This window comes from Camellia sinensis, chromosome 11 (genome assembly GCF_055761805.1).
Source record: "Camellia sinensis isolate YWXY chromosome 11, ASM5576180v1, whole genome shotgun sequence".
In the NCBI taxonomy this organism is placed as follows: domain Eukaryota; kingdom Viridiplantae; phylum Streptophyta; class Magnoliopsida; order Ericales; family Theaceae; genus Camellia; species Camellia sinensis.
Window position 1 is genome coordinate 159,686,532 of NC_138971.1, and position 72,089 is coordinate 159,758,620.

General features: G+C 37.2%; 3 protein-coding genes and 1 long non-coding RNA gene across 11 annotated transcripts; all 4 read left to right on the forward strand.

Annotated features, from left to right (window-relative positions):
• Positions 1-6,524: 6,524 nt before the first annotated feature.
• LOC145802965 (uncharacterized) lies at positions 6,525-7,749 on the forward strand. Its single transcript, XR_014344860.1, has 3 exons — positions 6,525-6,815; positions 6,938-6,990; positions 7,094-7,749. It is a non-coding gene; the product is annotated as an uncharacterized LOC145802965 (long non-coding RNA).
• Positions 7,750-12,615: 4,866 nt separating this feature from the next.
• Positions 12,616-20,945, forward strand: LOC114299579 (Tryptophan RNA-binding attenuator protein-like protein). Its single transcript, XM_028244354.2, has 10 exons — positions 12,616-12,930; positions 15,405-15,464; positions 15,598-15,637; positions 18,404-18,582; positions 18,744-18,782; positions 18,999-19,085; positions 19,210-19,270; positions 19,950-20,074; positions 20,488-20,579; positions 20,680-20,945. The coding sequence occupies exons 1-10, from the start codon at positions 12,883-12,885 to the stop codon at positions 20,792-20,794; spliced, it is 846 nt and encodes a 281-aa protein (XP_028100155.2). The 5' UTR covers positions 12,616-12,882; the 3' UTR covers positions 20,795-20,945.
• Positions 20,946-23,092: 2,147 nt separating this feature from the next.
• Positions 23,093-35,979, forward strand: LOC114299578 (E3 ubiquitin ligase PARAQUAT TOLERANCE 3). Of its 8 annotated transcripts, none has more exons than XM_082895956.1 (15): positions 23,093-24,533; positions 25,427-25,538; positions 25,743-25,827; positions 25,929-26,095; positions 26,209-26,288; positions 26,482-26,541; positions 26,683-26,839; positions 26,976-27,124; positions 27,468-27,632; positions 27,714-28,058; positions 28,814-28,855; positions 28,950-29,199; positions 30,962-31,081; positions 31,612-31,690; positions 35,189-35,979. In XM_082895956.1, the coding sequence occupies exons 1-15, from the start codon at positions 24,368-24,370 to the stop codon at positions 35,753-35,755; spliced, it is 2,544 nt and encodes an 847-aa protein (XP_082752082.1). In that variant the 5' UTR covers positions 23,093-24,367; the 3' UTR covers positions 35,756-35,979. The 8 variants fall into 8 exon arrangements, with proteins under 8 accessions (XP_082752082.1, XP_028100154.2, XP_028100153.2 ...); XM_028244353.2 differs by having other exon boundaries at positions 24,155-24,533; positions 31,609-31,690; XM_028244352.2 differs by having other exon boundaries at positions 24,161-24,533; positions 26,476-26,541; positions 31,609-31,690.
• Positions 35,980-70,865: 34,886 nt separating this feature from the next.
• On the forward strand, positions 70,866-71,486 carry LOC114299585 (uncharacterized). Its single transcript, XM_028244363.2, has one exon. The coding sequence runs from the start codon at positions 70,866-70,868 to the stop codon at positions 71,484-71,486; it is 621 nt and encodes a 206-aa protein (XP_028100164.2).
• The last annotated feature ends 603 nt before the right edge of the window (positions 71,487-72,089 follow it).

A 72,089-nucleotide genomic window follows, 5' to 3' on the forward strand; every position in this document is an offset into this window, starting at 1 on the left:
AAAATGCCTTCTCAAAAAAGCAGAGTATTTGCGACGGCACCATTTGCCGTCTCAAAAAAGCAGAGCATTTGCGACGGCACTATTTGCCGTCTCAAAAAATGAGAGTATTTGCGATGGTATTTTCTGCCGTCGCAAATACTCTCATTTTTTGAGACAACAAATAGTGCCGTCGCAAATGCTCTGCTTTTTTTAGACGGCAAATGGTGCCGTCGCAAATACTCTGCTTTTTTGAGACGACATTTTTTGCCGTCACAAAAAGTGACTTTCGTGTTTTTTTTTTAGTGAATATTTTTAAAATTTTAAATATTTTTTTTTAGATGTACCTTACTTAGATGTATCTAAAAAATAAAAAATTTATGAAAAAATATTTTAAAAATTAATAAATACATAAAAATACATAAAAAAAATATATTGAATTATGGTTTTTTTTTGTATTTTTGGTATTTAGTGAATTTTTAAAAGATTTTAGTGATTGTGGTTTTGAGATAGTTTCATATATATACAGTCACAAAATGATTTGAATAAATTCAACGGTATTTTTCTGTCACAAAAAAAATTAAAAAAAACAATGTCGTCTTACTCTTTTGATATAACATTTCTCTTTTCATTCATTTTTTCATTTTCCTGTCTCTCTGTCTCTATCTCTCTCTCTTCTCTTTATCTCTTTTCATTCATTTCTCTCTATCTCTATCTCTCTCTCTTTCTATGTCTGTCTGTTTCTCTCTTTCTCATTTTCTCTCTGTGTCTCTCGCCTATCTTTCTTCTCTCTATCTCTCTCATCTGTTTTCTCTCTCTGTCTCTCTCGCTCATCTCTCTTATCTCTATCTCTCTCATTTCTTTTTTTTTCTCTCTTTTTCTCTCTCTCTTATCTTTCTATCTCTCTCTATCTCTCTCGCTCATTTTTCTTCTCCTTTTGTCTCTCTCTTTTTCTGTGTCTCTCTCTCGCTCATCTCTTTTCGCTCTATTTCTCTCTTTTTTTGTCTATCTCTCGCTCATCTCTTGTTTCTCTCTCTTTTTCTATCTTTCCATCTCTCTCTTTCTTTCTCTCTCTATCTCTTTTTCTGTCTATCTCTTCATCCCTGTCTCTCTCTCACTCATCACTCTTTTCTCTCTCTGTATCTACTTGTCTATTTGTCTATTTCTCCCTCACTATGTTCGACTTGCTCACTCTCTTACTCCTATCTTCTCTATTTATCGAGCTCCTTCTCGATTTATCGATCCACTATAAGAAAATACACTTTTAGCAACCACTTTGTCTATCTCTCTCTCTCGCTCATCACTCTATCTCTGTGTCTCTCTCTTTCTATCTCTCTTCTTTATCTGTCTCTCACAAAATTAAAATATTTTTAAAATATTTAAATATTTAAAAAATTGATTTGAATTAAGTTTTGAATGGAGTTTTGAATTATCTGTCTTCTTTATTTATTGAGCTCCCTATCGATTTATCGATCCACTACAAGAAAATGCACTTTTAGCGACCATTTTGTCTCTTTCTCGCTCATCACTCTGTCTCTCTATCTCTTTTCTCTATTCGTCTCTCACTCATCTTTCTCTCTCACTACCCATCTTCTCTACCACATTTACCACTACTGCAAATGCCATTCAACTACCACCACTCTTCTCTTTCTCTCTTTCACTCATCACTCTTATTTCTCTGTCTGTTTGTCTATCTATCTGTTTGTCTGTTTGTCTGTGTGTCTTTCGTTCATCTTTCTTCTCTCTACCTCTCTCATTTGTCTTCTCTCTATGTCTCCTTCGCTCATCCCTCTTCTCTCTATCTCTCTCATCTCTTTTCCCTCTCTGTCTCTCTCGTTCATCTCTTTTCTCTCTATCTCTCTATTTTTCTATTCTCTCTATCGTTCATCTCTTTTCGCTCTCTTTCTATATGTCTCTCTCATCTCTTGTTTATCTCTATTTTTCTATATGTCTCTCTCTATCGATTTCTCTCTCTGCCTCTCTGTCTCTCTCTATATCTCTTTCTTTCTCTCTCGCTCATCACTCTGTCTTTCTCTCTCTTCTCTATCTGTCTCTCACTCATTTCTCTCTCTCACCACCCATCTCCTCTACCACCTTCACCACTACTACAAACACCATTCCACCACCACCATTACTTCTACTGTAGCCACTTTACCTTTATGACTACCATTACTACTACTATCGCCACCACTACCACTACTACTACCATTACCTCTCTTTCACCCCTGCCACTCCATTTACACTACCACTACCACAACTTCACCACTAATCTGTTTCGCCATCACCATCACCACCACCACCACCATCATCTCTTATCCACCACCTTCACTACTGCTGCCGCTCCTTTTCCTCTACTACAAAAAATTAGTTCATGATTTTTAGTAATAAAAAAAATAGACTGCAGAAAAATATTTTTCATTGACTACAGAAAATTAACTTTTATTTTAGTGAAAATATTTTTCATTAAAATATATATGAAACAAATCAACCTTAATAACGAAAAGAAAATAAAAATTATTATTTATTTATTTTTATTATTTAAATATTTATTTATGATGATTTTTTTTTTTCCATCTCGCCCGTTCGGTTCCTCCCATTTTTTCCATTCCCGCGCCCCAAAATCCCCAATCTCTTTAGAACCAAAAAAAACCCTAAATCTAATCGTCTCTCTTACATCACTCTCTCAGTCGCCTCTCTCTCTCTCTCTCTCTCTCTCTCTCTCTCTCACCCTCTCGTTTATCTCTGCACCGATCTCGTTCATCTCTGTGCCGATCATTCTCTTACTCTCTCGTTGCTCATCTCATCGATTCGCACCGATCATCGCACCGCCGATCTACTCACAGGTAAACTCTCTCTCTCAATCTCTGTCTCTCTCTCTCTCTCGGCCCGATAGTTGTTTTATATATATATATATATATATATCAGATATATCTCTGATCTAATCTGTCTCCCTTACTCTCTCATCTCATCAGATCAGTCTCATCTCTGTCCCTCCCTCTCTCACCCCGATAGACTCACACTGTCTCACAGGTAAGCCTCTCTCTCTCTCTCTCTCTCTCTCTCTCTCTCTCTCTCTCTCTCTCTTTCCCTGATCTCTCATCTCTGCACTGCACCGATCGAATCTGTGTGTGTAATGTCTCCCTCATTCAGTGATGTCTGTAATGTCTGTATGTTAATCTGAATCTGAAATGTTGATCTTAGTTGATCACACTGTGTAATCTAAAATCTGATCTTAGTTGTGTCTCACACTGTGTAATGTTGATCTTAGTTGTGAAATCTGAAATCTGTATGTTAATTTTATTAATTCTGAAATCTAAATCTGAATCTGAAATATGAATTTGTTTTGTTTGATCTGAAAATTGATTCTGATTGTTAATTGATAAGCATGCTATCTTTGTGATGGGTTTGAATGTTGTATGAAGAATTTTTACATTTTTTTTTGTAGACAACATGGATTCTACTTACCTGATGAAGTAGTTTTCTTTTTATTTTTCTTTAGACTGTGAACCCTGGTTTAGAATGATGTGAATTTTGAAAATTTAACTACCATCAAGCTGTAGTTTGTTTTATGGTGGGCTGAATTGTTCTTATGGTCAGTAGATGTCGCCAACAATGAAATAATCCTCCCCATCAAGTATTAGTTTTGCATGCCGTATCACTACACTTTTCATATAATAGACATATTTTTATAAGTCAAATAGTGAAATTAATATTACTAACTTTAAAAACTGTTAGCTAAAATAATGTTGTAATTATTAATGTTTAGGTTATTCTGGTAAAAGCAATAAATTATCTAAGGACAATAAAATTTGATAGAGAATGACTATTAGAGTAAAGCTTAGTAATTCTTCAATCATTACCTCAAGAAGTCAAGTTCCCATATGTTCCCTGAATATATCAAAACTTCACTTGCTAACCTGTTCTATTTTGGCTGGCAGTGTTGGTTGGGCCCCTTCTTTTTTGCTGAAGCGAGATGATCCCCATGAACCATTTATTGCTGATTCTGTAGACTTCGTTGTTTCCCAAGTTAAGTCTCAAAAACTCAAGTGAACTGTTTACTAGTAGTTTATCTGTAAGATGTGCCTAAACAATCTGCCATTACTCTTCCTTATTTGTCACCATGGAATGAGACTGTTGTGTGAAGATAGCTTGTTATATTAGAAGAAAAATGCTACTTCCATTTACTTTTGAACTATGGAGACAACATCAATTGTTTAATTGTGAAATTGATGGTAAAATGATTTTGATCTCATTCCCATTTGGAAATCTGTTTATATGGCATTGCCTTTCAGGTTTCATAGGTCTCTTGTTTTTCCATATTTTTTGAATAGCAGATTTTGAAATATGAGTCTACCTTCATAGAACAGTGTCATGCACCACTCACTTTAATTTAACATTGTCCAATAATTTCTTTTCCATTTAAATGATTTTCTTTTAAAGTTGCCACTTCTCTTTGCATTGTATGAGTAGTTATTCTCACTATTTTAAACTTACCATCAACCTCTCTTTTAGTTATACTCCACCCTCTTGTAATTCCACAAAAAAGTGTGTATTCAAATTAAAATTCTTTTATGATCCATTTGGTTCATGAATTTGGTAAAGGGAAAAGTAAAAGATAATGCTAAGGAAATTATTGTTCCTTGTTTGAAAGTATGTGAGGAATTTTTTGTTCCAAGTATAATTTCTTCTTCTCCTCATTGCACGAATTTTTATTATTACATGAAAAATGTAAATCTAACTTTGTTTTAAGTAGGAGGGAAAACACGAAGGATAAAGATTTTCCTTTCCTTTTACCTTACTAATTTCAAGTTCCAAACAATGCCTTGATAAAATTACGAAATTCCTCCGTATTTCCCTAGTAGATGGAAAGAATGTAGAGTGTCAAATAAATTAGTTGGTTTTGAGGAAGACAAACGTAGCTTCAAAAAAGAAGATCCCCAAATGAGGTGTTAGCTACATTGAGTGAATATGAATACTCCTTTCCTCGAAAGATGCTTTTAATCATTCTCATGTTTTTAATGGTTTTCAAAGGAGTTTCTTTTAGGTGTTAACTTAATGCAGTAGTATGCATAGATCAAAACTCAGTTAGCTGTCTATTTGTTCTTTAAATGCTTCTCATATTTTAATTGATTTTCATTTTTCCCCCCTTGTATAGATCAGAGCTTTCCATCTTAGAGAACACTTGACTTAGAAGAGGGCTAAATGAGCCATTGCATTTATGACTTGCCATCTTCATTTCACATCCTGTCAACTGCAGAGTCTATTCACCAAACGGAAGAAGTTGCTTTATGTTATTCTTACATTGCACTGTTCAAATATCATGCAGGTTGAAACCCTCTCAAAAGATGACTTAGCATCAAGGTTGACTTTAACAACAGATGATGCGTCAGTTGGACCTCTGCTGCTTTCAGATGCTATTATAACTATAATTGATGTATGTAACACCAACCTTCTTTTGATGACTGTTTTGATGGTTTTATTTTGGTTTTGGTGTAGACAATCTGAAAATAGTACCAAAATGATGCATATGCTATGTGGGCATGAGCAAAGCTTTGGCATCCACATGCTAGTTGGGCTGACTGAAAAATTAATTCTTACTTTTCCAAGATAAGGAAATGTAGTAGTCTCAAATGTGTCTGTCAATGCACAAATTCTGCCATGATGCTGATTGGTGAATGTTGCTGTTGCCTTATCTGATCATCCAAATTTAATAAAATTTTACCTTGTCATCATCTTCTTTAAATTGATTACTGATGGATGTGTGAAAGATAGGATTAGAAATGAATATATGCGCGAAATGGTAGGAGTACTATCAGTTGAAAATAAGTTGAGAGAGAAGATGCTAAGATGATTTAGTCATGTATAACAAAGACCTATGGATTCAATTGTAAGGAAGAGTGATGTAATCACTATAAATGTAAATGTTGTGAGGAGGGGAAGACCTAAATAGACATGGGACGTCTTAGTAAAAAAAAAAAAATCAACTAAGCATATAGTCTTTAATATGACACAGTGGTGAAAAAAGATCCATGTAGCCGACCCTACTTGACTGGGACATAAGCCTTAATTTGGTTTGGTTATCATATCCGTTAAAATGCCATGCATGTTTTTTTGAGTGGTTGAAATTTTTTTCTATTTTTTTTTGAGTGGTTTTTTTTTCTATTTAGATCTGTTCCCTGCAGTGAAAACTGTTTTGTGTAATTGCAATCATTCCATGGGGTAAAAATTACAACTGAACTCTGCCCAATTGAATCAGTTGCATATAAGACTAGTAGATGGAAACTATTTTAGTGTTTGATGATTTAGTGAAGTTACAAGAAAAGAAATTTGTTAATGATTGTTCCTAAGCTTTTTTTTTTTTTTAAATGTTATTGTTCCTTAATTGTGGTTGGGTTGAATGAATTTTGTTCGATATTGGATTGAATGTTTATAAACAAGAATTGATTGTTTTCAAAAAAAAAAGAAAAGAGATTTGGCGACTAAAAAATTGGTCGGCAAATTCTACACTTTTGCGACTGAAATCATTGGTCGGGAATTCCTTACATTTTGGCGACTAAATTGTTAGTCGGTGATTCCAAACTAAGAGGTCGCAGAATGTCACAATGTCTATATTTAGTCTGAAGTTATTGGCCACTGAATTTGGCTCGTTACACCTGATTAACTACCATATATAGAGTTAATTGTAATCACATATTAGTATTCTTCTCACAATTCTTTATGATGGACCCTCTACATGTGAGTTCCTACAAATAAATTTGTGTATTCTACAATCCAAGACAGGTAGGAACCCTTTAAGTCCAACCCTTCCCACTCCCATCAGACATGAAAAAATTCCCCAGGTATATTACAATAAGAGTTTATTACACTATTTTGGACTACATTGAATTCCATTGTTATTGTTGTTATTATTATTATTATTATTATTATTATTATTATTATTATTATTATTATTTGTGAGCAGGGAAAGCTTTGGTTTCTCCAATTGAGAGATATGCAGTTGTTCCTGATGACAACGTAAGTGTTCTTTTCACAGTTTTCATAGTCTTCATTCCTGGTGTTTAAATAGTTGGTTTCTCCAAAAGATTATAATTTGCAACTGTTATCTATTTATTTGTAGGTCAAAAGGATAAATTTTGCCGAGGGGAAGATCTGATTCTAGAAGTAAGGAATTTGCAGCTTGATTTTTGAAATAGGCTCAAAATTGAGATATTGTTGGAAATTTTTTATTTTTTGTAAGAGCATTTAAATATCCAATGTGCTGATTGGTGAATTTTAGATTTTATTTTATTATTTTATTTTTTTTTTAGGATTTGGGTGAATTTTATAATTTAAATATGCTTTTATGAACATGTACAGTTCAATTATTCTTTGTAAAATATTGAATTTGATGGTTTGATCAATTTTTATTTTTATTTTCTGTTATGATGTTTTTGTGAATGGAATGTAAATAATCAGCTCTTAGAGAGTGAGAGACGGCACCACCGTCGGAAAAAATAGAAATTTTTAATATTTTTATTAATTTTGTTATAGGTTTTACTTTTTGCGACGACATTATACTGTCGCAAAAAATAGAAATTTTATTATTTTTTAATATTTTTTGCGACGGTATTACACTGTCGCAAAAAATAGAAAATTTCATATTTTTTATACTTTCTGCGACAGCACCACACCGTCGCAAAAAATAGTGTTTTTTTTTTAAAAAAAAAGACTATTAGCGACGGTATTTTTTGCCGCCTCAAATAACATTTTTAGCGACGGTAAAATAGGGCCGTCGCAAAAAAGTCAAGAAATTTCAAACGTTATTAGCGACTGCACGGTGCCGTCGCAAAAGGTAAAAAATGCCGTCGCAAAACATTAGCGACGACACTTACCGTCGCAAAAACTCTTTTGCAACCCCTGCAGTTGCGACCCCCCTCTTGCCGTCGCAAAAAGTATTAACGACGGCATTAGGAGTATTAGCGATGGCATTAGGAGTATTAGCGACGGTATTTTACCGTCGCAAAAAGTCAATTTTTTTGTAGTGATAATTCAAATAAGTATAAATAAAACCAAAGATGTTAGGTTAAAGTATTGCCACTTTCTCTAACACTTTTTTTTTTTTTTTTAACAAATCAAAACTCTTTAACATTTTTATTATTTCAATTTAAATCTTGAATGTTTAAAATGATGTAAATTTTAACAATCTGTTTATATTCGTTAATTATAATTAATGGGGAAGTGATTATTTAGACAATTTAATTACTTTCTTCTTTGATTATTGTTGGCAGCCCTCTTCCGTCTTGACGGTCCTCTATCATTACCTCTCATTTTCTCAAATTCACTACAATCCCTTCATCTATTTTTTCTGTACATTGGTACTGCTCCCATGCTCTAACTCACTGCTACATCTCTCCTTCCTATCCCATTGCATAGCCACTGTTGACAGCCCCCTTCTATCTTTATCAAAAATGATTCGTAGCTTGAAAATTTTTCGCCTCGAATGGCCTGACTGTCCAAAATGACATCGTTTTGGACATTTTTTTTTTCTTTTCTCTAATAGATCTCTGAAGGGCAGAGGGACAAACAAAGGGACAAAGAGAGAGGAAGAGAAAGAGAGAGAAAAGAGAGGAAAAGAAAAGAAAGAGAGAGAGCTCCACCAGAGACTCCATTGAGTTTTTTTTTTTTTTTTTTTTCTTCTTTTTCTTTTTTTTTTTTCAGGGTTTGAAATCGATCGATTTCATCGAAATCGATGGATATGGATTTCACAAAATCGATGGATGTTGATGTTGATGATGATGATGATGTTGCTGATGATGTTGTGATGATGATTGTCATGACCCGCTCCCCGTACCCAATGGTTAAGTATCGTGATGGCCAGTAACTAAGGTTACCTCCGACCAATTCTTAAACAAATTAATAAACGTGAGCGAAAATAATATTTAAACGAGGGTACCTAAATAAATAATTATCGGAGTTTCTATTTTTATTACAAAATTTATTGACCAAAAAGGTCGATATTTACATATAAAAATATCATAAAATTGCTGTGTGTGTCTATTCCGCAGTTCTGCGTCTAAGACTTTCCAAAAACTATTTTTGAATTGCATTGTTTCCTGAAAATTGGTAAACAACTATAAGCATATGGCAGAACTTTCCAAAAATTATTTTTGAATTGCATTGTTTCCTGAAAATTGGTAAACAGCTATAAGCATATGGCAGAATGAGAAATATTATGCCAAGAGTATAAGAGAAACAAAATAACCATGGATAGTTATGTAACTAAAATATTTAAAATAACTTAGTCTGAACAAATAATCATTTAAGTAGTAAAACTGAAATTATGTAAATAAGTAATCATAACCACAGTATCGAACAGAACAGATGTCACAGGAGTAACAGTCAGAACAGAGGTACGGATTCAAGAGGTGACTCATACGGATTATAGAGGTGACTCCTACAATAGTGTAGCACTTATCTCCGCGTAGCACTTTGCTTCGCACAGAACAGAGCTCAATAGATCCATGACAATAGAGCGTTACAAAGTGACCAAACAGAAGCCAATAGTTATTTAAGTCTCCCAAGACGTGAGACTCTCGTGGTGGTATATAAGATCATAGTCAAATATTCTTTAAAATACAAACAAACATATTCATGGGTTTCATTTTAACAAATAGATTTCGAAAATTAATTCACGTAATTGAAATATTAATATAATTTATAAAACATAACTTGTATAACATAAATATGGTAAGTCAAAACATACGTAAAATATATCATGATAATTCAATATGTAATATAACTCACTTTAAAATTGACTCTTAACCTTTCTTTCACTATCACAACCTTCCCATTATAAATACCTACTTCAGTAATTTCCGTGCCTCTCTCTCTTTTTTATTTTCTTTAGCAACTCCATGGCTTTTAATCCATTCTTCCCCATTTATAGGGAAGCACAAGCGTCCTCTGGCCGACACGTGGCCGATCTTACTGATCTCGAATCCTTCTTCATAACCCACCTAGATTTGATTCATTATAACCATGGATTATAGCTTATCTTAATAAATATTTAAGATAATTATATTTTAATCCAATTTCTTAATATAATTATATAAACAAATTAATTTCTAATTAAATGATACTTTATCATATACTCACAAAAAATTAATTATTTATTTTATTGTCACACCCACTATTATTATTATTTATTTATTTATTTATTTATTTACTCTTACTTTTGTATTTATTTATTTACTATATTTAACTTTAATTTGGCTCAACTAGTATTATAATTTTATATTTATATTAATTTAGCCCCATATAATAATCCCTAATTAATCCCATATTTGAAAATCTAATGCCAAATTGGATTCTGTATTTATTATTATTTATTTAATAATATATGATCACATACAATCATAAAACTAGTATAAAATTTAAGGGACAACTTAAATTTTCGGATTGGTACAATGATGTTGATGAAGATGTTGTTGTTGTTGATGATGATGATGTTGATGAAGATGTTGTTGATCATGATGATGTATTGATGTTGATGAAGATATTGTTACTGATGATGATGATGTGTTGATGAAGATGATGCGTTTCCCAACTTCCTCTTCTCTCTCTGTGTTCTTCATCTTCAAAGAGAAAAAAAGAAAAAAAAAAATAATAATAATTTCAAAATGACGTCATTTTAGACTCAGGCCATTTGAATCATCCTGTTTTCGAGCTACCAATAGAAATTGTATCTTTATTCTCGTCTATCATTACCCCTAATTTTCTCCAATTAGCTGTCATTTATTCATCTCTTTTCTCGCACATTGTTACTTCTGCCATTCCCTAACCCACTACTACTCCTTACTTTTTCTTTTCACCGTTCCATAGTCACGGTTGCCATTTAACATCAATGACAAAAAGTAAGTTAATTGTCTAAACTGTCCAACTCATTGCTACCTTCTCCTTCTCTCTTTGTTCCATAGCAACCGTTGTTGTTCAACACCAACTACAAAAAAATAATTAAATTATCTAAATTATTCATGTTTGGTTAATTATAACTTATAATGATGAGAATTAATACTATTTTAAAATTAAAATAATTAAAAAATTAAGATTTAATTTATTACTGGATAAAACCCTCAAATAGTTTTGAATAATACTATATGCACGAATTAGTATATCAATTAGTATACTAACGGATGATATGATATAATTTTAGAAATTCTAAATATTTGTAATTTATATAATATGTAAAATTATAATTTTAAAATAATAATATCATGACATATAAATATACCAATTGATATATTGAGCACCACCAAATTGTTTTTATATAATTTCTCAAAAACAAAAACTTTGAATAAGGAGGAGGGATCAGGCAGCGCACACACTGTGAAGGGAAAATTTATCGGTTAGTTTTAAGGTATCATCACATGGTATCCCAACGATGTTATAATTGGTGAAAATAATAAAGTTTACGAATTTATATAAAATGATTAAAAAATATAAGAAAATATAATATAATAAATTATGATTAGTGAAACAAAAATGATTAAAACCCCCAATTTTGGAGATATTCATGATCCCAAAATAATCTGAACCATTCAAATTTTTATTTTTTATTTTTTCCCCCTATCTCACTCACATGAGTAATCCAGATCATTTTGAGAATCATAAGGGTATCTCTAATGGTTCATCAGAATTTTCATCAAATTTGAGAAAAAAAAGACAAATTCCTCTATATGATGTCGCCTACTCCAACGGAGAAATTTGACTTTTCATCAAATCACCAGTCGATTGACTGGTCGACCAGTCAATGCAAAAAAAAAAAAAAAACTTGGTTCTGAAACAATTGGTTTATTGGTAGCCTTGGTGATGTTCATTACCATTACCTCTTCCTGATCTATACCCATTGACACTCGGTTCCGAAACATTTTTCTTACTGATACAACCACCCATTTTTGCAACATATCTCTTCAACAAAACCCAGATCAGAAAGAGGGCATACGCATATGATTTTATTCTAAAAGACCAAATTGATGATTTTCTTGTAAATACATGGAAAGAAAAACGAGAAATGGTGAATGAAAACCAACAAGATTACCTATTTAAGCAAATCCCAAATCAGAAATAAGTGATTGAATCTAAATGTTTGACAGAGAGAGAGAGAATTGATCCAAATATATTTAGATCAGAGTTAGAGAACATGCTTGTTTTGGTTACAGAGAGAGTCGACCTCTCAGTGTAAAATTTTCATAAAATTTACTTGAGGTGGTCATTTGGAAGGATGTCCGACCGGTTGTTCAGTGAGTCCACACTCAATGACCATACATAATAAATTATTGAAAAGTGCAAGATATATTCAATTTGGTAAAAATTTTGAGATATTTTTAATTTGATATTATTTTAATAAAACCATTGAAACACAAAAAAATATGTACCTTTTTAATTTGATAATGTATATGATAAACCATTGAAAATGGCCCTAGAATTCCCAAAATTGAGTCTCAATCATTGTTATTAGTGGAAAATACGATTACGTGATTTTTCAAAACAACGAATAACAATATTCCACGTCATGGTTTGCTTTCGGACCACGTAAAACGACGAATTACAACGAATAACAATATTCCACGTCAAATACTTTGCTGACGTGTATTAACAAGTAGTCGACCTTATGATAAACTAACCATAAAAGCACAAATTTTTTTATGAAAACAATTCACAAAACCCCTTGCTCTCTGTGCTAATAAAGGAATCGTTCAAATATATATATATATATTTTATTGTGGATTGTGGATTTTGTCACTTGAATTCGGTGCGTTTTGCGATTTCGCGATCTGAAAATCTCTCCAGCACTCAGATCTCTGTCATGGTGTCTTGATCTCAGTGCTCTTCGATTTCTGCTCCGATCGACACCTCTCTCTCTCCGCCATGGCCGCTCCTTTCTTTTCAACGCCTTTTCAACCTTACGTTTATCAGGTACTCTTTTTTTTTTCTTCTCTTTCTCTCTATATAGTTATCTCCAAAATTAGGGTTTTTCACAATTTTATAGCTGATCCAGTTGCTATGTATGTGTATGTATATGTTTGGCTTCTGAGAAAAAAAAGGTTGGAAACATAGGGAAATTGAAAATTTTGAGCTTGAGTTTATTTTTTTGGCGGGGACTGGAGAGAGCAAAAGCTCCACTCAATTGGTTCGATGGAGATGGTGAGGATGTTTGACGGAGGTTAAAATGTGGGGAGGATCAGGACGGTTTAATTAAGAGTAGAATGGATGATGATAGACTTGCTTTGTGGAAGATAATTGCATTTCAACAGTACACTTAATTGGCACTTGTAACCTTTAAACAATGCAATTATCTCTTTTTTTGTTCTTCTTCAAGGAACTTAATTGATTTATAATTTAGTAAGATCAGAAAGGTAAACTGATGGGGTATAATTCGTTGTATTTCGTCTATTGCATGAAGAAAAGAGTAGAAATGGAGGAGCAGGAAACAGAGAGAGTATTGGGGAAGAATAAGTAGAAAATGGCTACAAGTGAAGGTTTTTTGTTTTTGTTTTTTTGTTTCATAACTCAGTATCCGGCATAAGGACCAACTTATCTGGGAACCAATCACACTGTCCACTAGCTGAGAGAGAGTATTGGGGAAGCATAAGTAGAAAAAGGCTATAAGGGAATGTATATGGCCGTATGGACCAACTAATTCGGGAGACCAATCCCACCATCCACTAGTGGGGGAAAATAAAAGTCGGGGCAAGTTCCTGTATGGATTGGCTCAAAGAAATTATTTGCACATAGGAGGTTTCAAACCTGAGACTATGAAGACAGCACACCCCAGAACTCGGGCCTTGACCACTAGGCCAATACCTATAAGAGAAATTGTAAAATGGAAAAAATAAAGATCAATTTCATGATGAGATTTTTAAAAACAATGTACTTTTCATCTTGAGATTAGTTCTTTTGTTAAAATAAATTTGAACAATAAATGAAAAAATGTTAGAACTCTATAATACTAAGAGTATCCATAATGGATGAAAATTGATGACCATATTTCATTATATGGGACGTTTAAGGTCACAATATATATCAAATAAATTTAGCATAAGATTTCATTTGATAATTACATTGAGGGGAGGAGTGCCTATATTGGAAATTGAATGTGAAACTGCAACAGAGTTAGCAAAAAGCAAATTAGCCTTTTTAGTAAGACGAGGAAAATAGTTTATTCTCTTGCCCTATGTTACCTAGAGCGTGGATCTTTGCGGTACGTGGAACGGGAACGCGAACGGGAACGGGTATGGGAATGTGGTACGCCACGTACTCTAAAATGTGGTACGATAAGGGTAGACTTGTCTATATTACACTTAAGAATTTAAGATACTTCTAAAGTAATTTTCTTTTAACTATTAGGCATCCAATGCTGCGTGGAGAAGAATGATTCATGTAACAACCCTATTTAATTGGACTTAAGGCTTGGTTTGGTTTATTAGGCATCCAATAAAATGTTTTTTTTTTTCTTCTCATTTTTTGATGATTTTGTGTCGTCAAAACCTAACTCACCTTAGATTTTAGTTAATAATATTTGATTTTTTTTCTCCTAAGGTAACATTTAAAGAAATATATTAGAAAAAACTTCTGGGATCGCTTTGGATCACTAAATTTTCCATTTTGGAACAAAAGGATACCATGTTTCAGAATGTGCATACCAATACGTAATTCAAAGGTTGAGTACTCAGTCTTGGTTCCCCGATTTTGGTGGGTAGGATGAACTTGATGCAGATGTAACATTTAGTCTTGTCTGCACAAAGTGGTTGCCCTAACTTGAATTGGTGTTCTCAGCTTCTCATACTTGGCACTGTGGCAGTTTGAGGTTTTATTCGTTGCACCAAACAATGACTCATGTATATTGATGGAGTAGAGATAGCAGATGCACCTTATACAATTTTTAAATTATTTTTATCTGGTTGATTATCTAAAAATAATGTTACTCTTGTCTCACACTTGTGTGGAAAATAAATAAATAAATAAGCAACGCCAAATTGGAAGTGAGGCATGGACATTTTTTTTTTTTATCAAAAACCTATGTTAACGTTTCTGAAGTTGGGAGTTTCTGGTGATTGCCCTTGTCTACATTGTTGGCCTGAGTTGTACGTTCACAAACTTAAGCATTTGGAGTACTATACATAGTAATCTAGTAAAGTCATCAATTCCCCCCACCCCATTTTGGGTGATTTTCTTTTTGTTCTTTCTATTTGTTAATAATTAAACAACAAACAATAAATGAAGCCCAAATCTGCCTTGGTTTCTCATTCATTGAAAGCTGCAGTAGATTTAAAAAAAAAAAGGAGCATCTTTTTTCTTCCATCTTAAATTTCAAAAGTTCTATACAGCCTACATTAATCCTTGCTTATTTTTTCTATCCTGGGTTAACTCATATGGATAATGTATTGTAGAGTCCACAAGATGCTGTGATACCTTTTCAGATTTTGGGTGGCGAAGCTCAGATAGTTCAGGTATTAATAGTGCTCATTAACCCCAACAACCTCCCCCTACCCCCAAATTAAAAAACCAAAAATTATTATTATTATTATTATTTTTTTTAAAATTTATTTAGTATTTATAATTTTGCTGTTGGTTTGTTTTCAGATTATGTTGAAGCCACAAGAAAAGGTTATTGCAAAGCCTGGTGAGTTGATTTGCCATGGGTTTGTCCATATGGCTTAATGTGATCTATTGTTACTATTCGTGACTAGGGCTGCAAACAAGCCGAGCCGAGCCGAGCCGAGCCGAGCCAAGCCGAGCCAAGCCTTGCCTTAGTATGTTCGAGCTTGTTTATTAAGATTTTAACGAACTCGAACTCGAACTCGAACTCGAGTTCAATAAAAATTTAACGAACTGAGCTCGAGTCGAGTTGGCTTTGGCTTGACTCGAGCTTGAGCCTGTTCATGAGCCTTAATGAGTCAAAAAATTTATAAATTCATACTTGCGTATTAAAGTTACAATAAAAACTTTGATTATACAATTATATATGCAATATATATAAACTTTCTGAAAAAAAAAAAGTCAATATTTTTATCAAAATAATAATATCTGTTACCACTATTATATAAATGTACTATATATAGTTAACTACTATTTACATTTATATTTTTTAAATATATAAATAACATATTTATCTTATTTTTTATACATATTTTTATATTATTTAATATATAAATAATAAATATTAAACGAACCAGCTAACAAGTCAAGTTTACGAGCCGAGTTTTAGAATGTTTGGGCTTGTTTATTAAAAATTTAACGAGCTCAAGCTCGAGCTCAAATGCAAAAAAAAAAAAAATAACAAACCGAATTTGAACGAGCTCTTACTAAGTTGAGCTCGAGCCTGAGCCTGAGCCTGAGCCTGAGCCTGTTCACGAACGGTTCTGTTCATTTTTAGCCCTGTTCGTGAACATGGGTTGCCTACCTGTTTGGAGTCACTTCTATAAAAAGTGCTTCTGAATAATCAACTTTGTTTGCATGCCTACATCCTTTTCGATATTTAGTTTACATCTATATGATAAATTTTAAATTTTGTTTCTTCTTTGTTGGGCAACAACATAACCATATGGTCATTATTACTATTCAAGATCATTGTTGTTATGCCAGAAGGCCTTGAGGACAAGAGTTTTACTATACGTAATGATACCAATTATGCTTATATACATTGTTCATTTTTGTTGTCAGTGGTGTAGAAGTTAGATGTTTTTTTTTTGGGGCAAGTTTCGTCTATCGAAGTTGTCTGGTCTTCACAACACTTTCGAGTTGTTTATTCCGTATTATCAATATAATGTGACAGTGCATTATATCCCTTGTTAGTTTATCCTATGTGAAGAAAGCTAGGAGGCCTATTTGGGTTTTCTGGCTCACACCCTTGTCCAAGGGTTAGATGTCCGACACGAGTATTTGATTCATTTTGAAATGTTCATGTAATTATTTTGAACAGTACAAAGTGAAATGCTGTGTAATTAAAGGATTGTTAGTTTTTCAATAGACATGGATAAATATATTAGTATTTGAAGACCTTGTGTTGTAATTTAAGAAGTACGGATATGTGACACGACATGGACACGTGAACACATAAATTTTCAAAAAATTCAAGGCACAACACATTGGGGACACGTTCAAAGCATATATTTTTATATTTTTAAATATTTAATATGTATTTTATGTCAAATATTTAATTTTATTAAATTTATCAACTTTCGATATGTTATTTTAGTTAAAAAAATTAAAAATTTTAATTATTTTTTGAAAAAAATAGTACTCAATGTGTCCTTAACGTGTCCCTAGAGTGTCCTTAGTTTGTCCTCAATGTGTCCTCACTGTGTCCCAACGTGTCTGTAGTGTGTCCAAAGTGTCCCTGCGTGTCTGTGTCTGACACATGTTGGACACCTGTACGCGACCTCCAGAGAGGTATCTGTGCTTCATAGGTTGTAATTATATTTCTTATTATTCTAGTAGACCAAGCAAGAGAAAACCATTGGATTAATAAGATTATAATTGATGACCAATTTTGAAGGATGTGACATGACTTGGCTATAATTCTGGGGACTTTTACCAGTAAGAGTGCTTTGACAGTACAGGACTTTAATGAAGTCACTCTTCCAAGATAGCTTTCCTCCAAAGGTTCCACTAACTCTACCTCTGGTTGTTCCAAAATGTTACGTAATAACATTGTCAGTAAGACTTGTGATTGTGTAATTGTGTAGCCATCTTTTAGGTATCTTTTATATGATCACATAGGATATTGGGATAGGAGTAGGAGTATCAGGTTGCTTATCACTCGCTATCACATTTGTGATTGATCAGCTATGATGGTTCAGCCTTCGAACCTGGTTGAGTTCAGTACATGTGATTTGAAGCTGTGGATGAAGGGTAAGCTGCTGATCATTACTCTAGTCCAAAATGTTGCGTAATAACGGCATGGAGCTACACCTTTTGTCAGCAAGACTTGTGATTGTGTAGTATTCTTTTAGGTATGTTTTATATGATCACATAGGATATTGGATGTGAGTAGGAGTATCAGGTTGCTTATCACTCGCTATCACAGTTGTGATTGATCAGCTATGATGGTTCAGCCTTTGAACCTGGTTGAGCTCAGGTCTTAGTGCATGTGATTTGAAGCTGTGGATGAAGGGTAAGCTGCTGGTCATTACGCTAGGATACATCTAGTGTGCAGGAATTGGCTGAGTTGAGAATGGTATGACTAAATTAGTATATGGTTGATACTTGGGGAGCTTTTCAAGGTTCACTATATTCTTATTAGATCTTGGTCGTGGATTGCAGTATGTCTGCATTTTAAAACTGTTTAATTTTGATATGATTTCATCCGTTTTCACATTTTAAACCATTTTTTATTTGTTATTTCCACTGACAATCATGTGTGGAATGATATATGATTGGTCTGCAGGTTCCATGTGTTACATGTCTGGGTCTATACAAATGGAAAATGTTTATGTCCCTGAAAATGAAGCAGGTATGTGGCAGTGGCTTTTTGGCAAGAGTGTGACTAGCATGGTTCTTCTCAATACTGGCTCAAGTGATGGATTTGTTGGAATTGCTGCACCATCTTTAGCCAGAATTCTACCGGTTTGTATCATGCCAGAATTTGTGTTGTTAGGCCTTTTTTCCTCCCCGCTTTTTCTTTCTTTCTAAATTTAGCTATTGATTGTGATTCTGAATTCATCAACAGAGATTACAAACGATTCCTTATAATGTGCTTTTGATTTAAATTTATTTTATTTTTGTAGATTGATTTAGCAATGTTTGGTGGTGAACTTTTGTGCCAGGTACTACTAATATATTGTTTTTTTTTCTCTTTTATTATGCTAGGAAATTGTTTGAAATTCCTTGCTCTTGTGTCTTTTCCATTGCAGCGGTCCGCTGGATATTATTTCTTTTTTGTTAACTCAATAACTAAATTCTATCCAGAATTTTTTGTTGTCTTTTCCTTAAATATCATCAGTTAGAAATTCATATCTGACTTTGATAATATTGTTCTGTAGCCAGATGCATACCTTTGCTCCATCAATGATGTGAAAGTCACTAATACAGTTGATCAGAGGGCACATAACGTCATTGCTGGTGCTGAGGTGAGATGGCGGGACAGCCTTGAACTTTATGTTGCTTAATTTCCTACTGTTGATGATTATGCATATTGCATCTTCTATTTGAATGTGTTCATTCCTTTGATGGATTTGTTTATGTCATTTGTAGGGATTCTTGAGACAGAAGCTATCTGGCCAAGGGCTTGCATTCATAGTTGCTGGTGGATCTGGTATTAAGTTTTTCAACACTGTTAGTTGAATTATAACTCTTCTCTTGTGGTTTCAATAACTTGAATCTGGCTTAGATTTGCATTATAACTCTTCTCTTGTGGTTTCAATAACCTTGCTGCCTGTTCTGGAATCTTAATGTAAGATTTTTCTGTGCATGTTGCCTTTTATGCTCCGTTTGTTTGAGCGGAAAACATTTTTTGGAAAATGTTTTTCATATTTTCTGGTGTTTAGTATAATGGAAAACAAAAGTCAACAGAAAACATTATCTATGGTCAATGGAAAACAAGCCTATTTGGCCAGAAAACGTTTTTCACTTTTAGAAGGCAGAAAACTTTTTCCGAACTAAAATTTTACCGATGTCACCACACCACCATCACCACGGTCACGGCCACCATCACTGTTACTATCACCGCCACCGTCCCCCCACCACCTCCACTTCCACCTTTGTTACACCACCACCAAACATAGAAAAAAATTTTCTCCAAAAAATATTTTCTAGGAAAAAAAATTTCTGTAAAAAATGTTTTCTGCCCAAACAAACGGAGCGTTAGATTAACATTCCTTCCTCAAGTGATTTGTACTCGTAACACTTTAAAATTATTGTTATGCTGTGATTTAAGAGTTTTTTTTTATACAATCTTCCAGAGAATAATTATGGGATGTCTTTTCCTTTTTTAGTTGTACAGAAAAATCTTGAGGTGGGTGAAATACTTGCCGTGGATGTTTCTTGCATTGTGGCTCTATCTGCAACAGTCAATGTTCAGGTCAAATATAATGGTCCAATGAGAAGGGTGGTTTTTGGGGTAAGTAACTTCTGTTTCTTTAGTAATTATTTTTTGTACATACTTCTTTCTCTCGCTTGTTATTGTGCAATCACGCTTTTATGTAGTTCTAGTCTTATTAGAAACATGCATAGGTAGTATTTTGCTTTCTTGATGGAAAATGGAATTTGAACCCTTGGGTCCTATCTCTGATGGCCTCAACGTACACCGTAGTTTGAAATGTAAATCAGATATAGTGAACCTGAACTGATTGTAATTAATTAGATATTTGTTCTTAGCATTATTTGAAACTCAAATACATCTTCACTAAAATTTGTTTGCATTTGTGTTGATCACTTCCTCTAAAGAGATGAATTCCTGATTGTGCATTATTATTTTTTTTCCCCTCCTTTCTTGAAACCATGTGTCCATTACTTGTGGTTTTGAAATTGCAGGGAGACAATCTAGTGACGGCCATTCTTACAGGACCGGGCATTGTCTTTATTCAAAGTTTGCCCTTCCACCGGCTTTCTCAACGCATTGCTAGGTAATTTCTTGTATCTGAATGAATTCCCACAAAATCTATTAAACAACTCAGATTCATTCATCTTTGAAGTTTGACCAAATGAATGGTTTCTGGTTTGCAGGGCGGTTACATCTCCAAACATGAGAGAAAATCCAAAATTCTTCATTCAGATAGCCTTTTTCTTCTTTCTAGCATATGTTGTGATTGTCTCATCTCTAATTTTGACCGATATATGATATACATCTTTTTATGTGTGTTTTTTTGGTTATAACATTATATGTGGCCCTTCTTACCTCCTCTTTTTTAGTTGTAATGCTTGCAGTTCACCTTGTAACTTAGAAATTAAATGAATTTAATAGAAACATAAGCATTTGCTTTCTTCTTTTATTTTGTGATTAATTCTGAACACCTAGTGATCTTTAGAAATTTCAATGATTTACACTTTGTATCATTTTCTTGGAGTTGAGTTTAGAAATTTACGAGAATTTTAACTTGTGAGTCTTGAGTATTTTTGTATTTTGAATTTGTTGAGGACTGTTTTTTATTCTTGGAAGAAATATTCAAAAATTGATGTTAGAAAGGGTTATTTATAAGATTCCCTCAATTATTAGTGATATCATTTTATTATTGTACTTATGAATTTGTACATTTAGATCTGTGTAGGTATAAAAGTATTACTTTCACCCATTGTTGACCCCTTTTGGACTATTTTATTTGTACAATTTTTACAGTTTAGAGGTCAATATGTAGAGTTGATACGTGATAGGGATAAAGTGATATTTGTTAAAAGTTGAGTGTCCTAGTGTAATTAGCCCTTTTATGAAAATATCTTATTTTAGTCTATAGTAATAAATTCTCTTCCAAACTGTTAGAAACAATCATAATAAAATAAAAATGGGTACCCATAAAAAATAGGGCAAATTACATATACACCCCTCGAGGTTTGGCTAAATTACAGATTATCCCCTGAGGTTTCAGAAATTACATCCCGCCCCCTGAGGTTTGTATTTTCATAACAATTTGCCCCCTGAGGTTTATATTTCATAACAAATTACCCCCTAATTTCTTATGCAAATATAGCATTCAGGGGAGAATTCGTAATTTCTCAAACCTCAGGGGGGCATCTGTAATTTAGCCAAACCTCGAGGGGTGTATATGTAATTTGCCCTAAAAAATATGTGAAAATTATGTTATTTTATTTTTCATTGTTTTTCCTTTTGAAATTGTTTCAAATACCATTGAGTAAGTTAATAAAAATAAAAATTTCAAAAGTATATATCAGAGCTGAGTTTTACTATTTCAAGCAAAAATAAATAAATTAAAGTGCCCTTGTTTTCTTTTGAATTAAAAGTCAACTTTTTAATTTTTTTAAGTTACATCGATCTTTATTTTTTTACATATTTTTTTAAAAATAAAGTAAAAATAATAATCGAAAGTTTTTAACTTACTTCTCAAAATAGGTTAAAGTTTTTTTCAAAATAGTCAATGCACATGTATTAAAAATAAATAACATATTTAACAAAACAATTGATAGCAACATAATTCATTGTTAGTTATTATAATGTATGTAACATAAATTTTAAACAATTTATAATAAATTTAAAAGCTTATAAATCCATCAAAACGAGCATTGCAGAATTGATATTAATACTCCATTTGATATTACTAACAAGTTAATTTTTTATGATTATAATTTTTAAAATTATTAACTTAAACAAGTGAGGACCTTTGGCTTACGGGTTAGGTAATAAGAAAAGCTACAAATTATAGTGTAAGAAAATCTACAATTTTTTAGTAAATTAAATTGAAAGGCCAAATAATTTATAATTTAAAATTAGGAAAAACTATTTAGAAGTCCTATTAGGGAGATTTATGCTACATATGATCCTATTAAAAAACTTATGTTCCCATAAGTCCTATGAGAAGTTTGTTGACACATTTACCTTCAATATTAGTTGTTAATATCATAAATAATAGTAAAACTATATATAAGAAATTGAATTTTATCATAGATCATATTTACATAAACGTAACGTAATGTGACACATACATAAACGTAACGTGACACCTATGATTTATGGCAACATTCAATTTCTGATATATCATAGATCATATTTATATGAAACATAACGTGACAACAACATAAACGAGCAACATTTTCACATTCAATTTAAAAAAATAAAAACTCATTAAGTTTGCGAAATGTAACGTGACAAGTTACGTTATATTTATGTAAGTGTCACGTTACGTTACGTTTATGTAAGTGTCACGTCACGTTACGTTACGTTTATGCAGGATCTTGTGGAATACATTCCTATCTAAATAGGACTTGAGACTCTATAAGAAATTACACAGAACTTAACCTACCATAAGTGTCTGAAAAAGGACTTATAAAATAAGTATCCCTTAAAATTACAACTAAACACATTCAGGAGTGCTTTGGCAAGGAGGTAAAAAAATGAGCTTTTGGCTTTTTACCCATTTTGGGTCAAATTACCTCTCACATTTTTTACCTGCTAAAAGTTAAAATAGGTTAAAAAAATCAAAAATTAACTTTTTACCAACTTTTCAAAATATCACTTAGTCAAATTTTTTTAACTAAGGTTGAGAAAAATTATTGGATCACATTGGTTGAGAAAAACATTGGATCACATTGGTTGAGAAAAACATGCATGTCATCACATTGGATCACATGCATATCACTACCCAAAAAAAAAAAAAAACACTATCATAATAATTAAATTTATAGTACTCACATATAGTAAGAAATATAAATATTAGAAAATGTCAATAAATGCGCCTAATAAAATGAAATATTGCCTTAAATTCACGTGCTGAATTTGATGAAAAAAGGATGAAATTTTTTAAAACGGAGGAGAAATTGAAAATATTTTTATAACTTCAAGTTAAAAAGTAAACTTTTGTGGCACATGCTTCTCCTAAGAATGTTTTAGAAAGATAGTTAAAATTAATTTTTTAGTTTTTTTTGACTTTTTAACTTTTTTATGTGAGAAGAGAAGTAAGTTAAAAGTTAAAAAGTGACTTTTAATCCACTTTTCAAAATAAATCATAATCTCACTATTCAAATAATTATGATTAAATGTATTTTTAGTCATACATTAAAATTATTGGGTATTAAGTTGCTAAAATACATAAAGAAAAAAAAAATTACCATTTAATGGTAGTTTTAAAAATTTTATTACACATTTTATTTTTTCTAACAATGGTGGATAAAAAATTTGAGGATCCCATGCTTATTCTCTTTAAAAAATAAAAATTAAAAACCCCCCCCCCCCCCCAAAAAAATCTTTTTTATTCTTAGGCCAAGTTTGGGGACTTTAAAAAAAGCCAAAAAGTTAAAAAGTTACTCAAAAAGTTAAAAAGTTAACACTATTCAACAAAAGTCAACAATTACGGCTGCACAACTCCCAATTCAAATTTTTCCCTACAAATTAATTTTTACAATTTTTTATTACACATTTTTCAATAAAAAGTCAAAAAGTTAACCCAAACATCCATATTTTCAACCTCAATTTTTTAGTCCAAAAAGACAAAAAAATACACTTTTTTTAATCTTCCCAAACTTCGGCTTATTTTCTTCTCTCTCTTTATTCGTGTGATCAAATTTTCATCAAATTCGGCATCTCTCTCTCTCTCCATTCATAGACGAACAAAAGGGTTCGCTTTTGGGAGAGGAAGCCGTATTTGGAGGTTTTGATCATGCATTTCTAGGGTTTTGTGTTTGTTCCTCTTGATTTGTCTGTAATTTTAGAGTACAAAAAAGAAGAGGAAGAAATTGGTATAGAAATATGGCAGTGTATTACAAATTCAAAAGTGCGAAAGATTACGACTCAATTCCCACCGATGGTCATTTCATATCACTCATCAATTTGAAAGAAAAGATATTCGAATCGAAGCATTTGGGTAAAGGTACTGATTTTGATCTCGTTGTCACCAACGCCCAGACCAACGAAGGTAAGTTTGAATCTCTACCAGTACTTTGAATTCAATTTTCAGAACTTGCTATAATTTTGAATTCAATTTTTGTGGTGTTTGGGACAGTGATGTTGTTGGAATTGATTTAGGGTTCTATTAGGGTTTGTAATATATATGTATTATTTGATGTAATCTGATTTGTATGTAGTAATAGCAAAGAACATGTTAGGGGTTAGTTGCAGTTAGTTGCTTGGGTCTTGTTGATGATTGTGAATGAAGAATAAAGAATTTTCTGGCTCAGCTTTGTTTGGTGTGGTCATGGAGGTGTTCTATTCTACTCTAATGTAGTTTTTGGTTTTGAAATGGAATGGAATGGAAATGGTGAGTATTTGTAATATGTTTTCAATTATTATTATTATTATTATTTTGGTAAACCGAACGTGAGAATAGACATTAGGATGGAATGATTATTTTCATTTCACTTCATTCTAGTGAACCGAACAGAGCTTAAGTGAATTTTAGTTTTTTTCTTTCTTAGAAGGACAAAATAGGTAAGTGTGGCAGAAAGGGTCACAATACTCAGGCTCATGAATGCACTGTTTCATGAAAAGCTTATGGGTGTTCAATGGGCTTTATGTTCCCTAACATATTTTGTTGCAGATGTAAAGTCGAAGTGGCCCATTTTTGTTGAAGAGTTGTGTTTGCTTGTTATTAGTATGAGAGTCATTTGCGTGTTTTGAGTGTGAGGGTTGAATTAGCCCTCGAGTGTAAGGTCATATTGACGAGTTTTTTGAAACAGTTTAGTTGATTTGTTTTCTTAGAATTGATGGGAAAGGCATTTGGGTGGTTTAATTTTAATGAGTTGTATGCTTGGTTATTGTGGATAGCCCTTTGAAGGGTTTTTATAGACTTTTCTCTGTTTGAGATTTCAGAGTACCTCGATGAAGCAATGTTGATTCCGAAAAATACGTCTGTTTTAATTCGTCGAGTTCCTGGACAACCTCGCATGCGCATAATTACTCAGCCAGTTATTGAACAAGACGAGTACTATCTCAATCCTTAAAATCTTTTGATCAAGTAGTTGCCTAAATTAATGTGTTCATAAACTTAAGTTTGCACTGTTTCTCTGAGCTTACTTATTCTGGCATTGCTCCTCTCTTTTTCTCAGTCATAAGCCATGAATTTGTAAAATCTTTTTGTACAACCCTTTATTGTGGGATAAATTTTGTGGTGTATATTGTTCTGCAGGCCAAAGTTGGATACTAATAAGTTTGATGATGCTCAACAAGCAAAGAGTAGTTTCCTGGGAGCTGATTCATCTGCCATGAAATATGTAAACTTAATTTGCTTTGCCTTTTTCTTTTGAAACCTGTGGATTTGTTGTATGGTAGCATCAGTTCTAGTTCTTGGCTTATTTCTTGTTGGGCTTTGCAGTCAGAAGATTCAGAATGGGATGAATTTGGAAATGATTTGTATGCAATTCCTGAGGTTTTACTAGTTCAGGCTAGCAATTCAATTCAGGATGCTCCCCATTCTAGCAAAGCTGATGAGGACAGCAAGATCAAGGCTTTTATTGATACTCCAGCCCTTGATTGGCAGCGGTGAGATGTTGTCCTGTTATTATTCCTTTATTTGACATTGGAATGATTTGGTTTATTGACGTGGGAGTGATATTTTGTAGAAACTTACATGGTTTGTTCTTTTGGTTTTGCAGTCACACTTCCGATGGCTTTGGCCATGGTAGGGGTTTTGGACGGGGTGGTGGTGGAAGAATGATGGGTGCTCGTGGTTTTGGTGATTCTTTTATATCTCTTTTGTTTTTATAATTTATGCTTTATTTTTATTAGCATCATGTTCCTTAGTAGGTTTCTTATGTTGTCTTATGTGCAAGTTTTTCTTTTTCACGGGTGTTGTGTGTCATGTAAATTGTTAGTTAATTTTTTATGTTTTTAAGACTAAAATTTACTTTTTATTTTTTGAGGTCAAGGTGGGTTAGAGCGGAAAACACCTCCACAGGGCTATATATGTCATAGGTGTAAGGTGGCTGGTATGTATATGTTATGTTTGGTTTTGACTTTTAATAAGAAAGAGGAAAAAATATAGAGAGAAAAGCAAAGTTCTTTTTTGGTTGTAATATGTAATCACATAATGGTTAAAATATATGGAATGGTCTAATTGTTTTTGTCAGGGCATTTTATTCAGCACTGCCCTACCAATGGAGATTCTAACTTTGACATCAAAAGAGTGAAACCTCCTACTGGTATTCCAAAGTCCATGTTAATGGCAACCCCAGATGGCTCATATGCATTACCAAGTGGTGCTGTTGCTGTCTTAAAGCCAAATGAGTAAGCTGGTCTCGTTCTTTTTTTAAGCAACCTTGTGTCTGATCTGTTTCTTTTTGCTAGGAATCTTGTGGCTTTGTGTTGTTTAAGGACTACCTCGTATTTGAGAATACTTATTGATTAATTGGATTTTGTACAGGACTGCTTTTGAAAAAGAGATGGATGGGCTGCCTTCCACTCGTTCTGTTGGTGATCTTCCACCTGAATTTCGCTGCTCTTTGTGCAAACAAGTTATGAAAGATGCAGTGTTGACAAGCAAGTGTTGTTTTAAGAGTTTTTGTGATAAGTGTAAGATTTCAAAGTTTCTAGCTGTTGATATTGGTCTTATACATAAAATTTATGTTATAGTTTTAATAAATTTTGCATTTTTTTGTTTCATATGGACTTCTTGTATTTGTTGAAGTTAAATGCTTTTTGTGGTTTTCATTATTACTTGATGTGGTTAGCAATACGGATGCATCTGATGTGAACTGACCTGTTGCAACACAGCCCCTCTTTTCTTCTTGTTTTTGTGTGGTGAAGTCTTGGTTGGCTGTTGTGGATAATTTCTTGCCATGCTTCTTTGATTACTCTTTTTTAAACTTTCGTTTTTCTCTAAATTTTATATATGGATTACTAAAATTACTTTCAGGTATAAGAGATTATATCATGTCTAAGTCAGTCTGTGTCTGTGGGGCCACAAACATATTAGCCGATGATCTGTTACCCAACAAGACACTCAGAGACACAATTAATAGAATATTGGAGTCCAATAACAGCAGTGCAGAAAATTCTGTCAGTGCTTTCCAAGTCCAAGGTTTGTATGTCATTGGTCTTTTTTTATGCTTTAAATTACAACTGTCTTTATGTGATAATATTTTGCTTGTTTCTATTTCAGATATGGAGTCTAAGATTCCACAAACTAAGATGGAGTCTAAGATTCGGTCTCCTACTCTTTCTGCAACCTCAAAGGGGGAGCTAGTACCCCCACCTCAAAGTTCAGCCTCAAAGGGGGAGCAAGGACCACCACCTCAAAGTGAAGAGATTTCTAAGGTAAAAGAAACTGGATATCAGTTAAGTGCTATTAATGCTCCACAAAACACCTTGGAGAAAGGGAGGATCGGAAAAGCTGCATATGCTTCTGAAGCTATGCATGATTTGATGAGTGTAAAACCTGCATCGCAACGGAGTGCTCTACTGGCTGATGAAGAAATGCAACAGAAGCCAGTTTCTGGCGAGGCAGGTAATGTCTCAAATATCCAGAATTCAGATACTTGTGTTATTTTGCTGCGAATGTTGGTCCAAATGATATATTTAAACTACCCATAGGTCCTAATTGTTAGACTTATTAATTCCCATCAAGTCCTATTGAAAATAAGTTTTAGTAAAATCGTTGCTAAAAATAATTTTGTGTATGTTGCTAAAGATTGACAATTAGTGAGTTTCTTTTTTTGTTACAGTTTTTATAAATTGTCACTAAAACTTACAATTAGTGACACTTTTCTGTAACGAATTTTTCAAATTGTTACTGAAAGTTAAAAATTAATGACTTTTTGTGACCATTTTTTTAAACTATTACTAAAACTTATAATTAGTGATATTTTTTGTGACAATTTTCAAACTGTCGTTAAAAATTAGTGACTTTTTAATAGTGTTAAATGAAAATGTCATTAATTATCATAAAACCTATTGAACAATAAGGCCACCTATTAGGTCTTATACATAAGTCCCACTTATTCTAACTCTTCTATCAGTTCCTTATTCAGTGTTATATGCTGCTTAGATTTTTTACATTTGTGTGTTTGTAATACTCCTTAGCTTCAAGTCTCTTGGTTCTGACTCAAGTGAGGAGATGCATCTTGCATTTAAAAAGAAAAAGAAAAAGTAGACCTAAATACAAAATATTGAGTCAAATGTCATTATGGAGAGACACATTAATTGTTATACATTCGAGTACGGCGTCATTTTTTCTCACAAGCATTCTTTTTTGCTTTTCAGTAAAGAAGAACAAAAAGAAGAAAACTCGATTGCCTTTGAATGGTATGTTTATAGGTTTTTTTCAATGCCCCTTGGGGCTCATTGAATAACTATATCATGCTGACTTCATTCTGTTCCATTCTTGGATGCATGGCAGCTGCAGAGATGCAGTGGAAAACTTCTCAAGACCTTGCAGCTGAGAACTATATGATGCCTCAGGGCCCTTCTACCTATAATCCATACTGGACTGGCATGCAGCCTGGCATGGAAGGATATGTAGCCCAATATGGTGGTTCCATGCCCTATATGGGTTATGGGTTTGGCCCTTTAGATGTTCCATTTGGTGTCTTACCTCATGCCCCGTTTGGAGGTCACGGTTATATGATGCCTCCAGTCCCACCTCGGAGGTATGCTTCATATTTTGGGTTCTATTAATTTAGTCTTTCTTCCTCCCTGTACCCCCCTATATATATACACATTGTTGTCAAATCGCCAATCAAATTGTGAATCATTGTGCAAAAATAATGAATCGTGAATCGTAAAATTTACTCAATTTAATATAATATATAATTTCTATATGTATATATATAAATACATAGTGTTTAAAATGAAATAAATATTAATTTAAATTATATATAATAACATATATCAATATAACTAATTGATTTGTTTTTATTTCTTGATAGAGAGGTGAAAACGATCTTATTTCATGCATTATGCAAGCAGAAACCAAAAATAAAACTGAATTGTAGTGATTCGCAATGAATTAATCATAAATCGAATCGTAAGATTAACTTAGTTTAAGATTCAATAGTACGATTTGAATCATTTTGGTTAGAACTCGTATTGAATCGTGAATCACTCTATTCTAACAACCAATATATATACATATGTATATTTGTACATATGAGTGTGAAAAGGAGGGAAAAGATGATTTGGGAAGGATGGGATGAGTTTTGTGCGAGGGAGGGTAAGATGCTCATGTATTGTCTAATATATTGTGCCATGTGATGCACAAGATATTCTGTTTCTTATAGCTTTGGACTAAGAAGAACATTTTCCTACAAGTTGCTCTTTCTAGGCTGATTTCTGATCATCTACCCATTTTGTTGACTGGTTGGCGTTGAGCAAGAGCCCCATTCCTTTCAGATTGGTTTAAAGGTTTCCTCTTTTCTTTTTTCATTTTTTTGGACTGCTGCATTAGATGCTATCTTGACTATTGACAATTTGGGTTAGACGAGAAGATGGAACCTATTTGGTATTGTGTGGGTAAGAAGGCCGAGGAGTCTGTGAATCATCATGTTTTGCATTGTGAGGTGGTTGGGGAGCTTTGGAGTTTGCCTCTTGTTGGAATTGGTTGGGTGATGCTGCGTGGGGTAGCTAATTTTTACGAAAGTTGGCTTTGGGTTGTCTGTTTTAGGAAGTGTAAGAAGCCTTGGAAAGTGGCTCTGTTGTGTGTGGTGTGAACCGAAAAGGAATAGGAGAACTTTTGAAGAAATGAACTTGGGGATGCATAGGCTTAAACTAGCTCTTTATGGAGCTTTCATTTTTGGCTTAAGGAAAATTTTACGATTCTTCATTTGCTTTCATTGATTTTATAGGAGATCTTTCCTTATTAGATATTGTATAGCGGAGTCTTTTTTATCATTTTGGTATACTAGTGTAAACATGTTGTGCTTAACGTCTTTTTCTTTATAAAAAAAGAAAAAGAAGCACGGGCATTCATGTATATTTATTTATACGGTCATGATAACAACCACCCACAGGGCTGTTTGTTAAGGTGTGTAAAATGCCAAAATAGTTAGAATCCCAGTACACTTTTCACATAGATCCAAGCACTTTAACATATATTTATACACTTTTTGCTCATTTTTATACTCTTTACATGTTCATTGAAGCTAATGACTACTACTTGGGCGTAAAAGAGGGAAAATAAATGAAGTGTCAGGGAAGGGTGGGATGTGTTGTCTAAGGGTGATGAGTGTTTATTTGTGTGCGACCATGTGACTAGCAATTGCCTTTTATGTCTTATTGAAATGCTGATTTGGATGCTTTACTTTGCTGAATGCATTAGTATCTGTAGGCCACATTGCATCTGCAATTAGCTGTGCAGTTATGTTGGGTGTTTCATATGTTACTAATTGGGACATAATTTTTGACTAATTATAGAGATGTTGCGAATTTGGGGATGGGCTTCAATCCTGGACCCCCTATGATGATGAGAGAGGAATCTGTGGCTCGGAATGCTAATCTAAGGTGGAAGCATGAAATTGAGAGACGGGGTGAAAGGTAACTCTTTGTGATTCTGTTCTCCTGAGATTAGTGCGTGGCAATTCTATAATATGACATGGTCTGCCTTGTGTTATGGTGTTTGTTTGTTAGTTTATCTTAAGAACTTCAGTTTTCATTTTCTCTTCAGTTGCTTTTGTTATACACAGGTGCGGTATGGATATTCCTTCACCTTGAGAAATAAATTCATTTGCTTTGTTTGTTGGATAAAATTTGGCTTATTTTCATCTATTGAAGTTTTTCAAAATGAACTCAATTTTTTTTAGAATCATCTAGTGAAATATTTTTTGAATACAGTTCAGAAAAGACAAAAAGTAAGTCAAAAAAAATGAGTTGGCCTTTTAGTTTTAGTCAAATGAATTGGGAAAGTCTTATACCAAGTTCAATAGTAGTAAAATGAATCAATTGTAGCCAAGGATGTATAACTCTTCTATAGTTTTTGCGTTGTATGTAGAATTGAAATTATTGATTTTATTTATTTATTTATTTTATCGATTTAAGAGTTCAACTTCTTCTTCCTCTGGTAGCAGGGAATTATCCAAAGACCGAGAATTCAGAATGGAAGTGAGCAGCAGTGGGGACATTTCTTCTTCGTTGAAATCAAATCATGTATGTATTTTGTTGTTTGAATGTTTTTGCTTCGTCATGTGTGTTCTGCAGCAGGTGCACTCGGTGGTTACAATCAACGATTTGGGAGACCACCAATTTGGGATGAAAACAATAATGTGGCTCTTGGCAAGAGAATGTTTCCAAATTTTCTTTTCCAAGATAAAGAAAATGGAAAATTGTTTTGTTTTTGTAGTTGGGATTAAACGACGAAAAGTTATTTTAATTGGAATTCAAAGTCATCTCTCTCTGTTTTCCGACTTGATGCTCCGTCTGATTGCCAACAAAACTATAGGAAAGAAATGAAAACCTGGACACTTTTTGGCAGCCACTCGAATGGTCAGCTTATTGTTACATAAACTGTCTAGTTTTCCATTTCTTTTCTTAATCCCTCTCGGCAATGAAATGGAGCTTAAGCAGGAAGTGGAACAGGTTGCACAGATGAAGATTTAGGGCACGGGATTCTTTGTTCCCCCCCAAAAAAATGAATGTCCCCTGTACTGTGCATTTTAGGATCACATTTGATTTCTGACTAATTTCTAATTTAAAGAAATTCATAATGTGCGATTGTAAGTGATAGGTCAACCGTCTACGGGGATGGGGACGGGAATAGGTGATCCCAAGATTTAGAGGACCATAAAGGGTGCAGAAGTTTTTTCTGCTTTTATTGGTAGAGGGCTGCTATTTGCCCCCACCATTTTACTTTGATCCCCCTATTTCTTTGAACCTCCACCCAACAAAATGAAAACTCTCTATTTTTCTTTGAACTCTTACCTTAATACCAATTATACCCTTAATCCCAAATCCAAACCCAAACCCTAGCCTCCACTCCCAACCACCATCTCCGGTTCGCTTCTCCGGCTACTGCAGGTGGTTCTTCGCCCACTGGTCGGGGTGTCATTTCTACAGAACAACCACCAAAATCATCAGATTATATATATGTATATATATATATAAATATGAATTTGTATATATGGATGAAATTAGAGAATTTAGAATCTGAAGGAGTACTAGAGTGAGCTTGCGAAAAGCTGTGTGAATGTCGGAAAAGGAGGTGTCCTTACGAATCCCGAGGATGGAGTAGTAACAAGATCCGTCGAATCCTCCTCGATCCAAGTTTGTCTTCGTCTTTTTCTTCAACGAATCTCACTGTAACTGTTATATATGTACCATATAGATATAGATACAGAGAGAGAAATGGACGGTTTTTTTAGAGAGAGAGAGAGAGAGAGAGGAAAGCTGATGCATGGAGGAAAGTTCGTGTGGAGGAAGCTGACCCATTTGCTTACTAGATCTGGGTGGCGACCCAGTCCTCGATCTCTGTTGTTGCAAAAAAATTAGGATTTAAAAGGGTTAGGTGTTGCTGTGGTGAAGGTGGTGGGAGGGTGGTCGGATTTGCTGAAGAAGAAGAAGAAGAAGAAGAAAAAGAAGAGAGAGAGAGAGGAGCCTCTTGGCCGGCCGACTTGAGTGGAGTTTAAGTAGATGGTTAGGGTTAGGGTTGGAAGGATGGAGATGGGTAAAAATGTAAATTGGTGTTAGGACAAAATTGTAATAAAAAAAATGTGGGGGTCCAAAGGAAAATGATAAGTGCTAATAGCAGCACTCTTATCGGTAACTTTCAAATTTTGGGTTATTTCTCGTGTCTTTTACTTCCAAGTTTTATTTAATTTTTTATTGAACTAAAATTATTTATAATAATCTAACTACATTTAATATTTTTGATTTGATTAATATTTTCCGACTCCAATGTTTTTACGTAATTTAGAAATAAAGACTAGACGTAATGCGGTTTTGGGCTTGCTGAGGCTGCACTAAATCTGTTACATCGTCTCGATGTTCTCATACCCAAAAAAATAAAAAATAATAAAAATTGTTTTCGATGCTTCTTGTTTTTTTATTTTTTTTTATTTTTTAATTTTTTTATCATTATGTTTAATTTGTGTTTGACTCATTAAAACTTGATTTAATATTGGTTCACTATGTAAAAGTCAATTATGAATATATTTTAAAATCTGTCAAGCTTTTAAATTGAAATTGAATAAATTATTACTCTGCTCAACTTGGTCATATACACTAAAAAAAGGAGAGTTATTTGTGATTAGTTCAATTGAAATTTGTTTGATATTTGAAAGCTGAATGAGTTCAAGTTCGAAAACAATTTGAGACTTGGCAAGGTTTTAATCTAGATTTGAACAATTTTGCTCGACTCGTCTAGGACCAGCGAGCCAATACTTGATCTTAGGGCATCTTCAATGATGTATCAAATTTTTTATTAAATTTGAGTAAAAATTTTATTTGATATCAAGTGTTCCAACGAAAGTTTTTAAAGTGTCATTAGAACAGTGGTCAACCGGACAGATGATCGGGCGGATATTTAGCGGGTTGACCAGTCAGTGTAAATTTTTCACAAATTTTTGTCTTGAGATGGTCATTTGGGAATATCTAGTGGTGAAAATTCAACTGTTATAAACAGTGATTTGATGAAAGACAGATCGATCCTCAATCTGATGAAGAATTTGAGAAATCTTAGATTTGATAAAAGATTTGGTGAACTATTGAAATAGTAAAATGTAAAGTTTTTTTATCAAATTTAAATTTGATGAAACATTTGGTGAACTATTAGAGATGACCTTAATAGTCACAAGGTGATTAATGATTGTGAAATATCTATTTCAATAATTTTATTTTAAATTAAAAAATGACTAAAGGAATTGTTATATGCTTACAATAACGTTGTGTGACAATGTGCTACAACTCGTAAACAGAAATAAAGATATTCATTTTATTTATGAAATAAAGAGGATCAAAACAACTATATGTTACCAGTCAAAATGTATTTAAAGTTGATTTGTTTATCTATTAAATCAGTTTTATACAAATAGTAATCAAATTGATTACACGTGATTTATAAATAATGCTATATGTATCAATTGGTGTATTAATTAATATATTAATAAATGATGTGATATAATTTTAAAGATTTTAAATCTTTGTAATTTGTATAAGGAGAGTCATAATTTTGAAATAACAATATTATAGCATATGCTGATACACTAATTGATATATTAATTAATAGATATAGCACCACCGTTGATTTATAGTGCATATAAATTTATCAAATTAAGTAATTAATTATTCAATTTTAGTACGGATTTAAGAATTTTAAAATATATTCAAGTTCAATTTATTGAATTATTTTGATTAGGATTGTAAAATGAAGCAATTATCTAACTCTATTTTTGTTTATTTTTTGAAAAGTAAAGAAATCAAAATATTAATTTAAAAAAAGGTTCAAATTGTTAAAAGAAAATAAGGTAAGAGAAGGTAAAATTATTTTTATAGTGTCTTTATTTATTGGAGAAGTGATTTTCCACTGCGTCACCGTTTTTCTTTATTTTGATTAATTAGTAATTACCCAGTAAAATTAAAAATATCTTCATTTTGTTTTTTCAATCATAATATAAATTAATTTCTTAATTAATTCTAATTGTTGCGCTGCAGATGTATCCTCCACAACCACCGAGCGCCGACCACCGCCGCCACCGATCTGGGCCGTCGGCGGCGGCGGAACGGAATGACCGCCGTGATCCCGAACTTCCTCGCCTATCTTCCAAACGAAAACCTGATTACGACTATGACTATGATCCTCGCGACCACGACGATCGTCGCAGTCACCACCGTCGCTCAGCCCTAGAACCACCACCGCACAAATCCACCGCCGCAGCGGAACAACAACACATCAGCAAGCAGAAATCAAGCGTCTTCTCTCGCATGAGCTTCCCGGACGAAGAAGCAGCAGGATCAAAGAGGCGAAAGCTCTCTTCTTCGTCTGAATCCAACAAGAAGTCGCCGATGTCGATGAAGTCAGTGTCGGTGTCGAGAAAGGACGGTGGTGGTGTAGATTGTGGTGAGTCGAGTGATGAAGATCGGCATTTCAAGAGAAGGTCCTCAAGGTACGAGTCGCCAGCAACGGCGACGGCGACGGCGACGGAGTGGGAGGAGGAGGGGAGGCGATCGAGAGACGATCGAGATCGCGGTGGTGGTGGTGGTTACAGCCACCACAGATAGAGTGTAGAAAGAAAGTCGAATTGCTGTGTTTTTCAGCCGAAGCTGCTCTCTCTCTCTCTCTCTCTCTCTCTCTCGGTGAGTTATTTGAGGAGAGAGGAGGAGGAGATGCCTAGAGTGACACATGTCATGGAGTATGAAATGAGCTCTCTCCCTGTATTTGCTTTTATTGTGTAATAATGAAAAATATATATATACACTATCAATATATTAGATAAATTTTGATATCTTGAGGTTTTTAAAACATTTTTTTGTTATTTTTATTTATTTATGGCTTTGGTTGCAAGTATTTCAATCATATTCAGTGAATTTGATTTTAATTTTTTTTAATTGAGTTTTTTTTTTATTATTTGTTTTTAATGAATATTTTTGAAATTTTAAGTAATTTTTTTACTTGTTTAAATACATATTACTTAGATGTATCTAAAATATAAAATATTTATAAAAAAAATATTTTAAAAAATCAGTAAATACACAAAAATATATTTTTTAAAAAAAGAGACTCATTTATAAGTCTTTTTTCAGACACTTATGGTAGGTTAAGTCTTAAATAAAAACTTATATTCTCATAAGTCCTATGAGAAATTACTTGACACATTTACCCTTAATAGTAGATGTTAATATCATATCCATATACATTAATTTGGAAATTCAAAAAGCATTTTGAAACCCCCAAAAAACATTTTGAAACCCCCAAAATAGGCTGATTCAGTTGTTAACATTTTGAAACTCACCACGAACAGGAGAAGGGGCGCGATTCGACGAAGACGTTCGATGGGAAGGTGATAACGGTTACCGTTTACGGTGAGAAGAAGGAATGATGACTCTGAAACGTAAGTGTAGATTTGCCCCTGTTTCGCAATGTTAATTTATTTGATTTTTATTAACAAGCCAAAACTAGGGTTTAAGTGACCTTCAGTCGTAATCTACTTTGTTATTTGTATGTTTTGTGAAAATTGTGATGAATAATTGATTTTACAGTTTCCAAATTAGAAATAGTATGTGTGTGAGTGAATTTCTAACCACACCGCCAACTTAGTATTCAGCTGGAGAGCACTGACAGAATAGATGACGCCTGATTGACCTGCAACAGAAAGAAGAGATTCCGGCGGTGGTTCGTCCACCCGGGGGCATTTCGACGATCAAGTCAGTTATCTTTCAAAGATAATCAATAGTGCTTAACTCATTGTTCTGAATATAAATTGCGTACCTTAGACCCATGGGGGCGCTTCTCTTTTATAGCCAACTCAATCCTAGTCCCAATAGAAGCCTAGCTTCAATGGACTTCAGCTTACTGCTAATCTTGGACTCTTCTATAGATAAAGATAAACTCCCTAAGAGCTTTATCCTTATCCAGGTTGAGATCCTTCCTCATTCTAGGACTCTTGTCCCTTATCCGCTTATCCCGGACTCCGATATCTTCGAAGATAACCTCGGCCTAGCTGAGATAACCTCAGCGTCACAACCAGGACACGTGGCAACCCGGCTGACACGTCGGTGTCACCTCGGCCACGTGTTGGTATTCAGAAAATATATCCCCACAACTGCCCCCTAGGTTCTATTACCTCGGCATTCTGAGGTGATGGAACCTATATCGTCATATCATATAGCATGTTGGCCGTCTCGCTATATCATCCTTTTATTGAGGTCATAATACATCGGCTTCACACAATCCAGGTCTTGCAATCTTGCCTCATTACGGTTTCAGAATTTTTAACCAAGCTTATTCGAGTTTATTTAGCCGAGATTTTCCTATCAGCCGATGTCATTGCTTCATTAAACCAAGAACTCCAAGAGTTTTATCACGCGTGTGAGCTGTTATGCAAAATACATCAACCGTTTTTGTCACGTGTCTTCTCCTCATTAGATCGTACTCGATACGCGCCTGTAAGTCGTCTCGCGCCTGCGTGCGTCGTCTGACAAATTCGTCGTTCTAGGCTCATCAATTCCATTTTGCCACCTTTTCGCGTTTTTGACAAAACCAGTGTCCTCTCTCTTCGTTTTTTCACTTTACATCGTTATTTTTGAAGTTTTTTCTCTCTCTAGCTTTTTCTTCCAAGTCCTCCATTGCTGCTTTCACGAAGCTTTCTGCGACCAGCTTGACCCTCTCCTCCGGCGAGGCTTCTGCCATATTTCTTTGCTTCCGGCTACCGCTTGATCTCAGCGAAAATTTACTTCGGCTTCATTTTTCTTGGGTAAGTCACAGTTCCCTTTTATTTCAATTTCTTGTTGCTCTTCAAGAAGTTTCGCTTTATTATTTGTTGCCATTGCTGTTTTGCTCAAGTATTCGATTTATGAATCATGTACTCGAGCATGTTTACCTTACGATTTTGTTTTTGCCCAATTTGTGTTTTGAATATGCACACACTGTTCACAAATTTGCTCACCTTTACCACTGTCCTTGGCCTCGCGCCCTTGTGTACATTTTGTCACAGTTTTCTTGATAGTTCACCACTGTTCTTGATTCTGAAACATATTCTTGTTTTTATGTTTTTTGTGACTTTGCCAGATTCGTGCCTTCAATCTTCGTTTCCATAGATCTAGGTTTGGGATTTGTTTGTAGAACCCACAAATTTTTAGGAAAAACTAAAATGATTCCTCACAGATTCTGTGTATTTTTAGGCTTTAGCCAAGATCCCTAAAACCCTCCAAAACACTCCCTTCTGAAATCCATCTCCTTCAGTTAAGCCGACATCATGGGTATGTGGAAGCATAGGTAGACACCCCGTCCAAGTTAGAGTACTTTAGGCGAGAGTTTGACATCTCGGCCGACGTTCATCTAAGGTTGGCTGGGGAGGATGACTCCATCATGCCCACAACTGATTCTATGCCCTTCCCCGTTGTAGCTTTTATTGAATGTGGACTTAGGCTCCCACTCGACATCCTCTTCCGTGAGATAATCCACTACTATAAGTTGAACCCAATACAGCTTGCCATCAATTCCTACCGAGTCATAAATGGTATAATAGCCTTAGCCAAACAAGAAAATACTAGGGTTACCTTAGTCGACATCCAATACTGCTACACCATGTGTGGCCTTAAAAACGAGAAATGCTATATTTACTACCTCAAGCCGAGGTCCACAGAGTACAAAATTGTTGCTGACCTCCCAGACTCCAACAAGGGAGCTGGGGATGATTACTTCATTATCTCGGGGAACTGAGAGTTCGCTCCAGATGAGGACCTCCACCTCTACCCTCTTCCTCGAACAGTTTTTGTAGAGGGTAATGGTAAGAGCCCAGTATTTATACTTATTTATTTTTAAAGTCTTCAATACTTCGTTTGTTTCTAATGTCTGTTTTTCTTGCAGCTCTTCCCCAACCAGAAAAAGGCTTCCGCAAGTCCTTTTTCCCCAGCAAGGGTTTGAAGAAGTTATTGGATTTACCAGTCCACAAGCGCAGAGCCCTCTTGGTACTTAATTTCATCCCAACCTACAAATCAGTACTCCCCGACGTCCCAAAAAGGAAGAAAGGCCAATCTCCCCCTTATGCCACAACTTCTCAAGCTGCCTTCTCATCTCGGTTAGATCAAGGATCGATCTTTGATCCAGCAGAGCAGCCGTCAACCTCGGCTCCATATCTGATCCCACCATCTTAAAGCCAACGCTGGCGACGAACTATTTTTTCCGCTGAGATGGGCCGCCAAAAAGCAATTGCTAAGGATCTCTTGGCCAACACCCCGGCCACTGTTAACGCTGAACCAGTACCATCTCAGCCAAAGCCGAAACAAAAAAGGATAAAGAAGGCTCAGCCAAAGGCAACGGTGACTCAGATTGATACTGAGGACACCTTGCCAATTTCCAAGAGAAAAGGCCTGCCGAGGCTCAACCATCTGAGTCCACAAGATCAAAGAGGCCGAGGTCGTCTTCTGCAACAACTTTGGGCTCCATGAAGTCTGACTCCCCCTGGGCCCCCCAAATCACTCTGGAGGACAGGCCAGTTAGAGTTGGCAATAGTGCCGACGACGTTAATGTCGGCATTGCTCTTAGCACAGCTTTGCTTCTTCCTGGAGATCTCGACCGAAACGCCGAGATGAGCGAGTATGAAAACTTTGCTTTAATGCTCCAGTGTTCTGTTCAAGTAAGTCTTCACACTTGGTATCTTTCTTTCTTTTTTATACTTAGAAAATTTTCTAATAACTTCTGCTCTGTCCATTTTTCTTCAGGCAATCCAGCACGCCCACTCCTTCTCAATGCAATCTTTTGAGACAAGGAAGGCATTGGCCGATAAGACTAGGGAGGTTACTAGTCTGCAGAAGACCAATAAAAACTTACAATAAAAAATGAAGACTTTGGCAGACCAGGTCGAGGCTGTTGTCAAAGCCAAAGACGTAGCCGAGGAAAAAGTAGATGCTGCTGATGCCATAAATAAGGTTCTTGAGGCCCAAAAAAAAGAGGCCGAGGAAAAGACGGCTGAGTCCCAAAAAGAGCTGCAGGATGCCTTGGCCATAAAAGATGCTGAGCTCAAGGCCGCCGATCAGAAGGGATATAATGAGGGGGTGGTCGATGTCACGGCGAATTACGAGAAACAGGTGAAGCAGGCATGCAACAAGGGTTTCACCCTTGGTTGGATGACTTTGCTGAAAAAGTTTGAAATCCCTGAGGACTTCCCCCTCAGGAACACCGACGTCCTCGCCCTGCCATTCCCTCCAACTCCAAGCCAATCCGACGACGATTCTGAGTCTGAGGAGGAAGCTTTGGTGAGGAAGTCAAAGGAAGCTGCTGGGGCCAAGTCCCTTACTCCAAATGAGCAAGTCCTGGACTTGACTCAAGATGAGGAGGGTGAGGAGGTTCCCAAGGATGCTACTCCTGAGAAGGCATCGTCGGACGTGCTTCTCGCCGACAAGAGCCTCGATCAAACCCTTCAAGAAATAGATGCCGAGCTCGCGGCTGAGAAGGCTACCGAGATGTCCTCCCAGCAGTATTCTGAACTTCAAACCCAACCATCTGGTGTCGCCGAAGAGTCTTAATTTTGATGTCCTTTTCCTTTGTATTTTGTACTTTTGTTTTTCTTCTTTTTAGAACAATTGTAAGCTTTGGCCGACATGTCATCTTTTGAATGTTAATACAACTTCCTTTCCTGAATGCTTGTAATTTTGTCTTCTCTTTACTGCTTTTGTATGATTCCATACTTAGAATATTTTGCATATCTTCAATGCACACTTTAACTGTGTAATTTTCTCGGGGTGAAATACCTCGGTTATACCCACCAACGGTTTATATCGTCAAGTACATAAGTACTCATTTTAATACAGCCTTGGCCTTTACTTGTAAATTTTTTCACAAATTTCAACAAGTGTTTGACATGATCTCGGTTTAACTTCAACTTGTAAATTTTTCACAAATTTCAACAAGTGTTAAACATGATCTCGGTTTAACTTCAACTTGTAAATTTTTTCACAAATTTCAACAAGTGTTAAACATGATCTCGGTTTAACTTCAACTTGTAAATTTTTCTCAAATTTCAACAAGTGTTAAATATGATCTTGGTTTAACTTCAATTTGTAAATTCTTCACAAATTTCAACAAGTGTTAAACATGATCTCGGTTTAACTTCAACTTGTAAATTTTTCTCAAATTTCAACAAGTGTTAAAACCATTTTCCAACTCTCTGCCCCCTAATGTGAACTTAAGTTCCACTTTGGTTCTCATTATGCATGTATTCCAGAAACATCATCAACTGTCCTATCAGTCACAAATGTGAAAAATCAAGCTTTATTTATTACTTCGGATAATAACAAAGAACAAGAAAATTTAATGGTAAAAAAACTTATGATTGCAAGTATTCCAAGGCCTTGGCAACTCTTTGTCCTCATTATCTTCAAGCCGATATGCCCCATTGCCCAATACCGAGATGATTCTATAGGGTCCCTCCCAATTTGGGCCAAGCTTGTCCTCTCTGGGATCCTTCTTGTTGCCGACGACTTTTCTCAAGACGAGGTCACCGATTTCAAACTCCCTTGGGTTGACCTTCTTATTATAAGCCCTAGCAAGCTGCTGCTGGTATGCCGCAAGCTGAATTGTAGCTTTCTCCCTTCTTTCTTCTAGCAGATTCAGATCTTAGGCTAATAATACATCATTAGTCCCATTCTCTACTTCCTGACTTCTGATCCCTGGGATGCCGACTTCTAGAGGGATGATTGCTTCTGTGCCATAAGCCATGGCAAGTGGGGATTCCCCAGTTGATCTTCTCGGCGTAGTCCGATATGCCCAGAGTACACTTGGCAGTTCATCCACCCACTTTTCCTTTGCTGCTTGCAGCCTCTTCTTTATCCCATCCAAGATAACTTTGTTGGATGCTTCTGCTTATGAACCTGTTCAGGGCTGCAGCCCTTCCGGTCAGCATCTGTACCTGTTTTGCCGACGTCGGGCTCTTCAACTCTAGGATGGCCTTGATCTGATCTGGGCTGGCCTCAATGCCCCTTCTGGTCACCAGGTATCTCAGGAACTTACCAGATCTAACTCCAAATGCACACTTCGATGCCTTGAGTCGGAGCTGATATGTTTTAAGGATGTCAAAGACTGCTTTTAGGCCGGCCAGATGACCTGCAGGTTCCTTGGTCTTCACGACCATGTCATCGATGTAAACTTTCACTGTTCGGCCAATCAGGTGTCTGAACATCTTGGTTACCAATCTTTGGTAAGTTGCTCTTGCGTTTTTCAACCCAAAAGGCATCACTCGGTAGCAATACAGCCTTTTTGGGGTGATAAACGCAGTCTTCTCTTCATCTGGGGGGTACATGGCTATCTGATGGTACCCCCTGTAGGCATCCAGGAAGCTCATCCTTCCATGCCCTGAAGTGGCATCCACCAGTTGGTCGATCTTGGGTAAAGGAAAACTGTCTTTGGGACAGGCCTTGTTTAGGCTGGTAAAGTCCACGCAGACCCTCCATTTACCGTTCTTTTTCTTCACTACCACTGTATTTGATAGCCATGTCGGGTAATTTACCTCTCGAATGACTCCGGCTTCCAGAAGTCTGTCTACTTCCTCTTCCACTGTTTCAATGTGCATCAATGTCGGTCTTCTTGCTTGTTGGATTACAGGTTTGGCCGACCTGTCTATGTTCAGTTTGTGGCAGGTGACCTCGGGGTCAATGCCAGGCATTTCGTAAGGCGTCCAGGTGAACACCTCAATGTTTGCTCTAAAGAAAGCCTCCAACTCTTTTTCCTCTTCTTCGAAAAGCCCGAGCCGAGAAGGAAAAAGCGTTCTTCATCCCCCTGCTGGACGAGGATTTTCTTCAGTGCTTCTTCACTTTTCTTGGCTGGCTCCTTGCCGACGTCCTCTAGGACCTCTACGTCCTCGTCTTCGACCTCTACCCTCTCTGGTTCTCGTATGCTGTAGGTGGATTTCATTGCTGCCATAGAGCAGTTTTTTGCCTGCAGCTGATCTCCTCTATCCCATGCTCTGTTAGGAACCGCAATAGTTGATGCAATGTTGAGGGAACATCCCTAATTGCATGCAACCATGGCCTTCCCATGATGGCATTGTAAGGGGAAGGTGTGTCGATTATGGTGAACTCTGTCTTTATCTTCCTGGTGCTAGCCTGCACCTCTAAGCTTGCTGCTCCCAGTGGCCCATGTCAGCGTTTCGTTGAACCCGACCATTGGGCCATTGGATTGCTCCATATCGTCTGGGTGAAGGCCAAGCTCCTTGTAACACTTGACATACATGATGTCACAAGAGCTGCCTTGGTCAATCAGGATGCGCTTCACTTAGCACTCCCCAACCTGGAGGGATACTACGAAGGCATCGTTATGTGGATGCTGTACCATCTAAAGGTCGGCTTCAGTGAAGGACACTACTGATCCCTGGCACTCCTCAGCCCGATGTCATTTCTCCCCGACCTGGTGCACGTGCTATAAGTGCTTTACCTTCTGGGTCTCCCCCTGTATTTCGTTTTCGCTTACCTTCGAGTAAATTACATTAATTACCCGAGGTCCGTCTGCCTGCGGTTGTTGTGCTGGGGTGGGTGGAGCTGCTGGTGCCTGAGGCAATCTTGCCTGCACTTCCCTTGTCCTGGCCTCATCTATACGGTCCCTCAAGTGGCCTTGCCTTACCAGGTCTTCCAGGTATGCCTTTAGGGCTTTGCAACCCTGTCACGACCCCATTCCGCCCCTAGTAGAATGGTGCCGTAATGGTCAGTAATCTGAGATTACCAAAGGCCAACTTACAAAGATTCACACACAATCAGAGTATACATATGGGGCTTACAAGTGCGGAAGCAATAAATTTAAATCTAAATAGTCCACAAAAGCTGTGCATAGATCAAATGAAATGTCATACATAATGTGGTTTTACAACTTTAGTACAAGTAAAATAAATACATATTACATTTTGATTAAAAGGCTTCTCAAGCCGACATATACAAAAGAAATAACTACAAGCCAAGAAGCATAATCTTCAAGATGCTACAAAACATGAATCCAAAAATATCTTGCAAACAATCATCTAGGCGTCACCGCCTTCCTGCTCGTCACCTACATATATATAGAAAGGGTGAGCTTGGATACTCAGTGAATGATATCAGTAATAAAGGTTTTGCATGAATGATATTCAAGATCTCTTTTTTAAACAATACATAGCATAACTTATACAAAATCAAGGGATGAACCAAGTCCATCAATCAAGTCTTTCAAATCTTCAAGAGATGCTTATTAGCATCAATATAATACAAGGGATGACATTCCGGACAAACAAACCCACGCGGAAAACCGTCAGTGGCAAAACAAGGGTGCAGTTGCATTATAGTCCCCTGGCACTAAGGACTTTCAAACAAGGGTGCATTTGCATTATAGTCCCCTGGCACTAAGGACTTTCCCAGAATGTCATCAAAACAAATATAATAGTTGATACAAAGGCTAGGGATAATCATTCATGCTTGATCCAATACTTTTCTAAAACAAAGCAAAGCTTTATCAAAGCTTTATAACATAACTTTATTAAAAATACCACTCACATAGTTCTTCGGGTGTAGGAATTACAAGCAAGGATCCAAGGCCTACAAGTACATAATAAATCCCATTGAATGCGTTTCAATAAGAAAATGTGAGATGCTCAAAGATGGATATGAAATGCACCCTTAAAACAAGCTTTACATGACAGGAAAGGATCTCGGCATTTCTTTCAAAATCAAGTCAAAACAAGGCAAAACATGCTGGGAGTTACTACATTGCCTTTTCATCTCGGGAAAACATGCTGGGTACTAACCAGGTCTAGGCCGAGGTCCCACACCTCTTGGCCGAGGTGTGTTCCTGACGACCACATTCAAGGAAATGAAGTCTGGGAAAATCTGGGTTTCCCTCTTGAAGAACATGAAGAGCATGAATGCTAAATTCATAACTTCTTTATTCGAAATCTGAGTTTTCATGAGATGAATTTGAAAACATGGACCTGGGTACCCATACTTGAAGATTTTAAGAAAACAAACACAAAAACATGGAGCTTGTTACAAACTTTCGGATCAAAACATGGTTTTATCTCAAGAACATAAGGACATCATTTTCTCTTTCTAAAGCAAGCTTTAAATCAATGCATGGTTCACGAATCATGCTAGATCATGCAATGCAATCGGATCAACATAAAGAATAACAAGAGTAAATCAAGATTCTAACCTCAAAACACGGATTAAACGGCTCAAACTATAAAGATCAAGCTTAGAATCTAGCTCTCTCACTCCAACTTCCTCTCCTCTTCCTAGAGCTTCTCTCTCTACCATGCAAGAGATATGACACAAAATGATATATTTCTAACTCTGCCGGCTGACTTAACCCTCTGCTGGGACACGTGGCGACGGCTGGTTGAATCTCCACAAAAAGGTGATAAATTGATAAGACAAGAGCATGACAAAGTGTAAGCAACAAGTAAGGTGATATGGGCACTTCGGCGGGTAATGATCTCGGCTAGGACAAAGCTTCGGCAAGTAGGGTCTCAATGATCTCGGCTAGGAAGGACAACACTTGGCCTAGTTGTGCCACACCTTGGCCTAGATGTGCCACACCTCGGTCTAGGTCGCACCAGTCCAGGGACAAGATCACTTTGGTATAACATCTCGGCCTAGATAATACACATCTCGGCCTTGGTGATGAACACCTCGGTCTAGATAATGACATCTCGGCCAACATGTCAGGGTGAGGGTGGAGGTCAGCCAAAGTGGTTCCAAGATGGTCCTACGTGTAAGAAGTTCAAAGGTGTAACCTAGGCTTAAGACGACCTCGGCTAAACTCACACCAAGCAAGGAACAAGGCATGCAAGCAACACTTATGCGAAACAAATCAAGGTTTGTAAATGCAACTTAACAAGACAAGATCATGTAAATACATGCAAGCATGACTAGAGTAAAGTGAGGGTTGTTACATCCTACTCTCCTTAAAGAAGTTTAGTCCCCAAACTTAAGTTACCTTGTCCCAAAAACAACTCCGGATGTCGGGTTTTCATTTCTTCTTCCATTTCCCATGTGGCATCCTTACTATAATGCTCTTTCCATTCAACCTATACCATCGGTATCGACTTGTTCGTCAACTGTTTCACTTGCCTATCAAGAATTCGTATCAGCTTCTCCTCATAACCTAAATCTTCGTTAATCCCAATCCCGAAATGGTCAATCACATGCAGGGGATCCCGAATATACTTCCTCAACATCGAAATATGGAACACATTGTGAACTTGACTTAGTTCTGGTGGCAAAACAAGTCTATAGGCAGCTGGGTTAACCCTCTCAAGAATTTCAAATGGCCCGATGTAACGAGGTGCTAACTTACCTTTCTTACAAAATCTTGAAACTCCTTTCATCGACGAAACCTTCAGGAATACATGATCCCCAACTTAAAATTCCAACTCTCTTCTTCTCTGGTCGGCATAGCTCTTCTGTCGTCTCTGAGCAGTTTTGATCCTTTGTCGAATGAGCTTAATCTTCTTGGTTGTAACTTGAATTAGCTCGGGACCAATCAAAGCTTTATCTCCTACTTTAGTCCAACATATTGGCGATCTGCACTTCCTCTCATACAAAGCTTCGTACGGCGCCATGCCAATGCTAGCTTGATAACTGTTGTTGTAAGCAAATTCTACTAATGGTAGATGCACTTCCCAACTTCCCTTGAAATCCAACACACATAGTCTGAGCATATCTTCGAGTGTCTGAATCGTTCTTTCTGTTTGTCTATCGGTCTGGGGGTGAAAAGTTGTGCTAAACCTCAACTCGGTTCCCAAGGCCCTTTGTAGACTCTGCCAAAATCTAGAAACAAATTTCGGATCTCGGTCTGATACAATGGACATCGGCACTCCATGAAGTCTAACAATCTCATTCATATACAGTACAGCAAGTCGGTCAGCATTGAAAGTAGTCTGAACATGCAAGAAGTGTGCTGACTTAGTTAATCTGTCAATGATAACCCGAATCGAGTCCATACCTTTCTGCGTCTTCGGCAAACTAACCACAAAATCCATGGAGACATGTTCCCATTTCCATTCAGGAACTGATAAGGGTTGAAGAAGTCCTGCTGGTCTCTGATGCTCTGCTTTCACTTGTTCACAATATAGGCACTGAGATACAAACTCGGCTATTTCCCTCTTCATATTTGGCCACCAAAAAGTCTGCTTCATATATTGATACATCTTGGTGTTCCCTGGATGTACTGCAAATCTGGAACCATGGGATTCCTGTAAAATTCTCCTTTTTAACTTCGGGACGTCGGCCACACACAACCTTCCTTCAAACTTAAGTACCTGATTCTCAATGGTGTACCCTGACCTCGGCTTGGTGACAAACTCGTCGATCACTTTCTTGAAGAATTCATCCTCCACCTGCCTGGTCTTCACTTCCTCCATAATAGTCGGCTCCACTGAAACCATCGCTAGACATGCCAAATTCCCATCTATTTTCCTGCTCAACGCGTCGGCTACGGAGTTCGCTTTACCTGGATGATACTGGATCTGCATGTCATAGTCCTTCAATAACTCAAGCCATCTTCTCTATCTCATATTCAGTTTTTTCTGGGTGAACAAGTACTTCAAACTCTTGTGATCTGTGAAAACTTAGCAAGAAGCTCCATGCAAGTAATGACGCCAAATCTTCAAAGCAAATACTACGGTTGCTAATTCTACATCGTGGGTGGGATAGTTCTTCTCATGAGGTTTCAATTGACGAGATGCATATGCTATAACTTTACCCTCTTGCATTAACATACATCCCAAACCCTTACAAGAAGCATCACTATAAATCTGGAATTCCTCATTACCCGTCGGCAGTACAAGAACTGGTACTGTGACTAACCTCGTCTTTAGCTCATGGAAGGCCGATTCCCTATCCTCGGTCCATTCATACGCCACCCTTTCTGAGTTAGTTGTGTCAAAGGTATTGCAATCTTTGAAAAGTCCTTCACAAACTTTCTGTAATAATCGGCCAAACCCAGAAAACTACAAACCTCGGACACATTTGTCGGTGTCGGCCAATTCACAACGGCTTCAATCTTACTAGGATCGACTGAAATACCTTCTTCATTAATCACATGTCCCAAAAATGAAATGCTGGAAAGCCAAAATTCGCACTTGCTAAGCTTGGCATACAACTTCCTATCTCTCAAAATTTGCAAGGCAAGTCTCAGATGCTTCTCATGCTCAACTTCACTCCTGGAATAGATTAATATATCGTCGATGAAAACAACCACAAACTCGTCTAGGTAAGGCTTAAAGACTCTGTTCATCAAGTCCATGAATGTTGCAGGAGCATTAGTTACTCCGAAGGGCATAACCAAAAATTCGTAGTGGCCATACCTTGTCCGAAAAGAAGTCTTCTCAACATCCTCGACTTTAACCTTGAGCTGGTGGTAGCCCGACCTGAGATCGATCTTAGAAAAGACTCGTGCTCCCTGTAGTTGATCAAGTAAATCATCGATCCTCGGCAATGGGTACTTGTTCTTAATGGTTACTTTGTTTAGTTCTCGGTAGTCAATACAAAGGCGAAGTGTACCATCCTTTTTCTTAACAAATAGAATTGGGGCTCTCCAGGGTGAAGTGCTCGGCCTAATAAAACCCTTGTCTAACAACTCTTGTAATTGCACCTTCAACTCCCTAAGTTCGGCTGGGGCCATTCTATAGGGTGTTTTAGAGATAGACTGGGTTCTTGACATAACGTCAACAGTAAATTCTATTTCCCTATCGACCAAGTGACTAGGCAAATCATTTGGAAAGACGTCGGGGAACTCTCTAACAATCGGGATGTTGGCTAACTCAACGCTTCCATTCGAATCACTTAGTATACTACACAGATAACCTTGACACCCCTTTTTGATCAACTTATAAGCTCTCATGGATGAGATCAAGTAAGGTGGAGATACTACCCCTTTTCCCTGAAATGTAACCTCGGCTTGGTTCGAGGGTTTCAACGTGACACTTTTGGAAACACAATTTATGGATGCATGATTCGCTACTAACCTATTTATCCCCAATATAACATCAAAATGAGTCAGGCTTAACGGCATCAAATCGACTAATAATTCTACGTCCTCTATCACAACATCACACGCCCTATAAATGGATGCAACAATCATAGTTCTCCCAGATGGAGCAGATACAGATAACACATAACCAAGGGGTTCTAGCTTCCTATTCAACTTCTCGGCAAACTTAGTAGATACAAATGAATGGGTAGAACCCAAATCAATCAATATGTATGCATCTTGAGAACAAATTGGGAGGGTACCTGACACTACTATCTCGGCGCTCTGGGTGTCTCCTGGCACTAGAGCAAAAACCCTGCCCTGCCTCATCTGTGCCTTTCCGACGTTGCTTCTCTGTGTAAAGCCCGAGGTACTCCCATTCTTCTTATCATCAACCTTTGCCTTCGGACAGTCTTTCACTCGGTGACCCATCTCGCCACATTCGAAGCAAGCCCCCGTCGCCCAACGACAGACCCCGGAATGTGGCTTCCCACAACTTGAACACATCGGCTTAGTATAATCCTCTTTATTCGAGTTACTGGAGCTGCCCACATTCGTCTTCTTCTTGGCGTTAAACGGAACTCGGCGATTATCATAATTCTGCCTCTTCCTCTGGCTCTCTCTGAAACTCTGATAGCGGTTCAAGTTAGCTTCGGCCAGGATGGCCTTGTCTAATACTCCGGCGTACGTCAGCATGTTGAGCATATTCACTCGGTCCTGTATCGGTCCACGCAACCCACTTTTGAACTTCCTAGCCTTTCGATATTCATTGTCAACCACGTGAGGCGCATATCTTGCCAATTCGCTAAAAACACGGTCGTATTCCGCCACAGTCTTGTTGCCTTGTGTCAGAGTCTGGAACTCTGTGGTCTTGCGGTCTCAAACACTAAGGGGAAAATGCTTGTTGTAAAACAACTCCAAAAATCTGACCAAGTCAAACCTGGGTTACCTTCTCGAATCATTATCCACCATCTTCGAGCATCGTCGTCCAACGTGAATGTTGCTAATGACACCTTCTGAGCATCGGTGCTGGGAAAAATCTCGAACAACTTCTCCATTTCCAAGACCCATGCTTCGGCTTTCATCGGCTCTATACCCCCTTGGAACCTTGGCGGGTTCATCTTCTTGAACTCTTTGATCAAGGTTATCGTACCGTCCCCATACAAAGCTTGCTCTGGAGGCACTTGTGGCACTGGAGGAGGTGGAGGTGGAGGCGGAGGCGGAGCTGCATGTCGGCCGTTTGTCTGCTCGGCCTGGGTAGAGGTAGTACTAGTGTCTTGTGGCCTAGGTTGTCTCAACTCACAGACCAAACCTTCGACCAACCTTTCCAATCTGTCCAATCTGTCCTCAGAATGATCTCGGCCAACGGAAGGTCTACCCCTTCTCATGATGCTAGGAGTATGCAAAATATGACTTTAAAACAAAATGAACGAATAAACATGTATGCAAGTAACAAATAGTTATGCCGAGATGATGTACACCTTGTCAAGTAGCAAGCAATTTGATGCAATCCTAACATCATCCTAAGGGAAATTCTACGCTCTTTAGGACTCAAAGTGTATGAATAACGTGCTATAAGAAACTCATGCTTTGATACCAATCTGCAAGATCCCATTCCGCCCCTAGTAGAATGGTGCCGTGATGGCCAGTAATCCGAGATTACCAAAGGCCAACTTGCAAAGATTCACACACAATCAGAGTATATATATGGGGCTTACAAGTGCGGAAGCAATAAATTTAAATCTAAATAGTCCACAAAAGCTGTGCATAGATCAAATGAAATGTCATACATAGCGTGGTTTTACAACTTGAGTACAAGTAAAATAAGTACATATTACATCTTAATCAAAAGGCTTCTCAAGCCGACATATACAAAAGAAATAACTATAAGTTAAGAAGCATAATCTTCAAGATACTACAAAACATGAATCCAAAAACATCTTGCAAACAATCATCTAGGCATCACCGCCTTCCTGCTCGTCACCTACATATATATAGAGAGGGTGAGCTTGGATACTCAGTGAATGATACCAGTAATAAAGGTTTTGCATGAATGATATTCAAGATCTCTTTTCTAAACAATACATAGCATAACTTATACAAAATTAAGGGATGAACCAAGTCCATCAATCAAGTCTTTCAAATCTTCAAGGGATGCTTACTAGCATCAATATAATACAAGGGATGACATTCCGGACAAACAAACCCACGCGGAAAATCGTCAGTGGCAAAACAAGGGTGCAGTTGCATTATAGTCCCCTGGCACTAAGAACTTTCCCAGAATGTCATCAAAACAAATATAATATTTGATACAAAAGCTAGGGATAATCATTCATGCTTGATCAAATACTTTTCTAAAACAAAGCAAAGCTTTATCAAAACTTTATAACATAGCTTTATTAAAAATACCACTCACATAGTTCTTTGGGTGTATGAATTACAAGCAAGGATTCAAGGCCTACAAGTACATAATAAATCCCATTGAATGCGTTTCAATAAGACAAGGTGAGATGCTCAAAGATGGATATGAAATGCACCCTTAAAACAAGCTTTACATGACAGGAAAGGATCTTGGTATTTCTTTCAAAATCAAGTCAAAACAAGGCAAAACATGCTGGGAGTTACTACACTGCCTTTTCATCTCGGGAAAACATGCTGGGTACTAACCAGGTCTAGGCCGAGGTCCCACACCTCTTGGCCGAGGTGTGTTCCCGACGACCACATTCAAGGAAATGAAGTCTGGGAAAATCTGGGTTTCCCTCTTGAAGAACATGAAGAGCATGAATGCTAAATTCATAACTTCTTTATTCGAAATCTGAGTTTTCATGAGATGAGTTTGAAAACATGGACCTGGGTACCCATACTTGAAGATTTTAAGAAAACAAACACAAAAACATGGAGCTTGTTACAAACTTTCGGATCAAAACATGGTTTTATCTCAAGAACATAAGGACATCATTTTCTCTTTCTAAAGCAAGCTTTAAATCAATGCATGGTTCACGAATCATGCTAGATCATGCAATGCAATCGGATCAACATAAAGAATAACAAGAGTAAATCAAGATTCTAACCTCAAAACACGGATTAAACGGCTCAAACTATAAAGATCAAGCTTAGAATCTAGCTCTCTCACTCTAACTTCCTCTCCTCTTCCTAGAGCTTCTCTCTCTACCATGCAAGAGATATGACACAAAATGATATATTTCTAACTCTGCCGGCTGACTTAACCCTCTGTTGGGACACGTGGCGACGGCTGGTTAGATCTCCTAAAAAAGGTGATAGATTGATAAGACAAGAGCATGACAAAGTGTAAGCAACAAGTAAGGTGATATGGGCACTTCGGTGGGTAATGATCTCGGCTATGACAAAGCTTCGGCAAGTAGGGTCTCAATGATCTCAGCTAGGAAGGGCAACACTTGGCCTAGATGTGCCACATCTCGGTCTAGGTCGTACCAGTCCAGGGACAAGATCACTTTGGTATAACATCTCGGCCTAGATAAGACACATCTCGGCCTTGGTGATGAACACCTCGGTCTAAATAATGACATCTCGGCCAACATGTCAGGGTGAGGGTGGAGGTCAACCAAAGTGGTTCCAAGATAGTCCTAGGTGTAAGAAGTTCAAAGATGTAACCTAGGCTTAAGACGACCTCAGCTAAACTCACACTAAGCAAGGAACAAGGCATGCAAGCAACATTTATGCGAAACAAATCAAGGTTTGTAAATGCAACTTAACAAGACAAGATCATGTAAATACATGCAAGCATGACTAGAGTAAAGTGAGGGTTGTTACAAACCCTGAGTCATATGCCTATCTTCGTTATGCTATGCACAATGTTTACCAAGGCTCCTTCCCATAAACTCTCCTGGTACCCTTGCTGGTGCTCTGAAATAGGGTTGGGTTCGGATTTTATCCAGGACTTTGTGAATTAGGATTCGGAACACAGTTGTGACTGCCTCTGCAGCCCTCAGTCCTGCCTATTGCTTGTTGGATCCATTGTTACCTCGGCCTCGCTTTGGCGAGCCGTTTCCTTTCTCTTACTTTGTCTCCTTAGTCCCCGATGTGTCTTCCTTGGCTCTCGCATATTTCTCAATTCTGGCCATGAGCTCTTCCATTCTTTTTGGCAATGTCTTTGCCAAAGACTTTCGTATTGGATAGTCATCTTTTAGGCCGTTCTTGAAAGATACGACCGCCACCTCTTGGTTGCACTTGGGTGTTCGGTTGAACACCTCATAGTACCTTTTTACGTAGGCCCTAATGCCTTCATCCTTACTGATTCTTATAGCCATCAAGGCATCTACCCTTAATCGCTGTAGTTTGTTTGTCACGAACCTGGCCATGAACATCTCGGCCAGGCCTTCCCAGGTCTTCACACTTCCCTTTGGCAACTTGTGAAACCAATCTGATGCAATCTCCCTGAAGGATGAGGGGAACACCTTGCAGAGCAATGGCTCGTTCCCAGTGTACAGTGCCATCGAGTTCAAGTATAATTCGACGTGAAAGTTGGGGTCTGACTTTTCGTCGTATATCTGAAACCTCGGCATACTGAATCTTTTTGGGGCCTCAAATTTGTCCAACTCTTCCGAGAATGGTGTTCTCGGCTTAATAGGGGAAGTTACCTCGGCATCTTGTTGCTTCCTTTTGAGGTAATCTCTCAAGTCCTCCTTGGTCCGTCCAGGAGCTCGGTTATCTCTTGATTTCAATCTTTTTGGTGCACTACTCTCAGCTTCGTTGTGAGCCCTTTTCGACCTTTCTCCATTAGTTGTGTCGAAGCACAGCTCCTGCCTTTGAACATGCCGATGTTCTTTGGTGTCTGTTTCCTTAGTGCGATGTGTCCTTCGAGACTCTTCCCTTCTCGACTCTCCTCGCCCGACCTTCCTTGAAGGCCGGTGAGAGTGTTTTTCGTTCCTGGTGTGCTGGGGATGTCACACCCCAAATCCGGGCATGATCGGCCGTGGCCCACAGGGACTTAGCACAAGGCACACGTAAGCCTAAACATGAATCCAAAACCATAAAGAATAAATGTGATGATAGCCCAGAAATAAATAAATCAAAACTCAATCCAGTGACATGCCACAATTGAAAAACAAGTCATAACTAACTTCCTAAAAATATATATATACTAAATGGGACACAAACCACCCACAAAATAAAATAATTCTAAATAAAACCCAACCACAATGTATTCACAAAACTCGACAAAGCAACCTAAAACAAATTAAATAAATTCCCTAAAGGTCCATGCAATTGAGTCCCCGCTACGCCATGAGTCGACTCTAAGTCCTTCTAACACCTGGAAATGGTAAACAACTAAGTCAGCTGATAGCTCAGTGAGTAGCAACATGGATAGTAAATACAGTTTTGAAAACAGGGTTCAATTCCAAAATAAGATATATATCACAGAAACTAGATTGGCATACAGTTTGGTAAATACAATCTGTTTAAAAAAGAAGGTTCCACAATTCAATACTTAAAATACTCATGTCTCGCAAGAACATGATAAACGACATTTTTCACTTAAAACAGATTATAGCATGAACACCAATAATTTTCTGGGTACCAAGAAAAATAAATAATATGCCACACAGTTCTCAAGGCTATAGGCCCTGTTGGATCCAATACCGAACTAAGAGTCATCCTCAAGGTGACATCTGGGCCTTTTCTCAAAGACGATCCGATTGAAGGTCACCTAGTTGTTTTTAAAGGTCTTTTCCTTACAATCGTTGAGCACTAGAGTCATCACGGCCCAACCCGGATCTATTCTCTAGTGGCCAGAGTCACCACACACAGTGGAATAATTTTTCTGGACTAAATACACATATGGTCCCAATAATCAATACACATCAGTTTCGCAAAACATGGTAATTCATCATTATAAACATGAGACCAAAACAAATAGTTTACAGTTTGCCAAGTTCACACATGTTTCATTTGATTCCATTGATAATATAATAATTTATCAAAACAGTTTAGTCTTGAAACAACAATTTAATTTTCCAACAGTTCAGGGTAGGGGAACATTTATAAAAATACGTAGCATGAAACTACTCACCTGGAAACGAAATAATATAATCCTCGAATAGAGTATGAAAGTCCAACTAGTGTTCTGAACCAATATGAAAACTACACGTCACTACTAATTTAAAAATACTAAAGAATACGAACTAAGTAACCCCAAACTAAAGCGCACTAACACGGCTCAATCCAACTCACCGTTACTCTTAAATATTACCTAAGTTCATGTTCTTCAAGGTTTAAAATCACCCAAGACATAGGTTCCGATCGAAATTTAACTAAAATAACTTTAAGATAAAATAGTGTTTTAAACAAGTTTTCCCAATCTATTCGCTAACTTTGAAAATTACAAAACCCACTCCACGCTATTCAAAAATTCTAAAACCCTCCAGATGTCAACCAATATATCCTAAGTTTCAAACCCAATTGGTTTCACTTGATTTGCTTATCAAAATAATTATCTACAATTTATTATATCCAAACAGGTTGTTTTCTACAGCACTTTAAAGAAATTGACGGTTCTCTTAATATATACGAGCAATCAATGCAAGGCCAAAAACGTACGAAACTAGACTCGTAACCGGTTCTAATGACACTAATTTGATAATTTTTGGATTTATAACACTCCCGAATTTATTGTTTCCGACTGGTTTCCTGAACAGATTTGAATACCTCAATTTATATGGATTTTGACCCCCAAAAATTATGAAAAAATTCAAATATACAATTCAATATGTAATTGATCTACTGTAAAAATTTCAGATTAAAATTCATCCGTTTGATATGGTTTCTTGATTTTTAAAGTTTGCGATTCTGTGCAGAATTTTTGAACTAAGAATTACACCCATTCTTTACACATAAATTTAGCTCCTCAGATTTCTTAACAGTGTATACATATATATACAAAATACATAAACCTACAACCTCACCATGAATGAATAAAATAATTATAGAATAAGGATAAAGAACAAAGAAAGAAGAGAAGAAAACCTAGGAGGGCTAACCTTGGACGATCACATACAACACAACACACCCAAAAGTTCTTTGATTGCAACATCTTTTTCTTTTTTTCCTTCTCTCAAACCCTCTCTCGTGGCTGCTGTGTTGTTGCCCTATGTGGTGAACAAATAATAGAGTAGGGTTTGTGTTTATTTTATTTTATACTAGTGGTGGGCACACATAGGTCAAATAAATAGATAAATATACAAAACATATATATAAGTTATATGCAACTCAAATGGTAAGAGTCTTATATATTAACCTTGTGGTCTAGAGTTCAAGTCACACCCTCCCCTCTCTCTCTATATATTTTTTTATAATAAATCTTGCCTCTAAATTAAATACTTTCACCATAAATTTATTTTAGGTTTTAAAAGACCTTCAAATATTTAATTTGCACTTTAGGATTCACCACCAAAATATTTGAGATTATAATATTATTATTATTTAATTATTTACTTAATTTTTATATTCGGGTTCTCACAGAGGAACTATAGGGATTGTTTTCTGCCCTCCCTTCTGGGCATTGGCCGCTGGAATTGGCGTGTCCTACAGCGGGAACGGTGGCTGCATGACATTATTTTGCATCATAAAATTGACGATCGATTGCAGGTCTGCCAATTTGTTCGCCATCTCTTTCACCTCTTCGTCCCTCCGCCGGCATCTATCCTTCCATACTTGGAGGTCGTCCTCGTTGTAGTACCCGCTTCGATCTGGTTTCTTTGGTACGTCGCCATCCTGGCCGACGTCTTTCTTGCCGTGATTCTGGTTCTGAGTCTCCTCGTTACAACCATTTTCCTCCATATTAGGATCAATGTGTCTACCGTTCCCAGCAGGGGTTTCATCTCCAACCTTATCCTTTTGTCCGTCGCTGGCCATGTATCATCCTTTCTTTCTTACAGACGGTGCCAAATTGTGTGAGTGAATTTCTGACCACACTGCCAACTCAGTATTCAGCTGGAGAGCACTGGCAGAATAGATGGCGCCTGATTGACCTGCAACAGAAAGAAGAGAATCCGGCGGTGGTTCGTCCACCCGGAGGCACTCCGACGATCAAGTTAGTTATCTCTTAAAGATAATCAATCGTGCTTAACTCACTGTTCTGAATATAAATTGCGTACCTTAGACCCATGGGGGCGCCTCTCTTTTATAGCTAACTCAATCCTAGTCCCAATAGAAGCCTAGCTTCAATGGACTTCAGCTTATTGCTAATCTTGGATTCTTCTATAGATAAAGATAAACTCCTTAAGAGCTTTATCCTTGTCCAGGTTAAGGTCCTTCCTCATTCTAGGACTCTTGTCCCTTATCCGCTTATCCTGGACTCCGATATCTTTGGAGATAACCTCGGCTTAGCTGAGATAACCTCGGCGTCACAACCAGGACACGTGGCAACCCGACTGACACGTCGGCGTCACCTCGGCCACGTGTTGGTATTCAGAAAATATATCCCCACAGTATGTATATTGGGGTTGTACAATGGAGGTTCTGCGGGTTGACTAGTATGGGTGTTTTATGCTTGATTCGTTGTTGTATTGGGTTTGCTAGACTATTTTGGGGGCCACAGTCACATTCATTAATTGATTTTATTTGTTTTTTTTTTATTCGAGCATAGTATCAGGTTAGGTAGACTATTTTGGAAGTTTCTCGTTGTGGTACGATGTCGTTTGGTTTGCGCCTTAACTTTTTAAAACCAGTTGTTGAATGTGAATGGTGCCACATCTTGGTATTGTGTGTTGTACAGTTAATGAATGTGATTGTGGCCCAATATGAAATTAGTGTCGGATGTGAGTGGAAGCACATGTAAGTTGAACTGTGTGTACAGTGCCACATTGTGGTACGATGTTGTTTGGTTGTTTTCACTCAGATATTCCCAATAAAATAATTGTGAGCTAAATAAAATAATGTACTAAAATAATAGCACATGCCAAATATCCCCTAAATATCTTCTCAACATTAACATATCATCATTTATCAAGTAGCAATAGTTTGTTTTGTTTGGATTTTTATGACTCACTTTTTAAAAAATTGAATTTTTTTGTTTTTTGTTTTCATTGAATTTTTTAATATTTTGAGCAATTTTTTTTTTTAATTTTAGATACACTTGTACACTTAAAAAATATAATATTTGTGAATTTTTTTTTAAAAAAATACTAAATACCAAAAATATTAAAAAAATACAAAAATTCAATACATTTTTTTTAGGAAAAATTATTTATAAGTCCTATTAGGGAGACTTATGTTAGGTTAAGTACTATGAAATTTCTTATTGAGTGTGAAGTCCTATTTAAATTAGAAAGTGTTCCATTAAGTCCTATCTATTGTGTTTTAATAGAATTAGTTTACTATTATACCCTTCATATATGTTGCAATGTTTTAACCGTTTTGTTTCCATATTGTTTGTTGCCGTGATATGCGCTATGATCATGGAGTCTGTTAGGTTTTCAAAATTGTATTGGGTTGGATGGTTTGGTTATTTCATTTTGCCGCTTTGGAGTCAGATTGTTTGAGGGAAGGAGATCAAGTTGTCTGCTTATTCAATTGGTGAGTGTTGCTCTGGTTTTTTTTCAAATGTTTTGTTTTCAATGTCTTCATATATCATATGGATTTCGCAATTTGTCATAGCAATCCATTGGCATACTTTGTTATGGTAATCTTGCATCAACTTCCGTGGTCTGTGTTACATTATGTGCTACATTCTGTGGTCTGTGTTGTATCAATGTCCTCATATATCGTATGGATTTCGCAATCTGTCATAGCAATCCATTGGCACACTTTGTTATGGAGATCGTATGTACAGCCATACATTGGCGCAATTCTGTAGATTCGAAGGCTGTTACGTGCGTAATGGTCTGTGTTACATTCGTTTGTATTTAAATTGTGTTTTGCAGTTGTGCTACTTTTTCAAAACATATGTGTCACATTACGAATCGCAAAATTATTGGGCTTCATTTTTTTTCCTTCTCAATGTCATATTTGCTTGTCTGTGTATACTATTGGAATGTATGTGAATGTAACTCACATACACATGGACATGAGCATGGTTTTGGTATTGTGTTGTCTGATTCTTGTATTTACTATGGACATATGTGTTACATTTTGCTTCGCAAACTCTTTGGTTTTTATTTTTTACAATTGAATGTGACAATTGTATCGGTTGATGGAATTTTTTGGAATGTATATTAATGTTAATCTAACTTCTTTTTGTGATGTTATTTAATTTGGGTTGTCATTGTTCACATATGAAATTGAATGTGATTGAATGTGGGTTGGACCACGTTGTACGATGTCGATGTTACGGCTCTCACATTTGATTTCATGTCACATATCTTCCATGCTTTGTTATTTTGTTTTTTGTAGAATGTATGCCACGGTTAATGTTTCATTCATTTTGTTGTGCATGAGATGGACATCATGCTTTTTTGCACCTTCGGTTCATCACGGTTGCTGTCAAGGGTGTTAATGGATTGACATTAAAACATTTGATACAAAATTTATGTGATAGGTGGGTGGATGTGACACCATCATCAATTTCAATATCTTACAAATTACCGTGCCACGAGAACCAAGTCATGCTGTGTAATGATGTGGACATGGAAAACATGTTTTCCATGGCAAGGTCCATTGGCGTTACCCATATTAACGCTGCGATTAACTCGCAAACTGAGGTGGATGATTTGAATCGAGGTACTCAATTCAGTGGGACTTTGTCTGCAAATCGGCTGGTTCCTCATAGTGAACCATTTACAGGTCCCCAACCTAGCGTAGATTTGTTGCCCAATTATTGTCGCCATAGTGAGAAAATGTTGATGACAGTTGATTGGTCACACGACATTAGTCATGTAGGCCAACGTTTTGAAGGGGGTGTTGCTGCTTCTTGTTTGGTTTTGTGAAAATATGCTATTGAGTGTGGGTTTGACTTCAAATTTGTTAAAAATGATTCAGTGCGAGTTACGGCATTGTGCACGTTGCGAGAGCAAAAAGGGTGTTCATGGTTGATACATGAAAGGGTTCAAACATGCAATGGTTATTTTTACTTGAAGAGGTTGAACAACTTGCATAGTTGTGGTGTTGTTGTTCGCATTGGGAAGAATAACAGACTTAGCTCTAAATTGGTTTGCAATATTATTGGTGATCGGTTACGTGATAAGCAGCTTACATGTCCCACCGATGTCGTGTTTGACCTTAAAAAGGAGTACGGCCTTAACGTTAGTTACCACACAGCATGGTTAGGTGTGGAGAAGGCAAGAGGCGAAGTGTATGGTGACTATCATGTTTCATTTGATCAACTTAGGTGGTACGCGGATGCGGTTATGCATTACAACCCTGGGAGTTATGTCAACTTGGATTTTGAGCAGTCTATTGGCCGATTTAAGCAGTTTTTCATTTCATTCAAAGCTTGCATCGACGGATTCAACCATATCTGCCAAGTGTTGTTTCTTGACGGCACTTTTTTAAAAGGGAGATTTAAAGGCAATTTGCTTGCAGCGACGGGGAAGGATGGCAACAAAGGTATGTCTCTTACGATGATTTCTTCATACTTCCATATAGCAACGCATTATATTGTGGCTAACCTTTTTTTTTTTACTCCACTTCTGTAGTGGGTGATCCCCAATTGGAAGATTGTTTCCAATTTAATGTTATTTTACTAACATTATGTGTGGTGCGATTCGAATTGTGAACAATTGTTAATGTGGATGTAAACTTTGTTAAAAATATTTCATCTAACGGTAAACCTGTTGAATCTCCCAGGTTTATTCCCATTAGCTTTTGCTATTGTTGACTCTGAAACAACTGCAAATTGGACTTGGTTTTTATAGCAACTGACAGAGGTTGTTAGTAGTGCTTGCACATTAACTTTCGTATCCGATCGTAATAGTGGGCTGCTTGAATCCATGCCTGCTGTTTTCCCATCTGCATACCATGTGTACTGCTTATAGCATCTCCAAGCAAATTTGAGGGACAAATTACGATGGGTTGACAACCGTGTACGTTTTGGTTTAATGGCCAAGTTGCGTGAATGTGTGTATGCTCCAACTGAAGCTTCGTTTTAGTAGCATTGGACGAAGCTAAAAGGAACAGGACGATCTGGAATAAATAATTTCTTGGAAGATATGCCACCGAAGCATTGGGCCAACGCATATTTCAAGTTCGTACGAGACTTACACATGCTAACATTGTAAGTACCCAATATGTGATAACATTTTCATTATGTTTTCATCATGTGAAAACGGTATGGAGAGATGACCTTGAACGCTACTGTAGACGCGCTCCCGGGAACTCTCCGATATCCGCGCTTCTTGCGAAGGCGCGAATCTCGTTTTGTTCTGAGCTACTACAGTTCGGACTCAATGTCACGGTTCTGAATCTAATCTCACAATGTGCGATGTGAGACCGATAAATCACCAAAGAGTCCAAATTCGGCAAATCATTTTGGAAAACTGATTTTTATAAAGAAGTGCCAAATATGAACTGCTTTGCCAGATACAGAGTCGCCACCTAAATATTTTGTTTTTGGAAAATTTAGGAAACCCTGACTCGTGCCTAAGGTCACGTGTCCGTCATCACCAAAGTTGACTCGGCTCGGGAACTTGGGTACGATTGGGGAAGGTCATCTATAAGCACCCCCGCTCGCCCGATCAAAGATCGGCCTGTACTAAACATGATATCTTATTTTTGAAAACACATGTGTTCTTATTCCGGTTAATTAGCTAGAATTACTATGTGATGCACACAGCAAAACAAGTATAGACTAGATCGCCTAATTTGGAACAAAACATTGCATATCTGTTTGTTTAGAAAATGGTTTGAAGTTTGCTACTCGTAAGTAGGCTAAAATGTGGATTTGATGAATTGTTCCAATTTAAGTAATCCAACCTTCACCCACAGGCATTCAGGGAGTTATATCAATTAAGCAAATAGCCTCATGGCAAGCATGCTATCATGACAACACTCACACACATGCAGTATGCTAAAGCCTAAACACTCACAGTGTACTCCGAGCCAAAACAGAAACTAGTTAGTAATCAATGCATAATCCTAGTTCATGTTAAGATGGCTAATGCAAAACGCAACTAGAAATAGGTTCGGCTATTCTAAAATGGCATGTGAGATGCAGCAATTGATAATCATGTATTCAAATTGGAATTGAAATATGATGTAGTTAGTCTAATGTGCCGAGCCCGGTGCATGCAATATAGATAAATGGACGCACGCATGTAAAGCATAAGGATGCTAATTGAAAATATGCCCTAGAACTAACCATTGTAAGCGGTTAAATAAAAGGGAGAAAGACGTGGGATTGGAAGACATGCACACACGCACGCACACTTATGTAGACACCCCATTTTTGGCCGACATTAAGACTTGGGCGCTGCTGATGGTTTATTTGGTGATGAAAGATGTGCAAGGCAAAGGTTTGATTTCTTCGGCAAGAGGAGAGCCAAATCCTAACCTCACCCCCCATTTTGGACCAAAGCTATTTTGGATGGTTTTTTAGACCTTAAAACCCTTTATTTCAAAACATTTTTGAAAAAGAATTCCTACGATGTTCCAAGGCTCGCATTTTGTTAAATGTTGTGCTTTTCGGTAAACCGAGCAAGGTCAAAGTGGAAATGAATGAAAGAGAGATGAAATCTTTGAAAAATGTTTCAAAACACCTTGTTTAGGGGGTTTGGAGTTGAGGAAAATTGGAGAAGAGGGAAAAAATCAAGTTGGGGAAGAAGATGGGCATGAACCGTTAAGAGAGAGTTGAGCAGTCCTCTCTAAATCAGGCCTATCTGTCTATGCACTTGGATTTAAACTATGAGGCCACCACCGTTGGAAAGAAGACTTTCGGGGCTTCATTTTTCATTCAAGAATCTCCTCAAATTAAGTCCGGATGGGAGAGGTATGGTTGGTTGAAGTTGGACATCATTCCGGTTGGACCGAAACTGAGCAGCTTCACCAAAAGAGGCATAACTTTTTGCATAGTTGAAATTTTTATTCAAGGCTGCCACCATTGGAAATCTTACTTCCAGGGCTTCAATTTGGACACAAGAATGACCTAAAAAGGAGTTCATATGAAAGAGTTATGCCCATTTGAAGTTGGGCCTGACAAGAAGATTTTGTTGGCCGATCGGCCAAAAAAGTAGCAGATAAGTGGTAGATCGGCACAAAAGATGGCTGACCGGCCAAGAGTGACCCAAACTCAGATTTTTTGAAGATATTTCATCTTCAGCTATTCCACACAACCTCCAGCTGTCCCATACTTAGATATTTTCGACCAAAAGCTTTGCATTGCTATATATGAAGCCAACTATCTCATATTCAAGGACCAAGAACTTTCTAAGCAAGTTTGGAGCCTCTCTCTCTAGAAATTTCAGACCTAAATCTCTACCTCTCTCTCTAGTTTCCTCTCTCTTGCTCTTTGTTGCATAGAAGTGCATAGAAGTAGAGAAACATGCCTAGTTTGCCTATGCATCCTTGATCAAAGTTGCCTATCTTTGGGAGGAGGTTGCTTGAAGCTTACTTGGGACTTTGCTTGAGTTCCAAAAGGTGTTTTGGCTCAGATTTTGGGCTGGTTTTGTAGCTGTACATCAAGGGTAAGATCTCCCTCTTTTAAGCTCATTTTTGTACACTATCTTGGCCACCTTAGCATGCTTGTTTTGCCACCCTTTTAAATTGTTTTGGGCTTGGTTTTGAACTGAAGAAAGGTCTGATTTTCAGTCCTAAAAATGTTGGTTGAAGCCTTGTTTGGCTAGGTAGTTGTCTCTCCCTTTTGTTCCTAAGCTTGTATAGTTTTTGAGACATCTTCTAAGGCCTTTCAGAACAACTTTTCATGGCCTTTTAACCACTGAAATCCAGAGGATTTTCAGTGGTAAAAACCTTGTTTTGAGGTCCCAAATGGGTGGGGGTTGTCCCCCTTCCTCTTCTCTTGTTTGCATGTCTTATTGGCCTATCAAAAGAGCATGTGTTTCTACTTCTTGGAGGCTTTGTTTAGGCTCATTTTTGTGACTTTCTAGACCTTCCATAACTCTGTTTTGTTTTGTCTTGCTCACCTCTTGTATGTTTTATACACTTGTAGTGCAATCCTCTTCACTAGCCTAACATGCTTTGTGCTTTGAGCCTTTGTTCTAGCATGATTTTGGCTCAACTCAAAGAAGCTTTTATTCATATTTTAGCATGTTTAAGCTCCGTTTGAAGTGTTTTGGGTCATGCATGCCATGCTTTGTATAGCCATAGTGCATTTTAGCTCACTAGCCTTGAGTTTCCAAGCCACTAGAATGCATTGCTTGGGCTATTTGCATGATTTAACATCATTTGGAATGATGTTTCAGAGCACGTTTCATTGCCATGCACTCACATGTTTCACTCCTTCAATGCTTTGAAGGGTTCATGCTTTATGTTTTAAAAAAGAGCCCATGTGTATGCCATCTTGCCTAGGCTTTTGGACCACCATTTCAGTGTGTTTTGGGTCTTATTTTTCCATGATATAACTCTGTTTTTGGTTGGTTAGGGCATCCCTCATTTGCTTCTTACACTTGTAGTGTAAGTCCTCTTTACTAGTCTTGCATGCCTAATGAGTGAGCTTGTTATTCTAGCATGTGTTGACTTAGTAGTAGCCCATTTTTGGTGTTAGTTTGACATGCCATAACTCTGATTTTTGTTGGTTAAGTCATCACATGCTTGGCTTTGGTAGGTGTAGTGTAAATCTCCTTATTGGCCTTACATACTCCATGTTTTGACCCTTCATGCTAGCTTGTTTTGGCTTTGCTCCATGCATGTTTTGTCATTTTTTTGGCATGCTCTAGGACTATTTTGGGTCGTATTGGCCATATGTTTCATGCATTGCATAGCTATAGTGCAAATGCCTTGACTAGTCTTGAGTTTTGAGGCCTCTACCATGCTATACTTGTGATGTTTGCATGCCTTGGCATCGTTTTAAATGACATTTCACAGCTTATATCTTTGCTATACTCTCATGTTTATCACTCTTTAAGTGCTCTTGAGAGTTGCACCTTTGTGCCTAGTTCATGGGCCAATGCATGAGCATGCATTTTATTACTTTCAATGCTAGCATTTCAGAGCATTTTGACTATTATTTTGGCATGCATGAGGACTGTTTAAGGTTGGTTTAGTCCATTGAGCATTGCATGCTATAGCCTTAGTGATGTGTACTTCATTAGCTTTAATGCTTAAGGACCCTAGCATGCCATGCTTGTGTTGCTTGCACGATATGTCATCATTTCATACCTTATTTCAGAGCTTATAGTATTGCTACACTGTCACATTTTTCACTCTTTGAGCACTTTTGAAAGTTATGCTTTTATGCTTAGTTGGTGGGCTAGAGCATGTGCATGCATTATCTTGCATTTCATGCCATCATTTAATTACTTTGGCCACTAATTTGGGCCTATTTGAGAGCTGTCCATTTTGGTTTAAGTCCATCCTTTGCATGTTGTTGCATGCTTGCCTTGCATGTTGTCGCATGCTTGTTGCATACTTAGTACCTTGCATGTTGTTGCATGCTAGTATGTTGCATGCTTGTTACATGCTTATCCCTTTATCATATTGTCACATGCTTGTCTCATTTTGTATGTTGTTGCATACTTATCCACCTTTGCATGCCTTGCATGCTTGAATGTTCATGTTGCATCTTGCATACTTGTTTAGGTTGCATTGTATTTGGCATACTTGCTTGCATTACATTGTGTTTGGTTTGGGGTGTCAAGTCAAACACGAGGACCAAGGGACGTTTTGTACTTGAAGTGACGAAATGTGCCCCAATCCTCGGTCGCCGACGCTCTTGATCAAGCATGATAGAGTTCTAGGCATTCATATGTTTTTGTTGCATTCATTCCACATTGATATGCACACTTGGCTCCTTTGGCCATCATGCATTGAAATGCGCGATTAATGGTCTGAGGGTTGCGGACTACACCCCTTTGAGTCTCAAACATGATAAGGGGGGTGGTCATGCAAACATTGCCTTGTAAATGTATTGCCATGCTCTGTTTGTCCTCTGTTGCAGCAAAACAACATTCTGCAGGAAGAAATGGCCGGTTGGCTACTTTCAGTGCCGATCGGCTAACCATTGTTGGCCGATAGCATCATAATTGGTTGATGGCACCTTTCCATTGGCCGATGACCACTCTTCTTGGCCGATAGCCTCTCACAGTGTACAGGAAGTGATTCTGGAGCATCACAGAGACTTGTGTAGTCTTCAGAGATACAGAGCAGTGCAAACAGCGGCAACATGTAGCATGGCGATGGATTTCCGAGCGAAGCCGTCCGAGCATGCATTCATCCCTCGTCTCGAGGCCATTTTAGTGTTCTAATAACTTAGAATAGTTATTTATTTCGATTTGGTTATGTAATTAATTAATTAGCTTGTTAGTTGATTGATTAGTTAATTTGTATTATTCTTTCGGACCCTCCGTCGAGAGGGCGGATTTTGTAATAAGTGTGCGTGAGTGTGTGAATGTCTTCCAACCCCACGTCTTTCTCCCTTTTACTTACCTGCTTTTGATGGTTAGTTTTAGGGCATATTTCATTTAGCATCCTTATGCTATGCATGTTTGCATCCATTCATTCGTATTGCATGCACCGGGCTCGGTGCATCATACAAACTGCATCGTATTTCAATTCCAAGTTGAATACATGTATCAAATGTAGCATTCACATGACATCTTAGAATTGCCGAGCCTATTTCTAGTTGTATTTTGCATGTGTTGCATTAGCCATCTTAACATGAACTAGGATCATGCATGATTTCTAACTAGTTCCCTGTTTTGGCTAAGAGTATACCGTGAGTGTTTATGCTTTAGCATCTTGCATGAGTGTGAGTGTTGCCATGATAGCATGCTTGCCATGAGACTATTTACTTAAATGATATAACTGCCTGAATGCCTATGGGTGAAGGTTGGATTACTCCAATTGGAACAATTCATCGAAATGCGAGTTTTAAACCCACTGGAGAGTGGCAAAATCATGTTTTCTAAGCCCACTTGAGGGTGACAAATCCACATCTCAGCCTACTTGCGAGTAGCAACTTTAAACCATTTTCAAACAAACATGAGATGTTTTGTTCTAACTTAGGCGATCTAGTCTATACTTGTGTGCTGTGTGCATCACTTAGTAATGCTAGTTAATAACCGGAATAAGAACACATGTGTTTTCAAAAACAAAATATCATGCTTAGTACAGGCCGATCTTTGATCGGGTGAGTGGGGGTGCTCATAGATGACCTTCCCCAATCGTACCCAAGTTCCCGAGCCACGGCAACTTTGGTGATGACGGATACGTGGCCTTAGGCAACGAGTCAGGGTTTCCTAAATTCCCTCAAAATAAAATATTTAGGTGGCGACTCTGTATCTAGCAAAGCAGTCCATGTTTGACACTTCTTTCTTAAAAATCAGTTTTCCAAAACGATTGGCCGGATTTGGACTCTTTGGTGATTTATCTGTCTCGTATTGCACTTTGCGGGATTAGATTCAGAACCGTGACATTTGAGTCCGAGCTGTAGTAGCAAAGCCCAAGGGCGCGTCTACAACTTATTACAACAATTATGCCCTCTTGACAGAGGGTTCGAATAAATAATACATGCCAACTAATTAACTAACTGACAAGCTAATTAATTATTACATAACCAAATGAATAACTAGCTACAACTAATTATTACAAAACTTAATTAATTAATAAATTAACTAATTACATTACAAAACCAAATGCTGACTAACAATTAAGGAAAACAGTAAATAATGTTGTTCCAGCTCTGGTTGGGGAAGAAGGGGATGCATGCTCGGTTCTTGTCCCGAAAGCTCTTCGGATGCTCTTTTGAGGCTCTGTCTGCAGGGTGTCCTCAAGGAATTCCTGTTGAACCTTACCAAAACTAGTCTGGGGAATACATCAGTGGCCTACCGGCCATGGGGAGCCACTGCCAACCATCTGCCAGCCAAAAGTGCACACTGCCGGCCATCTGCAAGGCACTGTCGGCCACTGATGTGCTGGGACACCAAGCTGCAGCAGAGCACAAAATAGAGAAAATGGAGGGTCTCCCAAGGGTATGTACGCACTATGCCACCCCATATCACCTCGAAACATCAAGGGAGAGGCATAATTGGATCCACGACCATCAATCATGCATCCCGATGCATGATGGCCAAAGATCTAACTTGTACAAATCAATGGGAAATGAATGCACAAGAAAAACACATAAGTGCCTAGAACTCTATCATGGATCATCAAGAGCGTCGGCGACCGAGAATCGAGACACGTTTCATCACTTGAAGTATGAAACGCCCCTCGTTCCTCGTGCTCGGATTAACACTTTAATCCAAACGACAATGCAACACAAGCATGCCATACATAATGCGACTCAAGCAAACAAACATGCAATATGACTTAAGCATGCAAACATGCAACTATATAGCATACTCAATGCAATATGAAATAAGCATACAAGCAACATGCAAGTGGACGTGTCAAATGGACTTAAACCAAAAAAAGGGGGTAGACCTCAGTCATGCCCCAAATCAGTGGCCAAAAGTGTTGGAATGAGGGTACAAAAGCAAGGTATGCATGCACAATGCATTAGCCCAAGAATTAAAGCATAAGGACACAACTCTCAAACATGAGCAAAGAGTGATAATCATGATAATGTGGCAATGAGTTAATATCTGAAATTATGCAAGAAGTGATGCCAAACCACCTAAACAAGTCAAACATAGCATGCAAGAAAGCTCAAAGTACGAAGCCAACAAAGGGACTTAAACCATGGCCATGCAAGGCAAGCCCTGAAGGACTAAGGGCACCTAAAACAGTCCCAAGGCAGGTCAAGGTGAGACTAAAAACATGCTTGAACCTAGCCAATACAAGCTAGAACAAAGGTAAAAAACATGAAGCATGCAAGGCTACAAAAGGGGTATTACATTACACCTATTAAAACCAAACATGGCATGACTTGGACAGCATAAAACAGAGTTACATCATGGTATAACAAGACCAAAAATGCACTGATATGATGACCCAAAGGCCTAGGCTTAATGGCATGCACAATGATCCATTCATGAGGCATAAAATACAAACTCTTCAAGGCATTTAAAGCATGTCAAATGCTGGTGTATGACCAAATTTCATGGACTAAAATAACATTCGAAATGATGGCAAAGCATGCAAACATCATATGTATGGCATGGTAGAGGCCTCAAAACCCAAGGCTAGCCAAAGCATTTACACTATAGCTATACAAAACACGAGTGATATGACCATGGCAGCCCAAAACAGTCCTAGAACAGCCCAAAATAAGAATAAAATCATGCTGGAGCAAAGCCAAAATATGCTGGAATGATGAGTCAAATCAACATGCACATAAGGCTAGTAAGCAAGATTTGTTCTACAAGTATATGGAGCATGCAAAAGATGACCAAACCAACTTTAGAAAGGGTTATGTCATGGCAAAATATCACCAAAAACATGCTGAAATGGACTAACATAAGTTAGGCAAACATGCTACTTTGATGAGCCACAAATGGGACTACACTACACACATAAGAAGCATGCAAAAAATGACCAAACCAGCCATGGACAGAGTTAAGGCAGGTCCTAAAAGTCACAAAAAAGGGCCTGAACCAAGCCTCAAAAGTATAGGGATACATGCTCCTTTGATAGGTTAAAAACTCATGCAAACAAAACAAAAAGAGAGGGGGTCACCCCCCTCTGGTTTTAGGCCTCAAAACCACATGCCTACCACTGAAAATCCATTGGATTTTAGTGACTAAAAGGCCAAACCAAGACTACCTCGAAGGCCTTAAAGCATGGTACAAACAAAGCCAAACAAAGCAAACAAGAGGGTTGTGCACCCTTAACACCAAGAAGACCTTAAACAATCATCAAAAGCACTCAAATACAGAACTTTTTTCAGTTGAAAGCAAGGCCTAAAACAATATGCAAGGATGGCCAAAATGAGGTACAAATAAATGCTAAAATGGAGAATATACTCACCCCTGAAGATCAACTTCAAAACCAGCAACCTCAGGGGCCAAAAATCAAGTTTCAGAGCTCAAGTAACACTCCCAAGAACCTCAGCCCATAGATGGTGGTGTATCTCTATGTGTTGTAGTGTAAAAGTGCAAGAAAAATGGACTTTAGAACACTATTCTATGCAATATAGAGAGAGAGAATGAGAAATATAGAGAGAGAGAGGTCTTTCTTCTCTAAAATAGCTGAACCTCTGCTAAGGAGAGTGCCTCTCCTTATATAGAAGATGAGCAATGCAAAGCTTGCTAAACAAGCTTGGCAAGAGCTTCATCCCTCCATACACGTGTATGGAGGGGAAAGTAATGAAAACCAGTTGGCTCAAAAGATCTGGCGTGAAACCTGCTGAGACAAGGGTTTTGCTGGCCATCAGCAGTGGCCGGCAGTGGCTTATTGATGGCCGGCAGGCTTCATCAATGGCTGGCAGTAACAAAGGAATGGCCGGCAGGGCCAAAATGGGGCCGGTAGTGCACCAAGAGAATCAAGCTGGAAGGGCCAATACATGGTCCAAAAAAAGGGTAGAAAGGATACAGGGTTTGGAAAGCTCAAACCTGTGACGTTCCGCCGCGACATTCGAGTACTCGATGAGCAATCGAACTAGTTGTTGGATGTACCTACAAGCACGACCAAATCTTGAAGACGGTCAAAAATGGGATGTCTACAGCTGCAGAATCGTTTAATAAATGGATACTTGATATGCGTAATTATCCAATCACAAGGTTGGTTGATACACTCAGAAATCAAATAATGACTATGAGGGCTGAGCGTAAAGTTTTGGCTACTAATTGGAATGGGTTAATTTGTCCGAATATGGAAAGCCATGTTAGGGAGGCGTACTCCAATGGTTGCACATGGATTGTTGGCCAGTCAAATGAAGACATATATGAGGTCCATTCATTTTTAACGGTGTTGGTAGACATTGGCAAGCGTTCATGTTCTTGCTTTCAATGGCAATTGAACGGATTCCCATGTGCACATGCGGTGGTTGTAATACAGAGTAGTGGAAAGGATTTCAGTACATTTGTTGAACAATTTTTCACTGTCAATCAGTATAAAGCCGCTTATTTTGGATACATTCAACCAATACCAACAGTTGACAAACCCTCATTCTCGGAAGACGACTTCATCATATATCCACCGGCAGTTAAACGTCCTCCAGGGCGACCCAAGAAGAATCGAATACCATCTCGGGGAGAGAAACTAAGTCAGATTAGGTGCGGTCAATATGGCCGCATGGGCAGCCACAACCGAAAGACATGTATAGAACCAATTTAGTAATAGGCATTTAGCAGGAACTTTTGTAATCTGTTTTGAACAGCAGCATCGTATTATCGTAGTAGCATGTATCGAAGCCAATTGATGACAGATTTTAATAAGTGAAGACACTGTTTACAATTGATCATTTAGCTATTTTTTCTTTCACACTGTCTCATTCATATGTTGGTGTTACATGTTTATTTATTTGGTCATGCAAACGTTTTGTTCAGACCTGCAAATTATGTTTGACAAAATGTGTTGCACGCTAGCCTTATATGTTAGAAGACAATTATTTTGTAACATAGGTGATGTTGTTGTTATTGTCTCCGTATGACAGGTTATCATGCAACTAGGTAGTCAAAGTTAAATTACAGCAAATTCTTGACATGTTATATTGTCAAAGCCAACCAAGATTCCTTCTTACCTTCTCATTCACATACACCTACCCACTCGCGATCACATTAAATTTGGCAATCTCATTTACACAAACGCATTCACATACCTATTTTCCCACTCAGTAAGAAAAGTGCACAAAACTGTTACACATTCGGCAGCACAATCTTGCTATTAAGTGTAGACAACAAAACCTGTTCTAACAAACACAATCACATCCTATTTCAC

What these genes read in the sequence shown, in the direction of transcription:
- LOC114299579 (XM_028244354.2), top strand. Translation starts at nt 12,883, where the DNA reads ATGGCCGCTCCTTTCTTTTCAACGCCTTTTCAACCTTACGTTTATCAG. An exon ending in TTCAACCTTACGTTTATCAG is followed by an intron (nt 12,931 to 15,404) that starts GTACTCTTTTTT and finishes AATGTATTGTAG; the next exon opens with AGTCCACAAGATGCTGTGAT. An exon ending in ACGTCATTGCTGGTGCTGAG is followed by an intron (nt 19,086 to 19,209) that starts GTGAGATGGCGG and finishes TGTCATTTGTAG; the next exon opens with GGATTCTTGAGACAGAAGCT.
- LOC114299585 (XM_028244363.2), top strand. Translation starts at nt 70,866, where the DNA reads ATGTCTACAGCTGCAGAATCGTTTAATAAATGGATACTTGATATGCGT.
- LOC114299578 (XM_028244348.2), top strand. Translation starts at nt 24,368, where the DNA reads ATGGCAGTGTATTACAAATTCAAAAGTGCGAAAGATTACGACTCAATT. An exon ending in CCAGCCCTTGATTGGCAGCG is followed by an intron (nt 26,096 to 26,208) that starts GTGAGATGTTGT and finishes TTGGTTTTGCAG; the next exon opens with TCACACTTCCGATGGCTTTG. An exon ending in GCTGTCTTAAAGCCAAATGA is followed by an intron (nt 26,840 to 26,975) that starts GTAAGCTGGTCT and finishes GATTTTGTACAG; the next exon opens with GACTGCTTTTGAAAAAGAGA.